The sequence below is a fragment of the Siniperca chuatsi genome, linkage group LG2 (genome assembly GCF_020085105.1).
Source record: "Siniperca chuatsi isolate FFG_IHB_CAS linkage group LG2, ASM2008510v1, whole genome shotgun sequence".
Taxonomy (NCBI): domain Eukaryota; kingdom Metazoa; phylum Chordata; class Actinopteri; order Centrarchiformes; family Sinipercidae; genus Siniperca; species Siniperca chuatsi.
This window is the reverse complement of record NC_058043.1, coordinates 1,353,018-1,425,106: the sequence shown is the minus strand read 5'-3', so window position 1 is coordinate 1,425,106 and position 72,089 is coordinate 1,353,018. Positions and strand designations below refer to the sequence as shown.

Below are 72,089 nucleotides of genomic sequence, written 5' to 3'. Positions count from 1 at the left end.
AGTTCCTCAAAAAAAAAAAAAAAGTGTTGAAACGTGGCAAACACAACTATCCTCCCGTAATATTACAGTCATCATTATTCCTAACACGAGGTCCAGTTACCGTCTCGACTAATATCACGATCGATTATTTCTTCACGAGCTCTTTGTGACACCAGAAGACATAAATAAACACATCAGGTTCAATAAAGTGCTGCCTGACCTGCTGTCAGTCATCCTCCATCATCAGCGCGACGTGGACCCATGTGATGACGCCGGACGACAGTCGTCAGAACTGCGAGTCACCTGTCAGTCCACTTGACTTCATGTTCACAGCTCACATTCACAGTGTGAACATGAACCTCATCTAACCTCTGACCTTTCAGGTGTAATTTACCATAAGGCAGCTACTGTATATTATTCTCCTGCACAAAAATCATGTAAACATCTCACACTAAGGGCTCTTTCACACCTGTAGTTCAGTTCATTTGGTCCAGATCCAGGAGAAAAAGGAATCCATTGAATGTTTTGGTTCTGGTCCGGTTCATGTTCACACTGTGAATGTGAGCTGTGAACATGAACCGGACCAGAACCAAAACATTCAATGGATTCCTTTTTCTCCTGGATCTGGACCAAATGAACTGAACTACAGGTGTGAAAGAGCCCTTAGTGTGAGATGTTTACATGATTTTTGTGCAGGAGAATAATATACAGTAGCTGCCTTATGGTAAATTACACCTGAAAGGTCAGAGGTTAGATCCACACACCACAACAACACCTTGACAGTCACTCAACACCCATGCTCTGGCTGAACTGCAGCAAAATGTCCGATATCTAAATGTAAAACATCTTAGCACAGCTCCATCCATACTCCATCACATTAAAGCTGTGAAGTCTAACCAGTGTTTAGTGCCGCTCTCGTTCCCTCCCACCAGTTATCCTCTCTCCAAACCCGGATGTCGCTTTAGCTGAGGAGGAATACTTGTGAGGCTGTTCAGCAGGTTCACAACGGACGTCCACCCACTGCAAATGGAGCATGGAAAATATGTACCAGCTGGATGAGGAGATTCATAGCTCCCTCCAGACATAAATGAGCTTTGGAAAACATTCATCTTCTCTGTATGTTTATCCTGCTGCCTGTCTGTATGTCCCTCTCTAATTATCTGTCTCTGTCTGTCTTTCCTTGTCTCTGCTTTACTGCCTCCTCCCTCTGTTTTTTATTTGCCTTTTCTCTCTTGCCCTGACGCAGCACATCGCTAGCCTTAGCATGCTACTCTGACTGCTCAGCTGTGGTAAATTTCATCTTTACATGCTCAGCACGCCGGAGGAAAATCTCACATCCCAAAAGGTTCAGTCTTGCAATAATCTTTGCTCCCCCCCCCCCCCTTTTTTTTTTTTCACACACATGAAGTCACATGAATAAACCTGAACACACACATTCATCATGGAGACGAAGATCCCACTTTACATTACATGCGCCAACAGTTGTGGTGGTTTCGAATGCGCTGGTAATATCTGGAGTTGTTGAAAAGCTGAGTATGATGTCAGTACACTGCACAGTCCACATGTTGGTATATTGTTGCCCACCTAGGTGGTGACGCTTTATACCAAAGTCACCAAAGAGTAATCTCACTTCCCAGCATGCCGCTTTTGGAAGTCTCGTACTTTTGATGTCCAAGTACTTAGGCACAGCGGCCCTTTTAGCTAAATGCTAACAGCAGCATGCTAATATGCTCACAATGACAGTGCTAACTGTTTAGCAGGTATAATGTTCACCATGTTCGCCATCTTAGTTTAGCTTGTTAGCATGCTAACATTAGCTAATTAGTAAACACAGAGCGCAGCTGAGGCTGATGGGAGCGTCATCAGCTCTGCAGGTCAGAAACCAAAGTGTCGGACACGTTAACATGTCGACCTGATGGTGGCGCTAGATGGAAAGTCAGAGGATCAGCAGAGTTATTACAGTTCATCCTGAGGGGAGCATGAACGATGAAGCACGTCTCATCACAGTCCAGCAGCTGCTGATGCTTCAGTCTGGACCGAACGGCTGACACAACCCTGGCATGGCTGAACGTTTTTAGTGGTGGTAGTAGTTTTGATTAATTGACCCTCGCTGCATGTGGACAGATGCTTATAGCCACCGAGTGTACCATGTGGGCATGGTGTAAATAATCTGTGTGACCACTTCATAAAAACAGGCTCTCCATCTGCTCTGCATCGACTCTGCGTTTTTGTTATTTGAGGTTTGGTTGTGTGTTTGAAATATAATGTTCTGAAGCCCTCTTCATACTCAGTGTGATATAATAGAAACATATTTTTAGGAGTAATACAGTACTGTTAACAGTACAATGATGCCCCATCAGTCCTCTTACGGGGTTAATGTAATAAAATACATCCAACACAGATGTTCCTTTTGCCTGTGTGTGTTGGTGTGTGTGTAACCTGGTGTGAAGGGCAACCAGGATGCAGAGACAATAAGCGTGCTTACTGATTGTGGAGGACACAGTGATCAGATTAAATTATGTAGAACAGTAAAGCAACGAGTTGTTGGATCTCCCAAACGTAAATGTGTCCAAAATAATCTTATATAATAATATTTGGAAGGACTAGTTGGGATTACTGTAGCTACGTCTTGTCATTAACATTAATTAGTTTTGTTTTTTAGCTTGTTGTTGTATTTTTTTTGGGGGGGGGACGACTTTGGATTGTTCTTCCTCTGTTAAGGTAAGGCACATGACAAAAACAAACATACACACAACAAATAACAAAACATAGAAGAAAAGATAAAATAGAATAGCAAAACAGTGTTTTTTCAGATGAGGGCAATCACATGTTTCAAGGTAATACATTACATTTCACTTTGCACTTCACATTATTAATATGCAACTGAAGTTCAAATTTTCAAAGTAACCTTCCAAGTCTCTGTGGTAGGCCACAGGAAAGAGTGTGTGTGTGTGTGTGTGTGTGTGTGTGTGTGTGCAGTCATCCTCGGGGGAGAACGTGGGTGTGGAGCAGGCAGCAGAAGAGACAACCCCAATGCAGCACTAATGATTCATAAAGACCCGGCCGAGCCCGCTGGGAATCCACCACAGGTAGACTTCAAACAGCAGAGAGGCAGAGCGGCAGAGGAAGAGGCAGACAAAGAGAGGTGACAAATCACACAGAACGAAAGAAAGAAAGAAAGGAAGAAATGAACAAAGTAAATACTTAGCAACATGTTATTGATGTGTTTCTGATGCTTTGAAATTGAGACTACGGAAGTGGTTTGTACATAACGAGGTGTGATTCTTGACGACAGAAGACGGATGAGATTCTGCAATCAAACTCTGTTTGTCTCTGATTTCATAATCTCTACACTCTGTGCAGGTGTTTTACACACATGCATACACACCCCACACACACATAACACCACGCCCAATAGCACGCTCACGCATGTTTGCTATATTTTACAGGGCAACCGAACGGCTTTTATTACTTTTCTGAGCATAATCGTAACCTTTCCTGAACTTTAATCCTCTCCCTAGAAAGGAATGCCTCGATGGTGAGGACAAACAAAATGGCTACCTGTGGGAGGTTCATCATGTGAGAGTAATTGCAAGAATATACAAAGGCATGAACCCTCACATAAACACTTTAACTGACCAACACAAAGTGTGTCCAGACATGCACCTCTTTAGTAAATGTGATCTCATGTCGGAATAAGAACCTAATAAGAACATGGTGACATTTCCGCATCAAATTCAGCACAAGAAGTGAAGAACGCAAAGTTTGCAGCAGCGCAGAGTTCAAATGCTCCACCTTCTAAGGTCACTGTAATCAATTATCATTTCTTATGCACAAAGAAAATAAATCGGTTCAATTAACCACAAAATACTGAAAATGAGCCGATTTTAAGTCGTCGAGGCGATCCTTGTCATGTCGGATCAGTCTATGAAAACGATTTCCCCCCTCGTGGTATCAGAAGAGGTAAAACCAAAAACAAACAACACAAAAAAAAAACAATACTTGCACAACAACAGTTAGAATCAGACCAGTCGCACACCTTCTCCACACTTTAAACTTCAATTCATGTCAACTGCGTGGAGGAATAAATACAATAATAATAATATTTCAGCAAACGCTTTACGGACAGCTTCAAGGCTTTAACTGTAATTTAGGATTTAAAATCATCAGTGACGTGATGGATCAGGATGAGAAAACAGAAAACACTCTTGTTCCTACATATCATAACTTATTAAACTCAGCGCTGTGCACCAGCGAGCGTCGTGGCTCCGAGTCCGAAATGTCCCGTCGTGTCTGAATGAAGCCGCGAGGAACATCAAACTAAGAGTCTCCTCCGCCTGAATGACAAAAAGCCACCGCGTTAACAGATTAATGGAGCCAGTACATTTCGGGTATTCCATATTTTGGAAGGGCTTTATAGGCAACTGCATAACTACTGAACACTTAGTGTTTAAACTGAAATACCACTGAATCTAAAGCACTGAGATATTTGACTTTGAAAACCATCAATCTCAGTTTATGTGGTTTGAATTCCCCTCTTTGAAATTTGTAGGTGATTTAAAGTTTTGCAATGTCAATAACTTGATTTTTAGGGTTCATCAATATTCGAAAACAAAAATATATACATACATATATATATATTCAAATAGTCAAATTCTGATCTAAAAATCAAACTGGATCAAGACGCATCAAGATGAAAAATGAACACAAGGAACCAGACCTCTTTGATATGATCCAAGCTTGTATTCTAAAACACCAGAAGAAGACATATGCTTGGTAGCTCAGATGTTTTTAAATTTTACATCGTGAATTTCGGCGTCTGAATTTTAAATTTTATCGCATTCAGTAGTGGTTACAATTAATTTGCATATATGATTCTGATTATTAAAAGTCAGTAATTTGTGAAACTCCTCTTTTTGTGTGTGTGTTTCAGAAAGAGACGGGAACAGTAAGTAAAAAGTAAATGTCAACTTTTCTGAACTGTGTGAGTCAGGGGAAGCACGTGGCTGAGCGACCAACGCACAATAGAGATATTGAAATCCCTATATATCAAAACTAATTAAACATCATGTCTACAGTTTCTCCCCTCTTTGCCCTGCTCTCCCTCTCTCCGTCTCCTGCCCTGCAAACGAGCGCTATAATAAACAGAATAATAGCGAGCCCCGGGGACTAAACAAACAAACAAGAAATAGCAAATCAACAAAGTACCTAATTATGAAGATTGCATTGCTGCTGGTGATCATTAGTCGAGGGATATTAATGCAGACTACTGTTTCTGGCTTGAAACACAGGAAGAATAAGCAGAGACTATTCCGGAGTCAGTGCTTTAATAATGCACTGTGCCGGGCCTCCGAGCAGACCTTCAGCAGCGATGGGCCGCATTTGTTTACATCTCACTCGCTTAATTTTAATTTGTGATACTCGAAGATACTTTGAAACACTAATATTGTCAAACTGCTAAAATTGGTGATTAGATATAAAATAAAGCTGAAATGGAAATGTGATAACAGCGTAACACTGGCTGTGACGTGGTGACACTAACTAATTATACGCACTCCACTTCAGTTTGGTCGGCTGGGCAGAGTGAGGCTTCTGGAAACGCCGCTGTGTAAACCTTTATTAATAAATCACTCAGAAATAATTCACCCGGTTGTTGGGGACATGGTTAAAGACAATAATAATAATAATGCAACGACAATATTTAAAGTGATTTTAAAGAATAATATCTGAACTTTTTATTAAAAAGACAAATACTGCTCCCTCCTGCTTTCTAGTCTTTGACGACATCTCACAGTAATCACCAACGTACTCATGATCACACTTGTTCACTTCATACTGCTCTATGTCTTTTGTTAGATATATATTTCACAACATGTGCTATTTAAAGCATCAATCACACCAGTTACAATTTATCGAATACCGTTTTATCCTTTTATGTTTTGTTGTCTCCATTAAAAGAAACATAGAGTCTCGTGTTGTCTGCAGATAAAATGTGCAGCAATATACAAATTCATAAAAAAAAAAAAAGTCAATGGAGCCAAATGGAAGCAGATTTACTTCTTGCACTTGTGGAGTTGAAAATGTTACAACTTAGAAATGTGACTGTCAGCACATCGAAAGATGATTCCCAGCAAGCAGCGGAGATATTAACATGTAGGACAAATGATTATGGAAGATTTTTTCTGCACTTGATTAATGTACAGAGGCGACCTGGCGGAACATGTCTGAAATAAGTGGAGGTTCTGGCAGATTCTGGCAACATCTAATGCTAATCACGCTGAGTACGAGCTGCCCCGCACCGCTGCGGTTGATTGGTTGAGCTGACTGCAGGACTGGCAGCAGCTTCCTCATTGTCCGGAGCGCCACAGTCCCAACAATCTTCAGTATTCAGAAACTGAATTTTCTTTATTAAAACCCAATATGTAGAAGAGTATTGAGGTCTGGACTGAAACATTTAATGAAGGTGACAAAGAAATGACCATAAATCATTGTTATTACAACAAATAAGGGCATATCTCAAGTTTTGTATGTTGTTTGGGCATAAACAAATATATATTCCCTTTGTTTAGTGAAAGTAATTCACAGGCAAAAGAAATGTTCAGTATGTTATGCTACAGAGTGGCGTTACTGACGTCATTTAGAGCCCAGAGAGGTTTAACTCACTGTTAGATGTTTTATGAACTGTCCAAAACTCCAATAATAGAAATCCAAATAGACTTATTTTGGCTTCAGGAGGGGTACTGCTGTATAAAAAGTCCCAGATACAGATCAGAACGACCAGGTTTTGGTTTCACTCTGACAGACGTCCATAAATCTGCTCAGTTCAAATAGACATTCGTTCACTTTTCAGTAAATCCAGCGAAAGCAGATTTCTCCTCCGTTTACCAAGTCCGTCTGAAAGCAGTGTGTGTGTTTTATAAGGCCTTTGTCCTTGAACCAAACTTTCATTGACAACTTGCTTTTTTTTTTTTACCAGTGTACACAGAGCAGATAATCCTAAACACACACACACTCACACACACACACACACACTCACACACACACACACACACACACACACACACAGATGGATAAGTCATTGGCTGTTGTCCTAAAGCTCACAAAGGAATGCCAGAGGGTAAAGCAAGGGGCTAGAGATGACTCACTTTGTGCACTATAGCTCTTTCTCTTCCTCTCTTTTTACAGAGCAACACTATACACACAACAGTCGTCACACACACACACACACACACACACACACACACACACACACACACACACACACACACACACACACAGGCAGAGATAAACAGGCAACCTCTCCTGGCTGTTTCAAACCAGCTTGTCCCTTTAATCTGTGACCTGACTTCCCAAACTGTCGGTATGCGAAATGCTAGAGGAATGCCAAACAAACAGACATGCCTCAACATCACAGAGACGTTTTTAAAAAAACAAAACATGAAAACATGTGGGGAAAGGAGGAGAAGTCAGGAGAGGGAAAAGTCGAGCGAGAGGATCAGAGAAAAGGAGATAGGTCGGGGATGAACGGAGGGAAAGGGCAAAGTCAGACAGGACAGGGAACTGGTTTGAAGAGTACGACAGAAGAGGAGAAAGAGTGTTGAAGGGAAAAGGAAAGACGAGTGAGGTGAAAAGGCAGAGGGAGATGAGGGGCAGGTGGAGACAGGGAGGATAAAGAGAAATGAAAGGATTGAAGAGGTAGGAAAAGAAAAGAGAGTAGACAGATGGGTGGGAGGAGACGGCGAGGAATGAAAGGGAAGAGCGGCGTGACGATAAGACGAAAGCCGAGGGGATGGAGAGCAGGGGAGGTGAGGACCGGGAATGAGAAGTGGAGAGAAGAAGAGCAAGGGGATGAACAAGAGGAATGGACAGATGGTGGGATAAGAGAAAGGGAGGAGGAGGAGGACAGATAAGAGGAAGGGGGGAGGAGACGAGGGGAAAGAGGATGAAGAAAATATAGGTGAAAGGAGCCGGTAGAGAAAAGGTGAAAAAAAAAAAAAACGAGATGGAAAATAAGAGGACTCAAGTAAAATTAGGAGTCAGAGAAGAAGAGAGGTGTGAAATAGAAGAGGAGGGAGCACAGAAGAGGTGAAGAGGAAGGAGAGACCGTGCTTTACCATAAACACATTTGTCATATCTGTCATCAGAACAAAAACACATGACGCACAACAACAGGATCTGTGCTGCCGGGAGAGCAAACCTCGCAAACGCAAACAGAAACGAACAAACAAAAAGACGAGTTCGGGAAGGACTCTGATATTCCTGCTGATATTCGCACTGTACATATTTTACGATAAGAAAATGTTTTGAATGGATTTTTGTGCCCTTGGAGCTGCTCACTCCACCTTGTATGTAAAACACACACATGCTTAAATATTTCAGTTTACAGGATCACAGAAAGGAAAGTTGTGTTGAAAATAGTTTCTGAAGAGGCAACATGGACGCTTTCTTTCCACAAGGGCAGAAAGATGACACTTCAAGGTTCAACACAGAGATATGTGGTTAAGATTAGAGCGTTAAAGTGGTGTGTGTGTGTGTGGGTGTGTGTGTGTGCTGAGTGTTTATGAGTGTCTATATGTTACTAAAGATTTAAAGGATGGAGATGTTTCAGTAAATAAATGTCCCCTGCTGTGTTAGCTATTTAGAATAGAGAAGCTTAAGACCCTTTGCTGCCAGCTGAGGATTTGTCTGTGTGTGTGTGTGTGTGTGTGTGTGTGTGTGTGTGTGTGTTACAGCAGTCAATTTTCTTCAAAAGGAGAGTGCTTTTCGTTTTGTATGTGAGTGTGTGTGTGTGTGTGTGTGTTGAGTGCAACCTTTTGGTTAACAGAATAGATGGTGTACCGTTTGCGTTGGGGGTGTTCTGATCTATTTCTTTTTTTGGCCCCGATCCCGATCCAAGTCCTGTCTGATCCGATGACGGTTCGTTAACTTAATTTCCTCTGTTCTCTCCCTGCTTTGGGGGCGAGTTCCTCAACCAAAATTTCGCCACTGATGCTAATTTTAAGTTCCAGGCTCTTTGAGCAAACACCACAATTAACTGTTTTTTACTGTATGGAGCAGAGAGAGCGGGACCGGCAGCGACCCGTCCCGGGGGACTCGCTCGGATCGGGAGAGCTGGTCGGTGGTGTGGGAGCTGGTCTAGAGTCAGTCTCTGGTATTCTCTCGTTCTCCATTCTTCCTCCTAAGTGGGGATCTTCTGTCTGTAACCCTTTCACCAAATGTCAATTTAACATCCCTGACGTCTACATGTGAATGTAGAAGAAAATCTATATTAGTGCCACTTTTTCCACTGTTGTCTGTCCCACAACTGAACTGAACTCACCACACTCGCTTAAAAACACTGAAGAAATGAACTAGTTCACGTTCATTTCTTCCGTTTTTGTAGGCGAGTGTGGCGAGTTCAAAATGCTGTGAGTTTGACTTGGATGCTTTGCGGCTGTTGCCTCGTCTTACCCGTTAATGATTTCTTGTGATCATCATTCACTTGCAGATATTTCCCAGACTGGTCGATGCTTCAGCTCAGTGTGTCGTTTTTAAAATCCGTGACCCATCAGATTCTGTGACCCGAAACAACGGCATGCCGGGCGCCGTGAAACACAGCGCACGTTCACGTTCATTAGCTGCAAACGGAAACGTTCAGTTCACTGTTAACCAAAAACATGAGCACGTTCAATGAACGGCGCTCTTTGAGTGCGTTCATGCACAACACTGCCCGTAGGTCACAGAGGAGTCGACATGCACTGATTGATCCAACCTTCTGCTGGAAAGGTTTTGGGTGCAGTTACATTTCAGCACTGCAATGCCACGGGTGATCGTCTAGCAGAGGAAACTCAATTCCCTTTCAAGGCACTTAATATCGTAGCCCATCTTGTCATTGGCCAGTCTATTCACAAAAATCCAAATTCTTTCACATTGGTTTCATAGATGTAGTTTGATTTGTTTATGCAGTGGTATATTTTATATTTATGATTCTTGACCTGTAGAGGACGGACAGGATCAGGAACGAGGACATCAGAGGGACAGCTCACGTTAGATGTTTCGGAGATAAAGTCAGAGAGGCCAGATCGAGGTGGTTTGGACGTGTCCAGAGGAGAGACTGTGAATATATTGGTAGAAGGATGCTGAGGCTGGAGCTGCCAGGCAGGAGGTCTAGAGGAAGACCAGAGAGGAGGTTTATGGATGTAGTGAGAGAGGACATGAAGCTAATTGGTGTGAGTGAAGAGGACGCAGAGGACAGGGTTAGATGGAGGCACGTGATTCGCTGTGGCGACCCCTGAAAGGGAACAGCCGAAAGGAAAAGAAGAAGATTCTTGACCTGTAGTACTTGCTTTATCTTTCTTTATATTTCTACTATGTTTATTGTTTTGTGCCAAAATACCAAAGCAAATTCCTTGAATGTGTAAACCTACCTGGCAATAAAGCTGATTGTGATTCTGACACTGCTACCAGGGTGAAATTTATTTCTGTTTCCGGATTTGTTTACATTGTCGTTTGCTAAACCTGACACTGCCTCATAGTGGACATGTATGTTATACCCCCAAACCCTCCAAGTATAAAAGAAACGCACGCGTTAACACGTCCAAGCGACACCTGTGTCCAGTTCAACGTGTCACTATATTCTGTCGGATGTCTTCACGATATGAATGAAGCTTTATCTAGCCACTCCTGAGAACGACGTGACCCAATCAGCTGATCATTTTACAAGAGAAGACGTCGCACTCTGTTGAGTTGGAACTTGCAGTTTGGTAGAGATCAGGCACTCAAACTGACAACAGACAATTTGTTCTGCTATCAAGTTACTCACAGAATTAACATTAATTAGTGACAGCTGATGCGACCTGCCTGTGACAGTCAGTGCCGGCTAAACATGAGAAGCTGCTGCCTGAATGTTTTCTACTCTGAGCTTTGCTAATAAGAAAGACAGAGAAGAGAGAAAAGATTCAATAACAGATTTGTTAGCATTGGAACTTAGCTAATCTGTAGGATACAGACTGTAGAGCCCGACTGCCATAAAGGAGAGCAGCGCTGCAACACTAGCAGGCTGAGGTGGACAGAACACAGTAAAGTGTCAAAGTTAAAAGTGTCACGGTAAAAAAAAAAATAAAGGATCGGCATTTGATCTGGTTCATTTTAGACTACTATCAATTAAAATATGCCTGGATCGGTATGGGAACACCTCTAGTATGTGTACATACAGTACATGTGTGTTCCTATATGCATACTTATCTGTGACCATAGATACATGCGTGTGAACCTGTTCTTACCCGTGAGTGAGTGAGTGTGTGAGTATGAGTGTAAGAACAAACAGGACATTATCTCCTGGGAAATCTGAGACTTGGAGGGGGGAAAAGTCAATAAAGAGAAGAGCCCATTTATCCTCTGTGTGCATCGGTCAAGGACACACCAACAGTATCACACCAGGGAGCAAAGTCACAGCTCGATAACCACAAGCAGGCTGGTAAGTTATGTCCTCGTTCGAAGTGGCTTCTTTAAGTAGGATCATATCCCTGCATTTGTACATACTTATGAAGGCAGATTGGCCGAAAACGTTTTGTGTATTACCAGACTGATGATTAAGTAAACTTAATTGAATGACAAATTTCTGAGTGCGACCCTCTCTTTGACCCTCTCTTTGATGCATATATATATATATATATATATATGTATATATACATATATATATATATATATATATATATATATGCATCTAGGATAACGCACCAGTTGGTCAGAGCGCAGTGACAACCCTTCCACATGCTGTCAGAATTTCTACTACTGATACTTTTTGTTCTTATAATATTGATTGATTGATATGTGTAATCAGCTGATGTCAGAAAACAGCTGCATGCATGTAATTTAAATTATCACACAGTTTTTTGGATTTGTCATACAAAAGTATTTGTGGTTTATTTACCTTTACGATTGGTGTGTGAATGATTTACAGAGTTGAACAGTTATGGGTTGAATGGAAATGTAGTTTGAAAAGGGGAACTATAAGGTTGACAGTAGGTAAATGTGATGGCAACGGCTGCGCATGTAGATGCGGCGGCCAGTAGCTCCCTCAAACTTCGCTACATTTTGGTTTTAATTTATTATTTCCTCGCCTTTTCCTCATCAACATCGGAAAAGTAAGTGCAGGGATTGGATTAAGTGCAGTGGACCTTGAGACGATCACTGCTCACTGCATCTCCCGTCCTGAAAACCAGACCAGCCGCGCCAAACGTCACCACCACGTGACCGCAACAGGAAGAGAGGAAAGAGAGGCGGCATAAGAGCTAAGCTAACCCAGGTCGGACCTAAGGCTATTCCACTGCCCAGTCCACTCCTGGCTAATGTCCGGTCGCAGGAAAATAAAATGGATGAGAAAAGACTCAACAACGCAAAATTAGAAACTGCTGTGCCCTCATCTTTACTGAGACCTGGCTGCATTACAACATCCTGGATGAAGCTATCGCACTCGACGGGCGGAGCGGACTCTGTGTTTACATCAATGATGCTTGGTGCTCAAACACAGTTAAAGTGGATGGTCATTGTTCCCCAGATGTGGAATTTTTATTGTTAAGATGTCGATCATATTATCTGCCCAGAGAGTTCACCAGTGTTTTTGTTGCTGCTGTTTACAGTCCTCCAGATGCGAATTCAAAAAACGCACTTCAGGAACTGTATGAGGTCATCAGCAGTCACATGACAAAGCAAACGGATGGTGGTTTTATTGTAGCTGGTGATTTTAATCAAATGGACCTCAGAACTATTTTACTTAAATTCCACGAGCATGTCCACATCCTCACCAGGGGAACAAATACACTAGACCATGTTTACATGAACATGTCTGGCCAAAGCCCTCCATCGCCCCCATTTTGGTCATTCAGACCATATTTCCTTGCTTCTCCTGTCTACTTACACCCAGCTGATAAATGTGGTCAAAACATTAGTAAAAACAGTTAAAGTGTGGACAGATGAAGCTACGGCAGCTCTACAGGACTGTTTTGAGTGCACAGACTGGCTCATGTTCAGAGAGGCCGCCACCCAGGAGAACCACATCAACCTTGAGGAATATACATCATCAGTGACATCATACATCAGCAAATGTATTGATGATGTGGTGATCACAAAGACACTAAAATCATTCCCCAACGAGGAAGTGAGGGCTCTACTCAGAGCCAAAAAAGCTGCTTTTCTGTCAGGAGACAAGGAAGCTGCCAGCACCGCCAGAGCAAGACTGAAAGCTGGCATCAAGGAGGCAAAGCGGAGACATCAGGAGAGACCAACAACAACAACAACAACACCAAAGATATGTGGCAGGTGATCAAAAACATCACAGGCTACAAAATCAGGAGCGCCCCCATCATGTGTGAGGCCACGTTACCAGATGAGCTAAACACATTATATGCTCGTTTTGATCTCCCCAACAAAGAGTCAGCTGTAAAGTCTACTCCACCTCGAGAAGACCGGCCACTGTCAGTATCCACAGAGGATGTGAGAAGAATCCTGCTGAGAGTGAATATGAGTGAAGCTGCTGGGCCTGATAACGTCCCTGGTCGTGTACTATGAACATGTGCCAACCAGCTAGTTGATGTTATTACTGACATTTTAAACATATCACTGTCTCAGGAGATTGTTCCCACCTGCTTCAAGACAGCCACCATTGTCCCTGTACCTAAAAGTGCTTTGAGAAACTGGTTCTTCAGCACATAAAGAACAACATCCCAGCCAGTCTGGACCCTCACCAGTTTGCTTTCAGAACCAAGGAATCCACAGGCGATGCCATCTCCACTGCCCTCCACTCAGTCTTCACACACCTTGAGAACAACAACACCTACATAAGTATGTTGTTTGTTGATTTCAGCTCAGCATTCAACACAGTCTTCCCCATGAAACTGATTGGCAAACTCAGCACTCTGGGCTTGAGTACCACACTCTGCAACTGATATTCGACTTCCATACAAACAGACCCCAACCTACCGAGCATCAGTGATATCGGTGAGGTGTCTGCACAGAGCCCAAAGGATACTAAAGGACTCCCACCCCCCCCACCACCAGCCAAAGCCTGTTCACCCTGCTGCTGTCTGGCAAGAGATACAGACGTATCTGCTGTTGTACCACCAGACTACAGAGCAGCTTCTTTCCTCAGGCTGTGAGACTGCTGAATTCATCCTCAGCACTGTAAAACAGTTTTCATTTCTATTTCTTCTTCTATGACTTATTATTTATTCACTGATCTACTGTATATAATTTTTATTTGAGTAGCATAAAGGGAACTAAAAACAAATCTCATACAACCCTGTGTTGTAAAATGATCAGTAAATCTATGTTGTATACTGTATGGGAGTCATTCGATTTGGTGAAGGCATGTGGAGGTATAAGGTCTCTTAAAGAGCTTATCACACAACACATGAGCTTTATCAAGAGGCATTATGTAACTAATCCTGTTGCAAGACATTTTAATGACATGAAAGATCATATTTTGTCTTTAAATGTATTTCCAGGAGGCATGAATTACGAATTCTCAATGAGTATCTATATTGTTGGTGTTTTATAAATTGTTAAATCTCATATCTCATTGCTGGTTTATTTTATTTGAGCTTTTAAGTTCTGTAGACATGTACAATCAATATACATAGTACTTTGTACAGTATTTTTAAAGTATGCCACACTAAAGAGGCACATTTTGGGTAAAGACCACTACTACATAAGCTTGAGTACCACCCCATAGATTCACTTGTCCTGTTCTTTGTATCACAAAGATAAAAGATGGCCAGAAGAAACAGGGACCTTTAAAACAGATGCAGTAATAAACCCAACACTTGTCCTTTTTCTGATCACAAATATGGAGAGTAAACAACAAGTAATGGCCAAAACAGATGCACTGGTTCAGAAACGAGGACCAAATTCCTCATCAGAAGCTTGAAAGACAGTCAAATGGAAGAATTACTACATTTTGTTCTATAATTAGTAATAATAATGGTGATTTTAGAGGGCAACTTTGCATTTTACTGTTAACACACATTAACAGTAAAAAAAGTATATATAAATGAACAAGTTTTAAATGTTTTTTAAAGGGGAGGAAAAACTTAAACTTTTGTTTTGTAGTTTTGCATTCCTGAACCCTTTAAGGACGCCGTAAAAGAGAGATAAAAAATAAAACCCAACCACCTAATTGCTATTAAAACACCCACACCCCCCTGCATGATGTACAACTGATTCATATTCAGATATTCAGTTGCACCCAATTACACCTGCATCCTACAACCATCCGTTATTATGTGATTTCAGACTTAGTTGGGGTGTGTGTTTGGGTTTGGGGACGGACGACAGAAATCAACTCCATTAAATGATTACTGTAGCCGTATATGTGGAGCAATGTCATTAATGATATATTTGTCTGAAAAATATATTATAGCAAACTTTCAGCTGTCACTTACTGTTGAATTTCACAATAATTAGGCAGGCATTCACCTTCATTAAAGACTAGAAGTTTTTGCATATGTACATTATGCACATATACATGTGTCAAATTTTTAATTAGGGAGTTTTGCAGTTTTTAATTAAATATATTTTGCAGCTGTGTGGCAATTAATCTCTCTGTTTAAATTGTAATGGAATTTCAGCTTAACTGCATTGCACCCACTGAGAGAGGAAATATGGAAGGGTGGTAACTTAGGTATCCATGAACATGTAAAAGCATATGTCATACTGAACCCCATCCTTGTGTTCCTCTTTTGAGAACTAAAAGAGGAGAAATTTGCAGACTCCTCAGCACCCCTTTCCTTGTCGGTCAACAAACTGGAGGACACCTACACCTACTTTAACTGGTGGATCATTGGTGCTTTTGCTAGCTTTGGTGCCATTTGACACTTTGGTGCCGTATAAGCAGACATAAGCACAATGTTTTCTACTTAACATTTTCAAGTCAAGTCAAATTTATTCATAAAGCCCAATATCACAAATCATTTGCCTCAAGGGGCTTTACAATCTGTACAGCAAATGATTCTAATGAGGAAAAACTCCCCCAAAAAAACCTTTTAACAGGGAAAAAATGGAAGAAAGCTCGGGAAGAGCAGCAGAGGAGGGATCCCTCTCCCAGGACGGACAGGCATGCAATAGATGTGTGTACAGAAGAGATTCACAGCAGAAAATCATGGTGTATATACAATTATGATGACAATTATGATTATAATTATGATTTAGATTGTAAAACATAAGTCAAGAGGACGGACAACATTATTCACACAATGAGAAGAAACAAACAAACAAACACACTGAGGGAGAGACAGCCATGATAACATGTAAACTAGGGAGAGAAGGGGAGAGATGGGGAGAGGATGAATCTCCTGGGGGGACGAAGATCCAGATCAATGACTGGATGAGTCACCGACAGCCAGGAGAGAGAGGGAGAGGCGGAGGGGGGGTCATGCAGAGCTTGGTAGCATTTTAACATGTTCCACTTTGTTCTGTAAGCGTCAGATGCAACATTAGTACCTCAGTAGGTTCTCTTTTCTGGGTGGCCACACTGGAGCGCTCACATCAGCACTGGTGTCAAATACCTTTAACAGCAACCTCTCCGTTTACTGTTTGTTGTGTAATCTCCTGCAAATTCTCTATTGCGGATTGTCATGTTTGGGTTTCACTGAACTTACCAAAAACTTATTTGTTTTGCAATTTACAATTTTAATGATTTGGAAGCTCTCATTTTGAACGGTTCACTTTTTGCTCAGCATTTATTTTTCCATTTCTCAGGCCTGTGCATACAGTGTATTGTTCAGCGCAGATCTAATTTATTAATCTAATTACCGCCAATGAGCACACCTTTTCCAGCTGATATTAGAATTATGGAATTACACAAGGAGGATATCATCTTCAAGGTAAAACATAAAAGCTCATTGCATTAAACACTGTTATATAAAATAAAAACTGTTGAAATGTGTGAGCAAGAGTAAAGATATAATGTTGGTTAAACTCAAATCTAATGTCACAAACTTGATGAAACAGATCCCAGGTCAGGATATCTAGGAGTAGTAAGTTGAGGGCAACTGGTCTTAAAGGTGGGGTCTGCGATTCTGGAGAAATCCAATGCCATGACAAATATAATGATACAGAGCGAACAACGACACAGCAAGTAATGTAACTAACGTTAGTTAGGTTGTGGGTTAGCAAACTGTCGCTACAGTTGCAGCTGCGAAGCTAACAGCCAGAGAGGATGAGACGTTTCCCAGAGCAGCACAGCAGCTCCAGACAGCGACGCTCACAACTCTCCTGCTGCTACAGCTAACATCACAACAGCAGCAGATCTTAAACTAGAGAGTCAGCTGAATGTCCGTGGGCAAGTCGTTTAACGTCACCTGACACACATCATGGCTGGAACAGCGCTGTGCGGCTCGGTCCGAGCCTCTTTGTGTGTTTCCCGTTCACAGAGCTGGGGCTGAGTACAAACACCGGAGGGTTTTTCAGTGAACGGACAGCTAGCGGACCGAGAGGAGATATCCGCTGAAACAACGTGTATTGGATTAGAATTACATACCCCACCTTTAAAGCTTAGTCACACCAGCATTTTAAACAGCAAAATTTCTCAGCAAAATCAATTCATTTCAATGGAGTTGCAGCGACCAGTGGATTCACTGAAGTAAATCTGTGCAAATCTTTCACGTGAACTTTGACATTAAAATTCTCACCACAAACTAGTAGCAAACCGTCTTGACAGCGCTGACCTTTGAGGGAACGGAGCGCTGGAGGGTCTAAAATGGAGACAGTTATGAGACAGGAGTTGATGGTACAAATATGTGTTTTGAATAAACAGTCTGAACTTATTAGCGACTAAGCTTTTTTTCCCTCCTCAATAACTCTACTGAATGAAATGAAGTACAGTCCTGAGAACTAAATGTCACGTCGTAGGGGAGTAAATGATCCAGTACAGAGAAAAGAGAAAGAAGCTCTGAGAGCTATTGGGGCTGACAAGCACCAGCACTTTCCCCGCTTGTTAGCATGTTAGCCGTTTTCTTGCCAGCTGCTGTAGTTCACCAACTAGCCCTGCGAATAGTCCTTACATCACCTGCACATTGAGGGGATGCAGGGATGAATTTAGCTGTTGCACTTTCTGGTGTGAGCAGGCCTTTAGTCTCTGTGTTTGGTCATGGAGATGTTTTACCAGACAGATTCTCGGATGAGTATATTCCCTGTTATTTACTGATATCAACAGCTTTTGTTAGCTTGTGTCTCTCTGTTTGTTCCTCAAAACAAACCAGCTTCCACCAGCTAGAGATGAGTGGGGGAGAACTGCAGTATCTTTGCAACAACAGCCAAGTGGGCTTTTGGAAAATGTGTAAGTGCAACAAGTTACAGTGAAATGAAAAAGAGTAAAAGAGAACGAGAAAGACAAAGTAGAATTGCTGAGCGATCCAGTTCATTGAATATGATGCTGAGTGTAGTAGTTCTGAAAGTATTGGCTGTGATATACAGTAAACTAACTCAAATCTAGTGTCTCCTTCCTCCGACTGAAGTTCTATGAGGTAAACAACACAAATGCACACACTCGTATCCTTACAGCGGATGCAATAGAAAAAGACATTCCTTTACGTATTTTATATCCCTTTACTGTCCTCAGAGGGAAATTATTTTCTGCTGCACAGCATTACCTAAAGTATAATAGCATTGCAGATGAAGAGCGCTCTCAAATGTACATACAATACAATTATAGTCCACACCTCGCTGCGATAATAGTGGCTTGAAATTGACTTGTCTTTTCTTGTAATCTATTTTTCTGCATGTGCACAAGTGTGATATTCAGAGAGGGGATGGGAATGAGGAGGAGTGTGTGTTACAGCTTGTGTGTGACTGTGCTTGAGTGCATCTCTGTGTGTGTCCTTACATGGTAAGTGTACTCATCTAACAGATTGGTAATGCCTGCATCCTCTCCACCCTACTGTAATTTACCTGAACCAAATCAGACATCAGGTAGCGGCATTGTTCTGAGACAGAAGTGTAATTGTCTTGTTTAATGAGCCTTGACACTTTCTCTGTCTGTGTTCAAAAGACAGCCCTAAAATTAGCTCTACATTTAGCGAGCTCTAACAGGAAATAAAGTAACCCACTGAGGCCATTGAACCAAAACAGCAATTTTTACCACATACAATGTAACAATGCATGACCCTTGAAAGTGGAAAGTGGCTTTTTTAAATTATTATTTTTTTCTTTTTTGTCATGCTTTTGTTTTTTCAAAAGAGTTCTGTTGAAAATGTTAAAGGAATAGTTTGACATTTTGGGAAATAAGCTCATTCGCATTCTTGCCGAGAGTTAGATGTGAAGATCGATACCGCGCGAATGTCTCTCCGTTAAATGTGAAGCTGAAGCCAGGAGACAGTTAGCTTAGCTTATAGCACAAAGACAGAGACGGGGGGAAACAGCTATCCTAGCTCTCTGCATACTCAAGTACTGTACTTAAGTAAAGTACAAGTACCTCAAATTTCCATTTCATGTCACTTTGTACTTCTACTCTACTACAGTGAAGAGGCACATTTTGTACATTTTACTCCACCACATTTTATTTGACAGCTATAGTTATTACAAATTAATAAAATATGGTCAGTTTTTTTAAATACAATGCATTGTTACAGATTAAACTGTCAGTATATAAAATAGTTAGTGATAGTTAGAGACTCTAGTCTCCAGGAAGCAAAAGATAACAAATGAATTTATATGAATTGATAAAAATGTCTGATATTCTTGATATTTGGTTTCATCAATATTGTTTTTTTTCAAATATGTTTAATACCAAAATATCTGCAGTATATGACGCCTGTTCATACAAAATGTTTGCAATGATAGTACAAATTCACCATGACATACAGTACATCATAATTGTTGATAAATGTAACTGAGAGTTGAATCAAACTATAATCATCTACAGTTTGGACATAAAATATTTCAGTACATCACACCTGTACATTGGACTGTTTAGACGGCAGATTGAGCATTTTGTTTATTTATTTTCTGATTACAAGACACTATTATTCTGACTGGTAGAGAGAGAGCAGAGTGTTTGATTCTAACTGCTCCAGAAAAGTTGTAATGGCCGTTTCTTCACGTAACATCTTCAGTGAAACAGTTGGATGAGTGATGACCTTCACCTCACTGAGCACAATCAACAACAGAGGCACCTGTTTGGAACTGTTTGATATCATTATATCATATCATTATGGGTCTGTTTCTCAGTGGGCATGGATAGAAAGAAGAAACACAGAGAGGGGAAAATAATAGATAATGGTAGAGTATAAAAAGAAAGAGATGGAAGAGGAGAGGAGAGAGAGTGGATGTACAGTTTGAAAGGATTTCTCAGCATCTCAGTGGTTGTTTCAGAGTGGAGAGAAATTTTAAAACAATGAGAATATTTAAATGAGAGAGATACAAAATGAGACAGTGAGAAGTGTGTGTGTGTGTCTGGTGGGCTGTCTGTGTGGGGGGCGCTGCCTTGGCGTGCAATTAATACCAATATCCCCGCTTCCGTCAGACCGTTAAGCGGATCAACCCACACAATTTAGCGCTGAGATGAGGCGAGGAGCATTCATTTGTGTGAAATAAACGACCTGGCTGTGTGACCACAGCTGCCACGTTACTCATGTGTGAATGTACCACCAAAGAAGAGATTCCCTCTCTTTAAGCCTGGCCTGAAATAACAGTAATGAGCCCCCCCATCCTGGATTGTATTTGTTATTATCACTGAGATGCAGGGTATAACATGACTGTAGGTCAGTGCTCTCATTCTTGTTTATGATGCCGTTTCTTGACTAAAGGGCAAAATTTATGTGGTTTGCACAAAAAGCTGGAAAACAGCTAAAGCTTACTCGATAAGCGCAACATTTGATTCATCTATTTCAATGTGGCAGCAGTGCCTCGGAGCTGCGGTGTCATTATGTAATAAATGCAAATGAAAGCAATCAAAAGCTTATGAGCTTATATAAGGTTAGATTGAAGTGGGCAGACACTAAGTGTGTAATTTGGTGAAAGTGTGTTTTTAAATGATTGTGGGGAATGGTTTGTCAGATATATTTCTTTCATCATTTTAATTTTACATTTGCCATATTTTATAGCTGCAAAGGGATAATGTGTGTGACTTCTTATCAGCATAAATCACAACGTGGGGCTGCAATAGTAAAAAGTCTCCCATTTCGTTTAATTAAGTTGCCTTAGTTCACCTTATTTCTCCAAATGAATTTTGGTGTTGAGTTGCAGGTCTTCACCCGCAAGAAGTGATGAATTGAGAAAAAACCTGAAATACAACCTGTCCTCTAACTTTATGCTGCCGCAAAGATGGTGGCATTGCAAATGCGGACACAATATGCAAGGTGCAAGTCTGTTTTGCACGCGATTTTGTGGCTCCAAATGCTCAGGCTTGCACTGAGTTGGGTGGAGTGCTGTAGCTGATGTTCTGTTAATGCAAATTGTGCAATTTTGGTGAGACTGTGCACAGACATCTCCAAACTCACAAACTTTTATTTCAACATAGTTGTCAAGAACAAATTTAAATGCATGTCAAAATACAACTTTCAATATATTAGGGCCAAATCTTTAGTATAAATTAATGGTTGCCAACACAACTGCTTGTATATGTAAGGTCCTTCCCAGGATCAGTGACACGTGTATTCCATCAGCAGTCTCTCATTTGAGGGATGTGCTGTGTGCACGCATGGGTCAAACAGCATGCATGTCTTTAATTAGACATTGCTCCAGACAAAGTGAGATCTACAATAGAGATTCACCGCCTAATGTGCCTTTACAGGTTCCACATTTATATAAAGAAGTTAGGTCTCAGTTTTGAGAACTTCAGCATTATAAAGATGATTGCCTTTCTTACTGTGTTTGCTAAAGTAGCATGTAGACATAACCAGATATGACTGAATGCTAACTTTTTAATATTTAAGTAAACAAAACGAAAGGCAAAAGACAATATTAATGGAAATACACTGTATTGTACTACAGGTTGCTGTAGCTGCTGCCTAACTGCACAGATTTTATTGACTTCTAAAATGGTCTGAGGTAGGACAAAGTCAAGGGATTAAATGCCTCTGTCAACACAATTATTTTGAACATAGATGTAAATTGTATTGTGATATGTCCTCCACATTTTGACCGTATGTAATATAGTTTGAATAACTACTGTATGACTTAGGTAAACCAGTGTCATCTGTCCATTACACTGATTAACTTCAGCAACCTGTACCTGAAATTGAGATCGGTTTATTTCTAAAGTTGCTACTCTTACAATAGTGTATAGTTCACTTGAGCAACTTAAGTGAAAAAGGACCCATTTAATTCCATGACCTGAGTCTAAATCCCTCATGGGAGCTTTTTTTATGTAAGAACATTTTTCACAAAACCCAGATACATTTTTTTGCCAGTAGAAAATTGTTTGGGGTTGGGTGTGAAAAAAAATCTAACATTGGGTTTTAACGTGCTGCAGTCGGTGAGTGGTGGTGCCAGCTTTCTTCTTTGCCCTAGCAAGTATTTGGTTGATGATAGCTGGAAGCCCAATATTTTCTCAGCAGAGGGGACCATATGCTACATCCCAGGCTTGTGGAGGAAGAAATTAGCATTGTTGGCACCATTCTGCAAAGTGTTTGTTTTCCCCACTAGCTGTTTTGTAGCCAGCTGGGTCAGTATTTATCGTTCAAGCTAGAGGTGCTGCTGGTTTAATTAGGAAGGTGCTGCTGCTGGTCCTTTGCCATCATGAGTTTCATGATGCTACCTCAGCATCTACCTTCTCAATTTCTTGATCAATTCAGCATAGTCTGGGGTCTATAAATAACCACCTGCTGTACATTTCTACTGACTGTGATTGCATTTAGTTCATCTTTGAAGCTCAAGCACATTGTTGCATTAATTCAGAATTCCCCCACCCGGTCCGGCACATACAGTTGAATAATTCTTGCTTGACAAAGGTAAGCAAAGAAACAAACGTCTTTTTTTAATGTTTTGTACCCTGGCATTGCCAACACAACCTGTCAAAGAAGCCTATTTCTTTTATACGTGCCTCCTGGAAATATTTTACGACACTCTTGAAGTCATAAAGGGCCTTTGAAGCCTGCCCAATCCCATAAAAGCTTAACATCTGTAATGGGATAGTAGCACAGAAGAAAGCAGCACAATGAAATGTTTGGTTTATAATGTCAGTGGTCTATATTTATAAAAGCATTCAGGGTGGCAGGAGCGGGGTTTGCACGTGGAGGTGCACATTGACCAACACAGTCAATGACACATGAATTCATACACATGCATCCAGAAATATTTAGGTCACATATTCACCTACTACACACACACATTCACACACACACACATGAATACCAGAGTATACTTCCTCCTCTGTGGAAAGTCTATAAATAACAGCTATGACATGGTTTCACAGTCTTTACCCATTTACTATTGAGTGAAGCGATGAATAAGATGTAGTTGAAGTTATTGCATGTCGAAAAAGTAAACACATTTACAGTAACTGAATGCTCACAAGTTAAATCCAACAGTGTCAGCTGGCATCAAGGAGGCAAAGCTGAGACATCAGGAGAGACTGGAGAGAGACCTCAACACCAACAACACCAAAGATATGTGGCAGGTGATCAAAAACATCACAGGCTACAAAATCAGGAGCGCCCCCATCATGTGTGAGGCCACGTTACCAGATGAGCTAAACACATTTTATGATCGTTTTGATCTCCCCAACAAAGAGTCAGCTGTAAAGTCTACTCCACCTCGAGAAGACCGGCCACTGTCAGTATAAACAGCGGTTGTGAGAAGAATCCTGCTGAGAGTGAATATAACGATTACCGCCCTGTGGCTCTCACCCCCATTATGATGAAGGGCTTTGAGAAACTGGTTCTCCAGCACATAAAGAACAACATCCCAGCCAGTCTGGACCCTCACCAGTTTGCTTTCAGAACTAACAGATCCTTAGAGGATGCCATCTCCACTGCCCTCCACTCAGTCTTCACACACCTTGAGAACAACAACACCTACATCAGTATGTTGTTTGTTGATTTCAGCTCAGCATTCAACACAGTCTTCCCCATGAAACTGATTGGCAAACTCAGCACTCTGGGCTTGAGTACCACACTCTGGTGTCCAACTGATATTGGAGTTCCTCACAAACAGACCCCAGACAGTTCGGATTGGCGGTTACACCTCCTCCACTCTAGTGCTGAACACTGGAGCCCCCCAGGGCTGTGTGCTCAGCCCCCTCCTGTTCACGTTTGTACATCCACGACTGCAGCCCCCCGACATGGAGACAACTCTGTGGTGAAGTTTGCGGATGACACCTTCATCATCAGCCGGATTACAAACAAAGATGAGACTTCATATCGGGAGGAAATCAACAATCTTGCAGAGTGGTGCACGGAGAAAAACTTACTGCTCGACGTTGATTTTTGGAAAAAGGAGGCAAAGACACACACCCCTGTCTACATCAGTGGAGCTGAGGTGGACCAGGTGAACAGTTTTAGGTTCCTGGGAATCAACATCACAGAGAACCGGACATGGTCCTCTCACATCTCCACCTGCTCAAGAAAGCTCAGAAATGGCTGTATTTCTTAAGGAAACTTAAGAAGGCAAAATTCCCATGCCAAGTTCTTGTTAACTTTTACAGAGGAGCAACAGAAAGCATCCTGACTGGAAACATCGCAAACTGGCATGGGATGTGCATGGCCCAGGACCGGAGGGCAGCCGGTGATTAAAACTGCTCAGAAGACCATTGGTACCAACTTACCGAGCATCAGTGATATCAGTGCAGTGAGGTGTCTGCGCAGAGCCCAAAGGATACTAAAGGACAGTAAGGTTTGGAAAAAATTGTGATTTTGTTTAAATACTGAAAAGTTAAAAGTGATGTAACATGACATGTTTACTAAGTGCTTTTGTTGTCTAAACTGAACCACAGACAGGACACTCGTAGAAATAAGAGCACCCATTTTAGTGATCATGGGGTCCTCTAAAGGTCCTCCAAAGAATAAGGCATAAAGTGGAGACATGTATCCTGCAGGTGTCTTTAAAAAAACAACTCACATATAAAAATGTAAACTACCATTGCATGGTGGTGGAATACAACAACCAAATAAAATTCAATCACAGACATACATTTAGACAGTCTTGGTCTGATCAGATTGATCACAACGTTTCCATGATGGGAAGAGCAGTTTCAATGAAATGTTCTGCAAAAGTTCTTCTGTTATGACTGACTAGGCTAATTCTGTTATTCCTGCAAAATTAATACACTTCTTTTGTGAATAACTATATACACGTTTATGTCAGAGGTATAATACATGTCAAGTGAGCACTGGTCATCTGGTGGTTTTATTGCTGTTTTGGAAACTTTTTGATTTTTTTTCCCTTTTTGTTGCCATTTATTTTCATTTATAGAGTTATTTCACTTATTTACTGATCTTTATCTTTGGCCTGTTTTGTCTTTTATTGTTTTATTGATACTATGTGATTTTACATCATTGTTATTGTTTTTGTGCGGACCCCAGGAAGACTGGCGACTACTTTGTGGAAGCCAATGTGGGTCCAAATAAACAATAAAAAATAAAGATTTACATAAAAAATAAAAGGAAATATACAGTATTGTAAAACTTATATACACATCAGTAGTGGAACAGAGGAACATTTAAAGTTCATATTCACGTAATTTTTTTTTACTGCAAGTATTGTGTAATATCCACTGGGTATACCTTGCTAGTACTGAGTTGGACCCCCTTTTGCCTTCAGAACTGCCTTAATTCTTCGTGGCATAGATTAAACAAGGTGCTGGAAACACTCCTCAGAGCAGAGAGTTACTGCAGATTTGTCGGCTGCACATCCAAGATGTGAATTGCCCTTTCCACCACATCCCAAAGGTGCTCTATTGGATTGAGATCTGTGACTGTGGAGGCCATTTGAGTACAGTGAACTCACTGTCATGTTCAAGAAGCCAGAGATGATTTGAGCTGTGTGACATGGATGGACATGGTCTGCAACAATACTCGGGTAGGCTGTGGCGTTTAAACGATTCTCACTTGGTACTAAGCGGCCCAAAGTGTGCCAAGAAAATATCCTCCACACCATTACACCACCAGCAGCAGCCTGAACCATTGATACAAGGCAGGATTGATCCATGCTTTCATGTTGTTTACACCAAACACCCTACCGTCTGAATGTCGCAGTAGAAATCGATACTCATCAGACATCAGACAACGTTTTTCCAATCTTCTCTTGACTAATTTTGGTGAGCCCATGCCAATTGTAGCCTCAGTTTCCTGTTCTTAGCTGACAGGAGTGGCACCCAGTGTGGTCTTCTGCTTCTGTAGCCCATCTGCTTCAAGGTTTGACGTGTTGTGTGTTCAGAGATGCTCTTCTCAGCCTGGTGTCATCAAATGCCGTATGAATAACACGTCAATTTCTTAAGTCATTTCAAGTGTTATCACTATGCATTTTAAGCTTTTTGCACCTTGAACGTCATGTGAATGCCAAGTTTGTTTCCTGTGTAAACCAAAAAAATGGCGGACATTTGTTTTATTTGATAATTGATTGCGACCCCTACTTCTGCTCGGGAAGTATGAAAAAAAGAGGGATGTGTGGAGGGCAGAACGCCACTGCTCCTGCGACCTCCCTGACCAAGCCAAGGCAATTCTATATAAGGCACTATTGGACAGTATCTTTTTATTAGTTGGTTGTCCAACATTTGTTTGTCTGAACATCCTACCTTGACCTCCCTGTCTGAGTTCTGTTTTTGGGTCCTAAACTTGACTCAACATAACAGTCTGACCTGCAGCTGAACTCCTTGTGTTGTCCCAGTGCTCAGTCACCCGTGGAATTAATTCTTCAGCTGTACCAAATTAAAATGACAAACAAATCTTACATGATTACAAAACCTCATTGCTATTTATTCAATTCACTGACAATTACTATGAGGTAGGAGCAGTCACTGGTAATACAACAATGCACAACAACAAGAGAATTAACTCTCAATCTCAAAAAATTGGAACCAACCTTCTTGAAGCCTGCTGGTTAGGGGTCTCCCCACATTGTCTCTCTTGCGCCGGCGCTGACGAGGCCGAGCAGCAGGAGCTGGGGTTCATTCATTAAAGCTGTCCCAGAGTAGCAGTGCAGCTTCCAATATTTTTATTGGTATAGCCTGCCATTGACACACAGACACAGAGAGAGAAGAAAGAGATAGATGTAAATAGACAGAGATAAGTAGAATAACTGAATAATGAATTGGGAAAAGAAGAGAAGAGAACAGAATAGACCAGAACAGAGAAGGATGGCTCTTAAAAGAGCCTTTGGGTTTTCTTTTAAAGAGGCTCGACTCTGTAGTTTTGGTGAGGTGGTGAGGTGGCTGGGGGAAGATGCTGCAAAGTAAAGGAAATATATATCATTAAAGAAAATGTAATGACTTGGCTGCATTCAAACTCTAAACTACAAAATGCATACGATAAGCTTGTGTGTGTGTAGGTGACATTTTTCATTACATTTTCAATTTCCATTTTGATTTAAACATTCAATTCAATAAATAAAACAAAACAAAACTATATCAACTTTAAGTATGCAAATATCTCTTCAAACTGATTAGGCTATAGGACCGCTATAGCCTAGCATTAACGTTACAGCATAATTGTTAGAATAACGAATAAAAGTAGCCCAGGAGCTGGCTGTAACCTATAGCGTTCAATAACACAGATCACATTTACACTGTAGGCCTACATTTATAACTAGTATAAGCTTGAAACCTCGTTTTCCCCACCAATGCGAATCAAGAGTCTATTCACTAGGCTTGTCCAATCGATCACAGACATTATCATTACTGATCAAAACTGACAAACAAAAATGTATTTCTCAGAGTCGAAGGAGAAATAATTAAAACTGGTGCCCTTAACATTATAACCCTCATTGTTGAATTATCAAATACACTTTAGTGTTTTGTGTTGAGAAATGAGGAAAAGTGTTGAGGAAAATACTTCCAGATGGAAGCTACATGAGCGACAGCAATAAAAGCATCCATAGCAACGACCATTGCAACGGCAGAAACCTGAAAGAATCTTTGTTATAGGCCTAACTAACAACCTAAAGATAATATACATTCACTGAATGAATATTATTAAAATAAAATGTACATTTCTCGCTAGAAATGTTATCAAAATGCATTTTACTATAATACAGGTCAGAAAATAAATTAAGTACCAAGTGGGTATAAGTGTAAAATAAAATAAGTGTGAAGTACAAAGTGGGTTTACTGGTTGATAAATGGGAAGAACAGAGCACACCTTTGACAGTCTCTTCTCAAACTAATTCATAGTGTTGCACTTAGTTGTACACATGAAAAGTGGCAGAATTAACTGTGGGAAGAATGAAAAAAGATCCTAATGGCTACAGTGCATACTACATCATCCACGGCTCCTCACGTTTCTTGTCTCTCTCTTCACTGTGACTGTCAAATAAAGGCATAAATGCCAACAAATATATTTGAAAAAAAGAGAGCTTAGGAGAGAAGTTGAAATTCTGCATATTTAAATTTGATGTTAACAGATGAAGCAAAGCCAATTATTTAACTACAAACTGGGTCATGACTTACAGGGTATTTATGTTTTGGCTTCCTGTCAGTAGACCCAAGCCAGCAATCCTGGATACAGAGTAGCCTTGTAATAATTGGCCCAGTGGTACATGTGGACAGTGCAAGCTGGTTTTGATGTGGTTTGTGGAAAAAATATATACAAAAATGACATAAATAAATAAATAAAAATGTCAAAATAACACAAGGAAATTGAGCAGGCAACAGAAGCCCTTGACTAGGCCCATGGCTATCAGGAAATTAGCTCGTGCTGCCTGCAGCTGAACTGATCTGCACTCAACTGATCCCTTGAGGCGCTTCCACCCCCGGCTTTATACAGGAAGCTCAATAGATGTTGTTTGGGGGACTTTAAAAAGCTATCCTCTGAAAATCATGAAATCCCCCTCTGTACTCAAACCAGCATGGCACCATCTGGGTTCCCCTTAGTATAAGACACGATGTATTCTCCCATGTTCTGTTTGGCAGTCTGGTCCTTTAACCTGCAGGTAACATGGATGGGAGCGCATGCTACAAACATTTGCTAACTGCAGGCGAAATGTTACTAATGAATGAATTTTCACTGGATGTACAAGTACATGAATTTGCGTGTGTGATGTTTTGTTCCTTTACTGGGGAAGTGACTCAATGGGCAAACTGAAATGGCCAAGAAATGATTCACTTTCTAGCAAGATTAGCATGCTAACTCCATATGAACTCTTTCATTTAACTGGGTTAACACACTTAGTCTCAGAGAGTGACTCATTGAATGGTGCATTGATGGCTTGGACTAACGACACAACTAGATCAACTAATCTATAATGGCGGCTTGATGGAATAGACATATAATGGGATTGCTGAAACTGGTGTGTGTATGACCAGTGTGCAACCCACTCTTACAGCGCACGAGTTAACCGTGTGACAAGCCTTATCAGAGTGACTGAACATCTGGTTGTTCGCCTTTTGGGTGCTTTGAATAAGAACATAAAAGTGTATAAAGATTTAAAAAACCAGTTAACATTATGTAAGTTGCTTTCAACCATTTAATGGTCTTCTCACCAGTTTGTTAGAGCACATTTCGAGTTATGATACCTTACTGAAAAATGTGTCGTACTTAACATGACCTGAAACTCGATTGGCCTAATGTATTTCATTGCGGTTGAAGTATATAAGGCCAAGACAGATTCCCAGGGTGCTGTTGTCAGTGTGATAAATATAATGGTTTTTTCATTGTGTGTTTGTTGAAGTTATATCCATATGTTTTTTATTTTAATTTCATTTTTAGAAGCTTTCAATGAAAATGCAGTGACTCATCAAATAAATCCCGGGTGAGAGTGATAGTATTGGTAATAATGATTCAACAAAGCAACATGTAATCACAATAACAGCTGTGAACATTGACAAACCTCCCTCTGATCACTGGAGGTGGTGCAACTCTTGCCCCAGGGTGTACAGATTGAAGTGTATAGGAAATACTTTTAGGCAAATAAGTCAGTGACTGTTCGTAGAAAACCACAAAAAGAGGATCCATCACCCAAAATACTGTTTCACCACCACGTGGATGAGCAGGTCCTACAACGACTAAACTGCAGATTTAGACTTTTTTGCTGTTTTCATATGACTCTTATGTATTATTTCATTTATTTGTAATTGTTTCTCTGTCTTTAACAGAGACAAATTCATGCACATTGCTGAAAGTACACATTTACTGTAAATGAGTCTACTGTTTGGTAGAGGCTCATAATTAAAATCTGTGTGTACAGTAGAGAAAAAATGGTACTGTCCAAAGGAACTAAGAACTGCAAAAAATAAATTCCCGTTGTTGTCCATTAAAAGGTTAAAGTAACAGTCTGAAAAACATGTGAAGATCAACATCTCATTTCTGTGCTTCCCATACACAAAGTGGCAACCCAAGTGCATCAATCAATGCCTCCAGACAGAGATGAAGGGACAGAGAGAGAAGCAGTGAGGGATGGGGGATACCTGATTTTTCTGGCAACCCAGAGAAGCCCCATCAAAGACACTGAACCTCTGCTTGTTCACTCATTGGGTGCTCTGAATAATAAATTAACCTTTACAAACTGTTTTGATGATTGAGTGCAATAAAAACAACAACATTGTTTTAGCCTGACATTGTGTGACTTTTCCTAAAAGTTACACAAAATGTGCCAATATTGAAATATTTCCAAATTTTTGATTTTTGTAGAGCTGGTGCACAATGTTGTACTGTCATGTAAACTGCCCGTGTTTCCACCGTATTGTTACGTTAAGCAGAGTTCCCACTTAGGCAGGCTCTTGTAGACCTTTGAGGTATCTCCAAACTGTGAAAGTTTCAAACTCATCATCATAGATAGTGAACAAAGGGAACAGACGTCACATGCTGTAGAGACATCTGCACCTGCAAGAACATCCATACAAAGAATGTAAAGGTATCACAAGACTATAAAACACTGACGCAGGGCTAAAGCTGCAGCCGACATGCAGCTTTCGCTACATGGCCAATGTAGACAAGGTGTAAGTTTTAACAATGTAGTAAACAAGTTAAGTGTGACAACACCCCTGAAAATGCCGTTTTGAGGGAAAGGTAATGCAGCACAGATTATCATCATAAAGAGGAAACTATCTGGTAAGATAAGCACAAAATGGTAAGCACAAAATGTTATATTATATATATATATATGTATATATATATTATACGTCACTTGAAGCATGAGGGGGTTTACTGTATCTTTCCCTAACCTTAACTGAAGTGTTTTTGCAGCCTAAACCCAACGACATCAGTCATCAGGATTAATGACTAATGGGGTATTTATGAATGGCAAAATATTTGTGGTTCAAATTTGGTATAGAGACTAATTATAAGGGGATTCTATGACCGGGTAAAAAATGGCCTGATCCACATTGTGAAGGGATAGAATATATGAAATAGGCAATCTACTGTAAGAGTTAAAATTGCAGGTACATTTAGAGAAATGGTTAAACAAACAAATGGTTAATTTTATGTTATCTGTTGTCTGAAATATGAGGAAAAATCTGATGAGTTTTCTGACAATGCTAACGATGTGTTGTTTATTTCGGGCAGGCATGCTTTTCTCAGGCCATAAATAATTCTTCTAGGATCTTTCTTTTCCGACCAGGAAACAAACACATAAAGCAAAAACCCGGTGCATCAATCAATGGCCTTAATTTGATGCTTCTGTTGTGACATTTGAAGAGTGGCCAGTTTGGGGAGCTTTTCTTTGTAGCCTAATTTAAAAGGTTACATGGCCATCAAATCTGCCTCATATTCATGTCAGCTATACGTGCACATTCAGACTAAAATAAAAACGATGGCAATTACTTAATAACTAACTGGGTCGTTGTTACAGCATATTTAACTTTCCTCATATTATGTTTTGGCTTCCTGCCATCTTTGTCTTTCTGCAAAACACTTCTGAAGTATATTGTGAAGAAGCGAGGAGAAAGGCACTGAGGGATGGGGGATAGGTGACTATCTGGCAACCTAGAATAACCCTAGCAAACACACTGAATTTCTACCTGTTAACCACTGGGTGCTTTGACTAAGAACATAAATTGCAGGTGTATTTAGAGACACAGTCAATTTTATGTTAGTTGCTCTTAAAGGTGGGGTATGGGATTCTAGTCCAATACACAGGAGAGTTGTGAGTATCGCTGTCTGGAGCACCGTCTCTCTCGTCCTCTCTGGCTGTTAGCTTCGCAGCAGCAACTGTAGGGTCATTTTGCTAACCCACACCCTAGCTAAGCTAACCCACAACCTAGCTAACGTTAGTAACATTACTTGCTGTGCCGTTGTTAGCTGTATATCATGGTATTTGTCATGGTATTGGATTTCTCCAGAATCACATACCCCACCTTTGAAGCAACAGTAAAATTTTGGGAAAACTCAAATGAGAAGATAAACATCTGCCTAGTTTTCTCTGGTTGTGCAGAAATAAGGAAGTCTGCCAACAGCTTTAATAATGTGTTATTTATTTAAGGGCAGGCATGCATTTCTCAAAATATAAATGGCTCAGTAACATTAGCAAGTAAAATTGTAATTCAGGTGCATCAATCATTGCTTCTGCTGTGATGTGAAGCATGGCCAGTTGGGGGAACAACTTTCTGGAGCCAATATGTTGTTTTTACATAATCAATAACAATTACATAATTAGCCCCTTGGGTCATGAATTACAGGGTATTTATCTTTCCTCATTTACGTTTTGGCTTCCTGTTATCTTAGTCTCGGCCAAAACCACTTTATTAAAAATTCATGCTGCTTTTATGTTGTCAAGTGACAGCGGCTCCGGTAATGTGATGGGAAAGAGTAGATGCTGTAAAACTGAGCTTGGAGCAGAAAGACCAAGGCGTGATGAGACACTTGACAGTTTAAATGGATGTTTCATTTTACTATAGACACTCTCAAAGATTTAAATACACTGCTGCTTTTTGTGAAAACTTTAACAAGACTAAGAGTCTACAGCCATGCTAGCAGCTCTGTGAGGCTGCACACAGTGGTGCTTTGAGCTAAATGCCAATGTCAGCATGCTAACATGTGCAAAATGACAATGATAACATATTGATGTTAAGTAGATATAACGTTTACCATTGTCACCATCTGAGTTTAGCATGTTAGCATGTTAACATTTGCTAATTTGCAGTAAACACAGCTGAGGCTGATGGGAACGTCAGTAGTTCTGCAGGTATTTGGTCATAAACCAAAGTACTGGACATGTTAACATGTCGACCTGATGATGGCGCTAGATGGAAAGTCAGAGGATCTCCAGAGTTGTTACAGTTCATCCTGAGGGGAACATGAACGTCTGAAGCAAATTTTATGGCAATCCATCCAGTTGTTGAGATATTTCATTCAAACCCATAAATGTGAACGCCATGGTGATGCTACAGGAAAAGTCAAGGGGTCACCAAAGTAATTAGGATTCATCATCTGGGAGGCACAGATATCTGTACCAAATTTTGTACTAATTTATCCAGTAGATGTTGAGATGTTTCACTGGATAAGCGGGAATTGTTACCTGCTTGTGGCGCTAGTAGGATTCATCTTCTGGGGAACATGAATGTCTGTACAAAATTTCATGGCAATCCATCTAATAGTTGTTGAGAAATTTCAGTCTGGACTGGCAGACAGACATTGCCATCCATACAGCCGTGCCACTAGCATGGCTAAAATTAAGCACAGTCCTTAAAATGTTGGAATACGTTTTCTGACACGGCAGCCAAAAGCTTCTTAATAAAATAGACTATATTATGTTTGGCCTCATTAAAAGGGAGTGACTTCAATCCCTGAGTTTTTATCTGTAACTGTTGTAGTTTGAGGTTTTGTCATTTCCTGTTTTATTTTGTAGTGTGCTCCTCTCCTTGTGTGTCTTGTGGTTTTACTTCCTGTCTTTGTTTGCTTTCCCTCCAGTTTTGATTGTTGGCCCTTCCTTGATTGTTTGCACCTGTGTCTCGTTGTCTCACCTCCCTTAGGGTATTTAGTCCAGGTATTTTCCTTTGTTCAGTGTCGGATCATTGTTATTCCTGTCTTGTGTATGTGTTCATGACATTTGTGTGTGTGTCGCCGTTTGGTGCATTTTTCGTTGTACCTGGTTCTTGTGCCCAGTTCCTCGGCATTCTTACCGTGAGTTCTGTTTTGGATTCTTTGTCTCCCTTGGACCGTGTCTGGATTCTGGACTTTGAACTTTGCCTGCTCCCTACTGGATTTGGGTAGTCTCATTGGACTCACTTCCTTGGTTCCCCCCACTGCAGCCGGTAACCCATTTCCCTGTACCTGGACCTGTCTCTGCCTGTTTGCCTGTTACCTGTTTGTTGCCTGTCGCCTACCGGTCTGTCCGCCTGTACCTGTCTGTAAGCCACTTCACCCCAATAAACACTGTAGCCATCCGACTACTTCATTCTCATAACGCTTCCTGGTCGTCTGCATTTGGGTCCACATACTGCACCACATACGACAGTAACACTGCTGTAACAACAAATCAGAAAACAACAACAAAAATCAAAACGCAACAACATTTCACAAATGGAAAAAATACAGTAGGGACAACAGTTCTCGTTTGATTGGACAGAACCCAAGTAAATTCAGAGTTCTTAGAAAATCAAGGTTTGTTAATGTGGTTTTTTTTTTTCATTTTTTATGTTGTGTTTTGCCCTCAGGGCCGCCCTATAAGAACCTTACGTACAGTACAAAAAGCTTACTCTATGTAGATATGAGTTTTTTGACTGACAGCATGGGCGCGTTTCATTTAATGGCTCCAACGTCCGTCCTTCAACTCACAGTGGACATTGCACTCATGCTATATCACCTGAAACGCCCGAATGAACTCAATCTAGAAACTGTGAGACTTCTGTGTTAACTTTTATCCATTTATTTATTTTAGAGGCAGTGATGCATATTTAATTTCAAAGTCAAACAGCTGAAAGTCAGCGTTAAATGGCTTTACTTTTTAAGGGCACCTATATATGGCTCACTATTAGTTACAGTTTAAAGATGAAAATAAGTCAGACCATGTGAAGACATATTGGGGATGAGGTCACTTCAGTTCAAATTAAATTAATTCAACATTTAAGTGTTATTTTCTACTGACAGATCATAAACTAGTCCAAGTGGTCCAAACGTCTGTCAAAACATACATGTATCTATTGCTTATAATAGTTTTGATAGGATTTAAATCAGCACAGTGACATCAGCAGGGAAAGTTTTCATGATCTTTAGGTAATTCCCCCAAAGTAAAGCTATTTACTACAACAATAAAACTGACATGTGAGTCAGTTATGTAAGATTCACTTTGGCAAATGAACAAACAACCGGAAATGAGAAAAGGTTGTCAAACAACTTTTGGATTTTTCCGACCAGCCGCACCTTTTCTCTGTAGGTCGGACGAAGTGATTGACAGCATTACATCATTTGTTTTTCTTCATGCCTTACATTCTCGTGTTTCAGTAGTAGATTGTGGAAGAAGTATGTAATGTAAGATCTGATAATTGCAATGACACCATGTGCCAGAAGCTTTAAGAGACAATGACAGCAGATTATGACTCGTAAGGCAGCTGGAAGAAACACCGACCAGGCTGGTTTAGGTCAATTCTGGAAAACCCCAGGTTACACTGAATGAGGATGTTAATGAACGTTGAATGCCTGTGTTTGTAGGGATGGCAATGGCCATCAATGGTCTGTCAATCCGCCACTTTGGTGAGAAATATCGCAACAACTATTAAATGGATTATTATGAACTTTTGCACAGACATTCATGGTCCCCAGAGGATGAAACCTAATGACTTTGGTGATCCCTTGACTTCCATTAGCACCATCATACTTTGTGTTGCTGTGTGCTAATTAGTGAAATATTAGCAAGCTCAACTAATATGGTAAATATTATACCTGTTAAACATCAGCATTTTAGCATTGTGAGCATTAAACATGCTGATATTAGCATTTAGCTCAAACCACTACTGTGCCCAAGTACAGCCTCACAGAGCTGCTATTACAGCTCTTAGACTTCGACGTAAACTCTTGCCTTTTTAATAATATTTCTAAAATATCTTTGTATGACAAACAGTTTTTATTCTACTTCATTGAAATTCGGTATGGTTAAGTCGCAGGTAAGGTTAGGCCATGATTAGTGGATAAACCCACTTGGGGGTCCCGGGGCAAAAATGAGATGCAGAAAAATGTATTTACGAAGGGTTGTAAACTTTGACACAGTGCCCGTCCACAAAACAGCTCCACAGGAGTAGTAATAATGCAGAACTCACCTTCAGGCTCTTATCAGTTCGGTTGATATTGTGTTTAAGTGGTGCATATTCCCAGACGAATTTGAAATTGATCAAATTACCTAAAACAACTGACACAATGAACACAATGCCCTCCGGGAAGATGGCGACTTTGCCAAGTTGGAAATCCGCCTTGGGTAAGGAATTGTTGATCTGAGACAAAAATACATTGTTTAATCTCCTTGATACTTCATGTCTTTTCCCTAATTTTATGAGATTTGCTTATAAACATGATTTTGAACTGATGACATGTTTCAGAGGTCTGCTACAAAAATGATGCATTACTTCTGTTTAGGCTCTCAGAGACTCCAGCTGTAAAACATGGTAAAATACAATTTTTTATATCTGTGATTAATGTTGACAGGACTTTTTACGCAGCACTACTCCTCCCAAAGCACAAATACGTTTATTCGTATTTAATTTATTGGACTTTTACAACAGTTTGTTGAGGTCTAACAGGGAGTTCGACCTCTCTGGAGTCTAACTGACCTGAACATAAGTAACATCCCTCTGTAGGAGAACGTACTGTACATGTCTTTGTCCTTGAATGACCACTTTTATACCTTTCTACATAACGAGTTTTGATAGTCAGGAGAAAAGAAATAAAAAACATGTAAAGGGAAAAAAGGTTGATTTTGCAAGTTATTATTGTTACACATACAGCTGTGGGACCCAAAGCAATGAGGAATAAAAGCCGATGTCAACCAAACACAAGGGATAAAAAACAAGTCACACGGTATTTTCAAGCATAAACACACACACACACACACGTCTGAAAACATACTGTCATAATTACTGTTTTACACGCAGACACAAGTTCCCAGTCACTTCATCTCTTTCTCAAATGCGGACGCGACAATTCACATGTGCACACACATGCTACCAGCCCACCCTGCAGCCACACCACACACACACACACACACACACACACACACACACACACACACACACACATTTGTTTCACTGTCCCTGTGGGGACAGTCACTGACATAATATAGATAATTAGATTAGATTAGATTAAACTTTATTGTCATTACACATGTACAAAGTACAAGGCAACGAAATGCAGTTTAGGTCTAAGCAGAAGTGCAATAAGCAAGTGCAGGATATAAAGTGTGAGCATAAATGCAGGATAGAGCAGTATTATGAAAATATTTTACAAGTGGTGCTATGGACATTATATACAGATGGCATTACTATAAACAGAAGTATACTGATGGATATGTACAGTAATGAACAGCAGTGCAATGAATATTAAGTAGTACAAATTATGGAAATAGTTACCAGTGCAGTAGATGAGTTATTGCAGTATTCAGAACATAGTACTGGAGTGCAAATGATGCAGCGTATGAATAACCCTAACCTTAACCTAATTGTAACCTGAACCCTAAAACCTCTTAACCCTCTAAATGCAGTCTCTACCCATGGGGACGTCAATTTTTGTCCCCACAGTGACACAAGTCCCCACGGGTTAGTGTGCATTCAGGTTAAAGTCCCCACCGGGATATGAGAACATGAAACACACACACACACACACAGGGCTGAAACAGGAAGCTTGTGCTTCCCCCTGCTGACTGTTTTGGGTTAATATTACTGTGGAAGGAACATGATGAGCATGTGTGAATGCACAGTGGTGTGTGTGTTTGTGGGCAGTAATGCAGAAATATACAGAATATACACAAAATATACAAAAATGACTTGTGTGTCGAACTTTAGACAAACAATTCAGTAAGTATGTGCATGTGTTTTTACAGCGTCTGCGTGTGTTTGCGTGTGCATAAGAGCCTTGACATCCCCAGACGAGCTGCAGCAGCTGTCACACATAAACACACACACACACACACACATTCAGCAGTGTCTTGTGATTTCAATATGTATTTCATGTCATAGACCTTAGAGAGGTCGGTGGGAGAGACACAGAAATAGAGAGAGGAACAGTGATATAAGAGAGGAGGGAACAAGAAGACACATACAAGCACACAAAGGGTTCTCAACGCTGCAGCTACATCAAATGATGGGAACTAAACACGCCCAGGGTTATTACCAGACATGGAAAGCATGATGAAAGGGTTATTCCACCTGACAGGATTCTTTAGTGTTGCATAAGACGTCAGTCAAATAATACACGTGGAATTTCTTTTCAGGTTCCTTCCTGCGATTGTCACAACACCTGTAATAAATTGGAAAGTCGTTTTCTTTTTATTATTTTTTTTTGAGGAGGTTTGAGAAGGTTTGCTCTCAACATGACAGTCAGATCAAGTTTTGTGTCACTTAACAGCAAAACCAAAAAAAAATAATATCAGTTTACACATTATTCTGTTCATTAACATTAAACATTTGTGTAATTTTCTGTCGAAATAATCGGTGGTGTAAAAGCAATACCACAATGTTAAAATACTCTGCTCCAAGTAGCAAATACTAAGTATGTGTTATGCATAATGTCCCCTTTTGTATTGTTAAATTATGAAGCCCCCTGAAAGATATATATATATATATATATATATATATATATATATATATATATATATATATATATATATATATATATATTTATTCTATGCTCGAAGAAAATATATTGTGCACAAGAAAATCTAAAATTTTCAGGAGTTAGTTTTGTTGCAGGAAAGTGCCATCTTTGTCTTTCTTATTGGTGATGTCACATAAATCCCAGTTGAGCTTTGCATAACTTGAACAGGTTGAGCAGGTGTATTCAGCACAGGGCTTTAAATCTATAAAGATGCTTCATATATATATAAATTGATCATATGTTTTGTATGTAAAGTCAAAGCAACTAATAACTATAGCTGTTAAATAAACGTAGTGGAGCATAAGTACCATACATTGGGAATACTCAAGTTAAGTGCAAGTACCTCAAAATCGTACTGACGTTCTTGAGTAAATGTACTTAAAATAATACTTAAATGTAAAGTTGGTCAGCAGCCATGTTTGGACATCTCACCTGCACGACACAGTAAATCATAAAAAGTAGTTTGCATTGTAGGTTTATGTCATGTTACTACATTTATTTCAAAATGGGCAGTGTATGTTTCTCTTGTACCTCTCATACGCAAGTTAAACTCTCTCCTGCATTACTATTGTTTTTGCTTATCAATACAGGCCCACATGGCACACAGAGGTGTGCATGAACGTCTGTTCTTTAAACAGTCCGGAGGAAGAAGCCGTAGCCATTATACAAACGGACTAACAGATGGTTCCACGTGCAGGTACTACAAGCACATCTAGGTGCGAACGAAACAAATGTCCATTCTGTTTAATCAGTCAATAAAGAAAACACAAGAATACATTTTTTTAAGCTTAATTACAAAAAGGTGTCTGCTACAAAGAAAATGACGTTTGGTTACTGAGATTCATTTAAACCACAAGCTACTGTTTCTTGGAGAAAAAGTGGGCCTAGTTGTCACATTGCAGTGCAAAACACTGAGCTCTTTTACATATTGTTATTGTTTTTTTACCAACTGTCACCATTTTTTAGAAGAACCTCACTGATTTAAACTGATTAAACTTGGAATATGTCCCCACACATCCATGAATTGTTGTGTTTCCAAAAGAAACTACTCATTGCATTTAAAAAATAGTTAAATAGCTGCAGATGGTGTTATCTAAATCCTATCTGTCTTTTTATTTTTTTATATCTGGCCAGGTGTTTTCCCAAAATAACTTTAAAGATTGATTAATAACACAGACGAGATGAATCCAGAAACACTAATCATAATCAGAAGGTAAATAGAATCTAAAACAAAGACGAGCCAAAGCAGAGGAGCAGGCAGCAGCTTCAAAAAGAGCAGACGCTGTCCTGTATCCAACCAGTCAATATCAGCAATCAGACTTCATTATGGACACAGCGTGGTGCCAAGAGCAAAGCAAGAAGTGTTCTGTAAGTAGCTTTTGTGCTGTTTTCTATTCTGTGCTGTAGTTCAGTGTTTTCTGCTTTGTGTTCTGTTTCTCTGAGTGCCTTCATTTTAGTTTCATGATCAGATTTTGAATGTTGCTGCCTGTTTTCAGTATTGTTCTCAGTGTCTGTGTGAAATCAGTTGGGAGAAATCTGTGTAAAGTGCCATTTCAGTAGTGTCGATATGATTTAAGAGCCTTTCAGTTATGGTAATAGGCTATTGGTATGCAAACCTCTGCGCTTTTCTTTCCTCCGTTGCCGTTGCTATGCAATCTCTTGGTACGTACGTGCAAACTTTAACGTTAGTGTCTGTTGCAACATTTGTATTTGTCAACCTCTGCAATGTGGTTGCTCAGGTGAGCACATAATGAGAATTATGTTGTGTTTATTTTTAGAGGAACAAGCAGCATCAGCCACTGCCACAACCGAAGCTATGTTTGCACCACCGGTCACGCATTGCATGGGCCTTCGCTCGGCACAGCACGCAGCACAGCGAGGCTTTTCTGAGTGTTTCCACGAACGCTGTTTCTACATGCAGCACTTAAGAGCTAGTGCACGCGTCCGCTGTTGAGAGTTTCTACTTTCCTTGTTGCCGTAGACACTTTAAAGAAACAGTAAGTGACATATTTAGCTGTCTGTGAGCCGCAAAGTATATTAAAAAATACACAAATCACAAAGCGTAAATGCTTTAAAACCACAGAATAGAAATGTTTTAAAGGTGGAATTGTTTAGTACGAAAACAAAGTTTAATGTGCAGTAAACAAGTCAACAGCTTTCAGCTTGCCCCCCTTTATAATTCATGTTCCTGGGTGGAAGTCAGTTTAAGAAAGTAGACTTTGATTTTTGTCAAAAACTTTTGAGTTTAAAATGATCCCATTTATTGACCATTTTTAGTTTTGTGGTAGAGGACCTCCACATATTGATCCCCGAACCTGAGAGACGTCTGTCCAAAGGAGGTTTTATGAAAGGGCTTCTTACAATTCCCCGTAGATGCATCCTGAGCTACTGAGCACATGCACCTCCATATTCCTTTGCACAGTGTGTGTAAATGTTTTTTGTGTGGTCGTATTGTGTTTTAGACCGTGGCTGGTTGCACTTCTTCACAGAGCTCTATTCACTATAAGGTCAAAAGTATGTGGCCCCCCCTTTCCCTCCAGTTTGGACTAGGACCCTCATGGTATTTTAGACAATTCCAACTTTGTGTCCACAGTTTGGGGAGGGACCTCTCCTGTTGCAACATGACAACGCCCCCGTGAACAAAGCCAGCTCAATAATGGTCTTCCCAGTTTGGTGTGGAAGAACTGGACTGGCCCGGACAGAGCCCGCACCTCAACCCCATCCATCACCTTTTGGGATGAACTGGAACAACGACTGCGAGCCAGCAACCATATTGCCAGAGAAGAACATCGTTACTGGACGATTCTACGATTTTTAACGTCCAATGCCAACATTGTTTTTAATTTTCACTTGCTACAATATCTGCACATGGCAACTACCGTATTGTTAGAGTCAGGGAAAGGGCTAATGCAGTGTGGTTAGGTGTGGTTAGGGTTAGGCACCTAAAACACATGATTAGCGTTAGGGAAAGAACGTGGTTATAGTTAGTAAAAATGTGAAACAAACTCTGTTCTTCTGCGTGAAAGTCAGATGTGCTACAGGCCCGGCCACCACCCTGACCGCCACCACCCTTGCTTTCCACCTCGCTACATGAAGGGCACACTACTTCAGACATAAATGGTGAGGTGCAGAATCATCCAACATGGACGTAATTCCCAGGGTTACTGGACCGGAGCCAGGCCTTGTCACCCGACAAAATGGGTTTTAATCTACAGCAGCAGATTTTATTTCGGAATGGGATGTTCACACATGGGTGTCATCTTCAGGTGTCCACATACTTTTGTCAATGTAGCTTAGGAGTGATGAGGGTTAGTGAATAATAACAATAAACTTAATCAGAATAAAAACCTCAAAGATTGAAGTACACATGTGTATTTATTGATGTAACTTCCATTCAGGGGCTTCATTCCCCCCCCCCCACTACCTTGCATCTAACTCCCTCCCCATCCCACACCTCCCTCCTTCCCTCCTCTCTTGCTGGCACATCAATAGGAAATCGATGGCTGTCTGGGAGAGAAGGGGCGAGAGGTGGCAGCAGCAAAGCTATTGCTCCACCTGCTGAATGCAGCGTGCCTGGAATACAAAAACTGGGTAAAGACAGAAAGAGAGGGAGGGGGGGAGAAGGAAAGATAAGAGTGGAAGAGTTTGGGGGGAGAGAGAGGCGGTGGCTGCAAAGCTTTCTCTCCACATGGAAAAGGACAGAAGGGAGAGAGAGAGAGCTTATTGACTGAAGAGGATATACTGTACAAGGAGTAGAGATTATCTCTCCCCCAGAAGACTTCACGTCTCTTTCCCACTGTTTGTCTTTCAGTGCCTCTCACTCGCTCCGTCTCCACAGCTGATGGGGGTATCAGAATTGGATTGCAGTGATCCCTGCACGATACCATCTTTCTCTTTCTCTCTCACAAATAAAGAGGGACGCTGGAAGAGATGGAGGGTGGAGAGCAGGTGGTCTCTGGTAGAGAGGTGGAAGACATGAAGAGACAAAGCGTAGCTAAGGAGAAGGCCAAGTAGGAAGAGAAGGATAAAGAAAGAAAGACGTAAGGCAGAAACAAAACGATGGAAGCGGGTTGATAGAAAAGGAGAAGTAATAAAAAGGGAAGGAGATAAGGAAGAAGAGAGGGATGGGGGGTCAAGAGGAAAGGAAGGTAAAGACAAGGAGCGATAAGTATAAAAGAAAGATGATGAAGAGGTAAAAGAGAAGGAGGAAGGACAGAGGAAGGAAGCAAAGGAAGGGGTTGAAAGTGAAGGAAGAGCAGGGAGGAAGAAAGGTATGGGGGAAGAAGGAATGGAGAGGAAAAGAGAGAAAGGAGGTAAGGGAGTAAAGAAAGGGGGAGATAAGGGGAATGAGAGTGGTGATAGAGATCAAAATACGAGCAAGAGAGAAGATGGATGGATGCAGGGAGGGGAAAAAAATTCAGCAGGAGAGAGAGACAGTGAAAAAGAGAAAAGCAGCATACTGCAGCATTATCACCCGATTTTCCACCCGCATGCAGTCAGACCTCAAGTTTTAATTTGTTTTTCCGCAGAATTCTCCGAAGAGACGACCAGAGTTGGGAGGATTACAACCAGGCAAGCATATCAATTGGCTTCCATGACATTAATGACGAGGGAGAGAGAAAGTTTAGAGAGCTCTAATGTAGCGTCACTATTTTACAGTAATGACAGACTCAAAAACAAGCCCAGTGGATGTAATGGATTTGGTTTGATGGGGACTAATGGAAACTTGCTCAAACTTGAGGAAATGAACACAGTGAAGGTTATCTCTCCAAACGTTTTCTTTTTTTCCCCAGATCACCAGATGTGAGTCTTGTTGATGTGCTACACATCAGTAGACATCAAGGGGATAAAGTTTCACGGGAAACTTGAAAGCACAGATCAAATTATGAAACGCTTCTTTTGATCTAGTTTACCGATGCACAGGATGCACTGCGGCTATCCATGTGTGTTACACTAAGGTGAACGTCCGTGTAGAAACCCGAGTTGCATAATGTAGAAAAGTGCTTCTGGCTCAGAGCAGGTCTGTCATCCATGTCTGTGTTTAACAAGTAGATCACTTCTATCAATAATTTAACAGAACTACTCCTTCTTTACCCAATCAGCACTGATCACTGACTACACCTGCAGTACGCTGACACTGCACTTACACTTTAGCCCGCAACATCTCACTCAATAATTTACAACTTCACCTCCAATCTTAACAAGACGAGGCCAAAGGGAAGCTTAACCCCGCTGGCTTAAAATGGCCGCGTCAGCAGTTCAGATGTATTAACAATCACATGGAACGGCGGAGCTACAGGGAATCCAAATTTCATTTCTAGGAGTGAGACATTTCTGTTTTCCCTTCCCCCCCCCCCCACCCTCGTGTTTCCTGCAGTAACATTTTCTTTCTTTTTACTGTATGAACAGGATGCAACTCATTTGATGGTTATTACTTGATGCTTCAAGAGTGAATAGCAGAATCAGCCGCTTCGGCGTCTGTCTTTCACTACCAGTTCTGCGTAGAGTTGCTGTTTCACGCTTCATGGTCCATGCTCGGTCTGGACCTTTGACGCATGTCACTCCCCAACTGTCTCGCCCCTCATTTCCTGACATCTCTGTACTGGTGATTCTCTGATGAAGACATAAAATGTCCAAAACTAACTTAAACTTGATGTAGTGCATAATGGGCTGAAAATAAATAAATGATGAATGAATAAAAAGTCACATTTGCAAAAACTGTGAATCTCACACTTGTATATAAACCTCAAAGCTTCATTAAGCCACATTTGATACAAACTTTGATAATCTCTAATGTGAAAGGGCTGCTGATTCCACTGAGAATCAACACTTAAAAGCGTACTCCAGATTTAGCATTGCACTCCCATAACATTGTCTGACAGTTTCAAAATCTATGTAGAAGAACCAGAGATAGCGTCTTTTATTCCATACATTCCGCCTACATTACCCACAATGCAACACGACCCCCGACAGTTTGGAAGGAGTTGGGGGTGTGTTAGCCGCTAGTAGTGGCCAATGTAGCCTGGAGCTTCTAGCCTGCAGCAGAGATGAGGAGCGGGCTCTGGGAAGCTCACTTCTTTCTAAAAAGCCCCAAGCGACACTGACTCAAGTGACATCACTTGAGGACATTTATGAGACTTTACACAGATCCTTCTGGAGACACTAAAGGCTTTATACTACTTTTCACACATGCAGTAGCACTCCCCAACACCTGGAGACACTTTGATGGGGAAAACCAGTGGATTCTCCCTTTAAGTCTGCAGATCTATGCCATTATACTACATGGGACGGTCGCACTGTCCCCTCCAGTTCCTCTAACCAACCAGTAGGAGTCGCTGCTGCAAACAAAGCACGGGAAACCTTGCTGGCTTTTCCACCTTGCAACATGGCCAGTTGTTGTTGTACAGAAACCAAAGCAGGAGGTACCATTACCGGGAGTCCGACCTCAGATCCAAACGTGTGTTTGTTTGTCCATAAGGTCAATTGCTGTAGTTCTTCTGTGGCGCAGGACTCCAAAGGGTCGCCCATGTCGCCCTGTTTGCTGATGTATTATCGTTAAGAAAATGATAAGTTGATATAGTACATCAGCGCCCATTGCTATGAATTTGTTTTGGAGTATCTTTTAGAGTAGATCACACTCAACTTTATTGCCATTGCACACAATAAGTACCAGTACAACGGAATACAGTTTAGCATCCAACCAGATAGACCAAACAGTAGCAAAGTGTGTATAGAGATTAATATAAATACACAAATGTACAGAATGAACAGTCGGGTAGTGATAGTAAGAAGGGTTGTAACTGTGATATATACAAAAATAAACAAGACAATATACAGAATGTAAAGCAGCTATGATATGTCCATAGTGTAACTTTGATATATACAGTATATATAAAGTTAACAGTAAGAAGTTATGTGAAATGTACAGTGTAAACAAGACATTATATAGAGTTGATTACGGTCAGATTTGAATTCAGTCAGTTTTTATATATATATATATATATATATATATATATATATATATATATATATATATATATATATATATATATATATATATATATATATATATATATATATATATATATAAAATGGGAGTCTGGGGAGTAACGGGAATATTTGGTCAAAAATCCCTAACACAGCTTTAAATGTAGTGCAGCATCATCTAGGTCAGCTATTGATTATATCCAGGAAAATGTGCAAAATACATCGACGCCAGTAAGGAAAATCGCATTTTACATTTCTGCAGGAGGTTTGCTGCAGTTTACATATTGGGGCTTCGGTTCAGATAGTAAGAATGATGGACAGCCGAGGTTATGCAGGCACACCGCCATACAACAGCTCCTGTGCAACTCCCTGTTAGTCGACTAAAAATCGCTGTCGTTAAGCAGCAAACTACACCAGTGAGGATCATTCTCACTCGATGCGGCTCAAACCACCATTCATTTGAATCTGGATGTGACACCCTCACATCCAGTGCAGATAAATCTTTGTCTCCACTGGGAGAGAGTGTGTGTGTGTGTGTGTGTGTGTGTGTGTGTGTGTGTGTGTGTGTGTGTGTGTGAGAGAGAGAGAGTGAGACGAGGCACTCAAAGGAGACAGACGGCCCTTCATTAGTCATCTAATTATTGTGGAGATGTGTGAAAGAGGGAAGGAGAGGGAAGAGAGAAACAGCTTTCAGTGCATCGAGTGCCTTTTCAAAACATGCCACTCCACTGTGTAAATAATCCCACGATCACATCCACTACGTACCTCTGTGATAAACTGTTAGATTTGTACATGACGGACACTGTCATGCAGTATCTCTTAATAAATACATGATTATTCATTGTAACAAATGGTCCTACTCAGTGGTCTCAGTTTTTAGGATGTACAAGATATTGTTATCGTCTATTTTAACTTAAATAACCGTGACTCTTTAATGAACCCTACTCCGTACATGCTTTTCAAATACATGTTTTGAATATTTGAATGGTGGATCCTTGCTAGTTTTTAGCATCATGTTTGAAAAGTCCCATAAAAGTTGCTCTGGTAATGTACGTTCTGAAGACCAAATAACATTTAAATAACAGCTGTTTAAAAATCAAATTAAAAATAGCTGTTTTTAGAATTTGTGGATTCAAGATTAGCAGCATGCCCCTTGACGTTTTGTGAAACAGGACCCAAAGAAGGACATGTGGGTGTCTCATGCAGACGAAGCTTCCTTCCTCGGTGCAGAGATGATTTCTTCCTTCAACGGCCTCGTCTGAACGGGGCTGGAGAGAGAAGTGTGCAAGACAAGCCACGAGGGAGGAGGTGGACAGTCAAACCGGAGATCAAATCCTCCCTTCAGGTCCCTGTCTGAACAAGGAGGCAGCGAAACGATGCTAGGAAACTGGATGTGTTCACGGCACTGCGGGCCTGCCCGTCAGCTCGCTCCTGTTGTGACGAGCTCCACTGGAATGAGTGGCGATGACGGGAAAGCAGGAGTTGAAAAAACCATTCACATCTCTCTCCCAAAGCACAGCCAGTAGAGGGAGAGACTGAGAATCACTGAGGATGAATGATGGTGAAAGACGTTTCTTTCTGACCCTATATGGTTTGCTGGAAATGTCTTTTTTTTTTTCATGGGCAAACATGATGAAGTCATCAGAGGGTGCAAAGATAAAAAGCATGCATTTATTAAGAGAGCTGGACATGGCATAGTGAGTCGAGGCACCAATATAGTAGAAGAGCTTCGGAAACTAAGTATTCCTGCCACTATTTGTGTGCACAACCAAATGCAACAGAATGCCTTCCAGGAGAGATTGTATGATAATGTGCGCTGTTGTCCCCGTGTTTTAATGATCACTGCCTCGCCCCCGTCTCTAGCAACGTAACCGACGTGGTGAGACGGTGCGTTGTATAAAGTAGCTCTTTCCTAGCATAACCCAGCACTTAGCTTTGCTGCAGATTTGTCCCAGTGGCCAGTCACTGTATTGCCACCAAAAAATCCCCTGCAGCCCAAAGAACATTGTCCCCATAGACTGTCATTACAAAGGAGACATCTGCAAAACTGTGGACAGGACATATCTAACTGCAAACAAGGTCAATTACTCTTTCCTTAAAGATTTTACATTTGTTAAACTCTCTCAGAGCCTAGAAAAGCTATTTTTGTTTTCCTAAGGTCATCTCAATATAAAGTCTACGGGGCAGCAGGGAAACAGAACGCACAGCTTCACTAGACGGAGAACCAACAGGAACCCATCTGTCCCCCAGCCAGGTGTCGGTTTTGCAATACCACTGATGGTACCATGACTTGGAGTAGACTTTGGTGAGGGTTTTCACAGCCAGCAGCAACTCCCATTCCCTCTTGACGTTGGCGTTACATATACACACTACATGGGGCAATGCTTGGTGACAAGGTGAAGTGAAGTCGTCCACCAGCATCTTGAAAGCTGGAGGAGGAAGTACTGTCCGTGCCCCAAAAGAGGCTGGACAGTTTGTTGACGAGGAGGATCGCGGTCCCATGGTCCCTGGAGAAAACTAGTGTTGTCACTTGCAAATACAGACTTATATAAATGGATATTTTAGTCACAGACATCAAACAATGATAGTCCTATCCTGTTAGTTATCACAGTAGCATAATTTACTACATCCTCAATGCCGGTAAACTAGATGGTAAAACATCCAACTCCAGAACGTCAATTCTGCAAAACACTGGATTACATTCACTGCCAACGTTTTTAAACGTCCGATTCCAACTTTTTCTCGTGCAGTATGGTCAAGGTTAGGGAACGATCATGGCTGTGGTTAATAAAAAGGCTAACATTAATTGCAAACTTAATTTACAGCATAAAAGTCAGGAACACTATACGTCCATCCACCACTCAGACATCTACACCTTCACTTTCCGCCTTGTACATAAAGGGTACACTACTTCCTGCCTCGGCACTCAGCGTTGGCACTGGATGTAGATTGGGAGGTGCGGAACCGCCCAAAATGGACATAATTCAGAGAGATACTGGGCTAAAAATATTTGTCCATAGCTACCGGGCCACTCAGAGTTAGCAGTCCATGCCGAAGCTACTCCCTCCAGGTCTCGCAGCAGTAAAAAAGTTTCCATTCTGCCATTCTTTGCCACCCGGCCTCATTTTAAAGGGGTTAAAAAAGTTAATAACGCCAAATGTTCCATCACCACGGCAGCAAAATCAGTTTATATACTGCAGTGAAAATGAGAACAGTAATCGGCACCTTCCAGTGCTATAACCTCTAGCCGCCTGCAAGACTTTATCGAGGAAAACGCGGCCTGAAAATGTGTGTGTGTGTGTGTGTGTGTGTGTGTGTGTGTGTGTGTGTGTGTGTGTGTGTGTAGTAAAAGAAAGAGAGAGAGCATGTGTGCTCTACAAGGTGAAAAATGCAAACAGACAGCCTGACTGAATTGCTTCCCAGGACTACAGTATATGCAGTCTTAGAGCACAAGCAAACACACACACACACACACACACACACACACACACACACACACACACACACACCGCAGATGACTTTCAGAAATTTAACAAAGTGAGTAGTGAGCAATTTTGTGTTTCTGCACAGTTTATGCTCTAACAAGTCATGTATAAATCCAGTTCATGTGATGGAATTCAAAGTTAAACGTTTGCAGTCCAGCGTGGAAATTAAGATGATTGAAGCTGCAGCGTTACAGTGTAAGGAGCCACGGTGAACGCTTTAATATTTGTTTATGGGACAACTGTCGTATAACCTGAACAATGACGTCAGTTGCTCCACGCAGATATTAGACATTTCTGTGGTTTAATCATTTGGTAAAACATACTTAAGAGTCTAGTCTTAACTCAGCTTTGACCAAATATGAAGGTGTTTTGATTTGGCTTCATGGGGCAGCATAGGTGTTCAGCTGGGGGCTGAGGTCCGGTGGCTCAGTGCTGTTGACCACATATCGCTTGCTAATGATGTTTGGAGTTAAATAAATACTTTGAATGAACAGTAGGAGACCTATTATCATCATCATGTGTTCCCAAATACCCACAAACACTCAATGATGCCACAGGCTTTTATGGACCCTGCGATTTGTTTACCACTGCCTTATACTGTTATTAATTCGGAATAAAGTTAAATTACTGAAACCATGCCAAGAAAAGCAGGAAGGTAAAAGGTCCAGAAAGACACATTTTGGAAAGAGCTTTTTAATGACTGTAACCACTGCAATCATAGCGAGTTAAGAGAGATGGCCGCAAAGCCTTAATGGTGGTGTTTATCATTTTATATATATCTTTCCCTTGTGACGTGCTTTCTACTTTCCTTCTGCTTGCCTTGTTAGTCTTCCTTTCATTTTACTCCCCCATTTCTCTTTCTTAGTTTCTCTTTCTTTATGTCTCTCACTCTCAGAAGAGGACAGTCACACTGTCAGGCTTGACTGCCTACCTAGCTGGGAACATCTCTTCACACCAATATGTCACTCAAAAAAATAAAAAGGAGAGAGAGAGAGACCCAAAAGTCGGAGTGAGGAGACCGAAAAAGGCAGTGAGTGAAGGACTGGAAGTGAAAGGTGACCCAGGGGAAGGAAACGGAGAGAGTGAAGACAAAAACGACAGATACACAGACAGACAGATGGACGTCACATGACAGCAACAGTATGTCAAGTACGAGCTCATGTGCATATCTGAAGGCTGTCACCCCCCAAAAAAAAAAAAAAAAAAACTCTTGCTACCTCAGTCAATATTTCCAAATAGATAGCTTCAAAATACAATCCTGCTCGGTCTCATCATTATCTAAGCCCCTCCCCATCCTTCTCTGATTGGTCTAGCCTCCAGCTGCCAGACTTAGCTAATGCTTGAATATTTTATATTTTATATTGACTGATATCTCATAGCAAAAACAGCACGTTCGAGGCTTCTGTGAGGCTACCGTGTCCTCATAATGATAGAAAATTGATAATATAAAAAAAGGAGAGGCTTTTCATACAGTGTAAAGCAGACGTGGACAACAGACAGATTAGTCTGTAAATTGTTTGTGTCTTGTGCTCTTCTGTGTGTATTTTATTGTAGAGTTTTTCGTGTTTTAAAGGCCCATCTAGGAGTGAGCATTGCAAATGAGCTTAGGCTGTAAATGTGTAAATATATGTGGCATTGGTTCATGCTGTATTCTCGTCCCTATATAAATAAACACTATGTAAATAAATACTGTAAGAATCCCTCATATGAATTTAACTGGCTTCTCTACTAACGTTCCTGCTTTAACCACTTTAGATATTAATATTTGATTTTGACGCGTCTGCTGGTTCAACAGTACTTAATTAAAATAGCTTATTTACATTTTAAGCATTATTCCATTTTCTGCAAGTATTTAGTTTGTTCTTGTTGATAAAATAACCAAAGTGGCAGCAGAGTGACTCTCATTAGCGTCCAAGACCCAATTTCCACTAAAACACCAACAACTTGCTTTGTGCTGCCTCATTTGAATGAACCTGCACCTGGAAACCAGAACACAGACAAACAAAGAGACTTTGAAGGTCGGGAAAATACCAAACTGTCGGAACATTAGAAACAAATATTTTAATAATAATAATAATAATAATAATAATATAAAACTAATTCCAAAAATAATATTAATAAACCATAAGATTTCCTGCATGAACTCCACACTTACATACTCACATTTTTTGGCCCCGTTTTTTAAAGTATGTAAAAATACTCTGCTATGATTAATATCGTGTTTAACATGGTTTTCCCATAAAAAGTAAATAAAAAAACTGAAAAGGGGCTGGAAACACATCTACTTTCTCCCTCGTGTAGAAATTCTGGATCTCTGAATGCCCCGCCCACCACACCTGCATGTCAGGTTGACCGGTGAGAGCAGTGATGTGGGTGAGAGACATACATCCATGGTGAGAGAGCGGTGCGCGTCAAGATGGCGAGAGTTAGAGGAAACATCGGAGAGACTCAGCCGTACATGTCTGAGCCTCAGTCAGACCAGAGGAGGACTCTGTTGTGCGCCAAAATCGGCGACTAGCAGACGTATCAGAATGGCAAGTGTAGTTAGCATGTTTATTTGTTTATGTTGTTTGTTAGCATGTTAGCTTGTAACTGGCAGCGGCTAACACAGCGTTAGTGGTGGTGAAACATACAATAACATCTGCTACGATGTTAGCGTGTTCGGTGTTATTATGTAACGTTAGTCGACAGTGGAAAGAGGCTCCAGGGTCCGGTTTACATCCAGAAACTGCACTCTACCACGTTTGCTGTCAAAACTTTCGCTACGCTAACTTAGTGCAAACTCTCGTCTCTGTACTGACAGGTCCGCTCTGCGCCGGAGGTCTCGGGTTTCTCTGCCGGCGGCGTTGCGATTGGCTTTCGGATTTGTGACGTCCCAAATCTAGCTTCCCCGGAGTCTCAGGTTTTAGGGAAGTGTACAGACATCTCCCCCCTCAGTAGAGGAATGTGAAAATGCCTCTCTAGTGACAAACCGGGGACAGATACAAGTCAGTAAAGTCGAGGCCTGACATTTTAGAGGACTTACACACAAGCAAAACACATTTTTGATTGGAGGGGTACTTTAAGGGTTTGACCTCGGCTTAGGGATCAGATATTTGAATTAGGATGACAGTAGGGTTAAGATTAGTGCAGAAGATCAGGATAGGTGACAAAATATGGTTTTGTAGTGGCTCAAGGTACGGAAGCAGACTATGAAGAACATGAAGGGTCTGTGTCATCTCACATTAACACTGAAGTCCTCTTCAGGATCACAGAGTTTCTGACAGCGACAGCTGAAATCTGAAAGTTTCTAACAGGGCAGCTAGACTGTGCCTGAGGCGTCAGAGAGGAAATAACCAAATTAATTCCTCTGGAATTAGCGTGCTTGCAAATGAATTCCTCTGGAATTAATTTGAATTTTGCCAGGCAGTCAAACATTAATGCATGTCCCTTAAACAACTGGAGTTAGTCTCTCTCTCTCTCTCTCTCTCTCTCGATAGCCTGTTGAGGGCGGATAATTAATAACACATTCAAATGAGCCAAAGATAGAAATTTAGCATCACACAAAACAAATCTACACACACACAAAATATATATATATATATATATATAAATAAATAAAGGACAGACAGGGACCCAGATCCCACCAGACACTGATGTAATCAGTGACCTTTGGATGTGTCCACATTTACATTTACACACAAGGTAGGGGTGAATTCATCTGCCGTTTTAGACAAGACGGAAGAGGCAAACAGAGGGAGAATAACAACAGAGGGGATGGAGAGAGGCGTGAGGGGGAGCGGCGTTGGGAGAGACAAACTGAGCGAGGAGAGCTGAAAGAAAGACAGCAAGCATGCTGAGAAATAAAAACGTGAAATAATGTCAGGATGGAAATGTATTTTTTTTTTAAATTTGTTGATGCTTTACCACCTCGTGATCGCGGAGGTTACAGTCAATAAGCAAGTTATTCTTTTATGGGCTTTTTTTTTTTTTTCAACTGTTTACCTCCAACTCTTGTCTTGGCACGCTTGAAAGAATTTGACTTCGTAATGAATGTCAAATCAATAAAGTGGAGGGTAGAGAGTCATTTACTGTGTGGAGTTGAAAATTAAAGTCAGGTTGAGAATATGTGTTCGTGTGCATGATTTGTATATGTGCAGTGCACTGAAGAACCTGTTTCACTTCAGCTCTGTAGGAGTATTTCTCAGTCAGCATCACATAACCTTGTTCAGCAGTATATTGTCTAGACCGGGATGATAGTAAAAAACTTATTTTATGATATGTATATATCATAAAATACAGAACATAAAATACAGACAGAACAAATCATCGCTGACCTTTTTATCGACCTGGGGACTTCCGGGTCACAGGTCAGACTGGCCAATGCTGCGTTCGTAGGCTCTCAGGATCGTGGGACAAAAGAGAACGCAGTCTCCTAACAAAAGTTCAGTTAACAATCACCCAAATGAACGAATTCATCTGTGGAGTCCCAACACCGCAAAAAAAAAAAAATCCCCTGAGCTGTAGTTTTGTCAGTCTTTAAACTTTGTCGAAATCACAAAGGTGCGTTTCAGACAGGCAGGTGAAATAAATCCTTCATGAGAGATTGCTCTGAGTTACAGACGCCAGTGGTAGTGCAGCAGCTTGGATGTGACATCAGGACATCGGGCTTCAGTACAAAGAAAACCAGCTCCGACTTCAGTCCACTCTTTCAGTGTGGAAGTCCGACTTTTAAACAGACAGACGGTCCGCTGTGCATCCCTCCTGCCAAGCATTTAACTTAATCAAGGAAGGAACAAATTAAAACAAACTGCAGTACATGGCTGTATTAATACATCCATTTAATACATTTACACCACACAGTCATTTTCACACACTTACAGAAACAGTATTTCTCAATCTCTTATTTAACACTGACATCTCAGCTTTTAATAACTCAACTCCTTTTTCCACCATCATTTGTCTTTCCTTTTAAAGGAGTGGCGGGCCTGAGACTGTTCCTGACTTGTCAGCTGTGATTTACCGCACCATTATAGGACCCGAGAATAAAACACAGGGCTGATAACAAATGCATGGAAAATAAAAATCTGCAGGTGTTTGCACTGGTGGGTTTGTGTGCTTCTCCAGGCGAAAAATCAGACAGAGTTCCCCAGATCATTTCTCTTCTTCTTTGACGATACCACCAATCTCTTTCTCTCTCTACATCTCGCTCGATGCCATCTCTTTTTTCCACCTCAATCTTTCACTGTTTCTCTCTTCCTTACACTCTGTTCTCTCTCCAAAAGCAATGTGCATTCTTCATTGTATGATTAAGAGGAAGCAGCAGTCAAAAATAGACCTAGACATCACTAAAAACCACATAGATAATACATTTGCCAGAGGGGAAAACAATAAAACATTGTTAAGGCATCTTATTCAGTATGTGTCATTGTATAAATGCAATCTGTCTGTTAAATTGGGAGGTAGAATGAGGGCATGGGGGATGAACTCAGCATATTCATCTTTTTAATGTGTGAAATAAGATAAGAAGTGTTGTGTTTCCTCAGTATATTCAGGTTCCGACCTCTAAACATATCCAACTTTCAAGTTTTTCAGGTTCATTGTCCTTCCAAAATACTGAGCTGTAGGCTACATAAAGATGAAAACCGAAAAGAGTTTTACTTTACTTACTATGATAATTGTGTTAAAGGTGGAGTATGCGATTCTGGAGAAATCCAATACCATGATACAGAGCGAAAAAAGACACAGCAAGTAACTAACGTTAGCTTGGTTGTGTGTTAGCTTAGCTAGGTTGTGGGTTAGCTTAGCTAGGTTGTGGGTTAGCTTAGCTTGGTTGTGGGTTAGCAAACTGTCGCTACAGCAGCTGCTGCTAAGCTAACAGCCAGAGAGGATGAGACGTTTCCCAGAGCGAGCACAGCAGCTCCAGACAGCGACGCTCACAACTCTCCTGCTGCTATAGCTAACATCACAACAGCAGCAGATCCTGGCAAACTAGAGAGTCAGCTGAATGTCCGTGGGCAAGTCGTTTAACATCACCTGACACACATCATGGCTGGAACAGCGTTGTGCGGCTCGGCCCGAGCCTCTTTGTGTGTTTCCCGTTCACAGAGCCGGGGCTGAGTACAAACACCGGAGGGTTTTTCAGCGCTCACACTGAACGCACAGCTAGCGGCCCGAGAGGAGATATTCGCTGAATCTGACAAAAAGACGTGTACTGGATTAGAATCGCTGACTCCACCTTTAATGCAATTAGTGTATTACTTTACAGTAAATTAACTTAAAACTATCAACTCTAATGTACGTTGTATCGTGACAGTAGCAGAAGACTATGACCTGGAGACTATAAAAGTGTTTAAATCAATATGCAAATCAATTATTAACACTAACAGGCACCGAAAGTCGTCTACCTGCAGCTGTGAGTCTCACAAAACTCACATGGCAACCAGGAATACTATCCACAGGCTAACATGCTAACAAGCTAACAAGCTCTGAGTCTACTGTCTGACTTTTGGTACACGAACAAATCTGGGGAGCCCCGAAGCTCCCAGTCGGTCTTCTTCGGCATGTACGGGAAGTATGCAGGGCACGGAGTCTGCACGAGAGCTGGTATCAGCAGCAGCACAGTCCAGTGTGCACTGTATTTAAGTATTTTAAACTTCGGTGAGTTTGTACCACTTGCGATGTTTCCATTTTGATAGCTGTTGATTGATACTGTAAAAGCCGAGTAGACAGTAGAAGTGTCGGACTTAATGTTTGTTCACACAGGAGGCTACAGGCTCTGCAGAACGGATCGAGTGCAACAGCAACCTGAAGCCTTTTTTTAATGCTTAAAGTCTATTTTCTTCCGTTTTAGGCACGTAACTACAGTGATTGTGTGTTGTGCTGCCAGCAGGCAGGTGACCTACGCTCCACACTGCGCCTGAAGGCATCCTGTGCAGACACTGACGGAGCACTGAAGCTGCTGCTGACGTGCTGCTTTCACTCCGCAGCCCGTGTACGCTTTCTGTTAGAGAGGGAGCAGATGGCTGCTTTCTGGAGGCAGTTCGTACCAGTGCAGACCCAGCACATATCGAATTAGAAAATAGATTCAGTACAAAATATTTATTTGTTCAGTTCTTTGCCAACACTGCTCATAAAGTCGATTGGAATCCCATCATTTAAACTTGTGAGGGATAGAATTTACCTTTTTCTAAGAACAATTAAAACAAATTGACTCTTTTAATTAATTAGTCTCTTTTTAATGGAGCTCATGAATAAGGAACTCCTCTTTTTACCAATGTATCACTGACTAGAAGTAATCTTACTGCATGCCAAGGAATCCTCAGTTTGGTATCATTAAGCATCTTTCTTAGAGTGCTTTTCATTTCGTGACAATCAATAAAGCCTTAAATCATAAGAGTCTCTGCTCTGCATTGCTGCAGAGAGGTGCTTGCAAATCATCAAGGTGTTAAGAAATGTTGAGGTGGCGGGTAGTGGTGATGTCAAGCCTGTTTAATTGTGGGATCCCTGTTTTCACACTACACCACCTAAAAAAATCTAATCTAATCAAAAATCACAAGGTAAATTGCATATAGAAGAAAGAAAATTTTTTTACGTTTGCACATTTTGGGACAAAAATACATCAGATTTTTATGACTGAACTGAAGATTAAAAGACTGAAGTGAACTGGGTCAGTGATGAAGAAGGGGGGGACATCTTCAAAGGACTATCACCCCGAAAACATTCCTGTGATCTTGGCGAGTTCACAGTACAGGTCTTCCAAAGCCGAAAACAGGCTGTGGGCAAGAGTCCCTTTCTTTCTTTTTCTTTCTAAAGTTTTCTCTTTTTTTCCAGGAAACTCACTCACTCATCCAGTCACTGGTTCACTTCCAGTTAGTGAAACCAGTTTAATGGCACCATTCTGACACCAGTTTACAGGAAGATAGAAGCATTTTCTAGTTTTGTGACTGTGCGTAAGTACGTTTGAGTAAGACGAGTGGCTCATCGGCAAAAAAAACAAAACAAAAACTCTACAGTGAGATAAAAGTCTTGAAAAATATCAGTCTTGTAGAAAAGAAGAACCCTGGCGTGTCCCTATGATGAGACCACTGCATCCACAGGCAATGCTCTAAAGCCACAGATCGATAGCAGAGGAGATGGGTCTGACAAGGTTGACTCACTAAGGTTGAGACAATCACAGCATTTTTCAGTCTGCAGGCCAGAGCTCACTGATCTTTCCAAAGAAACAGGAACTCGTCCGCTCCGTCAGAGTTCTTTGTTCCTTTAATCATTGTTTCTGCTTTTTCCTCGCTTTCTGTTGCTGTCATCAAAATCGCTTTTTTGATTCACTTGCTGCACTACTGTGGTCACTCTTGTTATGCAGGAATCATTTTGACCACCACCACCACCACCACGGTCAAGTCTCTCTATCAGTCTCAGAATCAGTGAAATCTGTCAACTGCAGAAATAACGTTCAACCAGTTACCTGCAGCTCTGTCAGCCCTCTTATCATCGAGAGAGAAAGAATCATGTCATAGACTCTACGCTGCCTTACTGGCATTACCAGTGTAATACCCAGGGTATAATCACCCAAAAACCTCAACTTGAAATTACAATTATATTCTCACTTTATAGAAACCTGTAACTGAGATACTAGTTGTTGTTTTTTTACTCTTTGTTGCACATTTATCTCCAACTATTTGGAAAAACGTCACGCACATGTTGTGACGGACTCTACTGCGCAAACATTTGTGACTTAAACACCAGCTGTAGGCTGCACACGAGAGCGTCACTGACTTTAATTTGACTCCTGAAGATATGATAATAGATTTTAGCCATGCGAGGGCCGTGGCTCCAGGGCTGGCAGTGTTGGTCAGCCAGCTGGTCCGTCCAGACTGAAATATCTCAATAACTATTGGATGGATTGCCATGAAATTTGGTTCACATATTCGCGCCCTCCTTTAGGACGAACGTTTCATCTCGCACCATCATCAGGACAACATTTTGTCCAACACTTTGGTTTATGACCAAATTCCTGCAAAACTAATGACATTCCCATCAGCCCAAGGCTTTACTTTGTGCTCATTGATTATTAGCAAATGTTAGCATGGTAACACGCTAAACTAAGACGGTGAACATAGCATCATTACCTGCTGAAGACGAGCTTGTTAACATTAATATGTTGGGCATGTTATCGTGCTGACTTTAGCATTTAGCTCATTGCACCGCTCTACCTTAGAACAGCCTGCTGCTTGTAAAATCCTAGTGAAACTCTTTGACCTGCAGTTTGCAGTGAACTTCTGTGTTAATGGAGGACAGATGCAAGACAGATACATGACCACACATATGATTGCTATGTAGACCCGGACAGTCATATAATGGCATATTCCCCTAAAACCCGGCGACGTGTCCTCAATTACAGCAGGACTGAGCTCCAAGTTCTGCAAGTCCTTTGGACTTCAGATGGTCCAAAAATATTCACTGACATGGCTATCAAGTCAAGTCAAGTCAGTTTTATGTATACAGCCCAGTATCACAAATTTGCCTCAAGGGGTTTTACAATCTGTACAGCATACGACGCCCTCTGTCCTCAGAGCCTTGATTCAGATAAGGAAAAACTCCCCAAAAAACCCTTTTTATATCCATTAAACATGCAGGTCTATTAACATGGGAGCTCTGTGCTCAACCTCCACACCATCTTCTATCTCAGAATCAGAAATACTTTATTGATCCCCGAGGGGAAACTCTCGGGGATCTCTCGGGAACTCTTTCGTTACAGCTGCTCACTATCACGTCAGTGCACACAGTGTAAAGAACCGCTCACTTCTCTGGTACAACAGTGTCGCGTATCTGTGAAGAGGTCAGGGTGCAACATTAACACCCAGAGTCTGTATAAAATATGTTTTTGTACTTTCTTCCTGCTCATGCAGTTTGTATATCGCAGGATTCCAAAACAATTTTTCACTGTGGGACATTAAGACATTCCTTAACTAATCTAATCCTCTTGCATCATTTAAATCTTTACTCTGCTGCTTCATACTGGTGTGTGTGTGTGTGTGTGTGTGTGTGTGTGTGTGTGTATGCGCAGTGGCATAAGAGGTTCAAAAGGTTAAACAACTGCTGTCACGCCTCCAACTACTCACTCCCCCTTAACCCACCTGACCCACGTCACAAAATGGTTGGAAGGCAGTTCAGTTTTACGACGTGAGCACACTTTTTATCTGCGAGTATAAAACTGAAAGCTGCCGTTGTATTAGGAGGTCAAAGATGGCGTCTGTGCGTGCCCTGGAGTTAACCCTTGTGTTATGTTGCGGCGGGCTTTACTTCATTGTTTGGAAACCCACTGCTGTATGTGTTGTAGTAATAATGATAATAATAATAATAATAATAATCCTTTAAAATATTGTTTTTCCTTTTCATCTGAACTTATTAAAACCCAAAATGTCAAAGTATTGAAGTGCTTAATCTTTCCTTTGCCACAAACCGGACTTTTGATGACAAAATATGGAAATTAGCATAAAACATTGTTATTACACCAAATAAAGAAACACTTCATGTTTTATGTTTTATATGGGCCATGCATGAACAAATATACAGTATATTTCTTTTGTAAACTTTAGATGGATTTTTTTTCTTATTCCAGCTCACAGATCCTGAGACTACTTATATTTAAAGCTTTCTCTGCACTAATTGGATCCATGGATGGCTTAAGGCTTTAATTTGAAATTATTGGCACCTTCAAAAGAGTCTTCTTCTAATTTTAGCACGACATGTTGCTCCTTTCTTGAAAAAATACAGAAATTACAGAAATTACTAAATGCATAAGTTATTACACCAAATAAGAGAATATTTCACATTGTATATGAGCTATGCATGAACAGATACAGTATAGATTCCTTTTGTTTGCCAAAAAGTAATTCATAGCCAAATAGATGTATAGTATCTTCTCCTACGTAGTGACGTTAGACCCTGGAGGGGTCCAACTCCCTCTCAGACCTCTTATTAACAAAATGTTATGAACTCCAATACCAGAAATCCAAACAGACTTTTGGGATTTGGGAGGAGTAATGCTGCGTAAAAGGTCCTGTCAACAACTACCACATATCACAGATACAGAGCAGATAAAAATCCACCCTATTAAGTGTGTTTATGGGAGATCTACAGGAGCCAGAACGCAACATTACATGCTCATCTTAACCCTAAACACTGTTGCAAAAGCATTAATTACAACCTGCACCATAAATTCTCTCATTCATGCTATTTGTCTTCTAATGAACTCTCTCTGCATTTAGTTTTCCAGAATATTTATTTGAAAGCAGTGTTGGTGTATATTCATTTATCAAACTGTACTCATTGAAGTTGTTAGTGAACTAAATGCCAGTTTATACAGTAATTAAAGTCAAACTCATCAACTCGTGTATTTCCCCAGAGCCACATGAGGGAATCTGGATTTCAGACAACTATTGTTGAATCGCTTTTTTTAATTTGTCCTTTTTCATTTTGGTGTTTTGTGAAGTAAATCAGTGAGTCTCTTGGAGAGATTCTTTGATTTTACTTTGTTTATTATACTTATTTTATCTCACCGGTACAAATGTGAAGATTGTTCTTCTTCATGTGTATTTGCATTGGATTTCATCACTGTGTTTTTGTTCTTTCACTTAGATACTGTCTTCACTTGAAAATCTTGTATCACTTAAACTACTATAAACTTTAAAACAGATTTTCTTTTCTCTCCAAAACCAGCTCTCAGATCCTGAGACTACTTCAATTTTGAGTTAATTGGATCCATGGATGGCTTAAGGCTTTAATTTGAAATTATTTGAAATTGTTTTCACATTTTGGCACCTTAAGATGTGTCTTCTTTTAATGTCACTGTGACAAATATCCTCTCCCTCCCTCCTCCTTTTGCTTTCATTCTCTCAAGGTTATCCTCTGTTGCTCAAAGGGTAAAGCAGCGGGGCTTTGTCAATTGCATGTTTCTTACATAAGCGCTGCACCTCAGTAGTGCTCTTATGTAAGAATCATCATCGACCGGGCCAAATGAATTTTCTCTCCCTCCTCCGTCTCAAAGGTGCTTTACCCAGCAGGGGAGGCAGGCTCAAAAACGAGAGAGGGAGACAGATAGATAGGGTGAGAGTCTCCCAGAGCAGGAGAATATCCCGGTCCTGGTTTGTCTGGATTAAAAAGACAAGTTCTTATCGTGGAGAAACCAGACAGATGGCGCTGACAACTGGCAGACAGACACAAGGAATGACAAAAAAAGAAATAAGAAAAGCAGAAAAGGAAGGATGAAACAAAGAAAGAAGGAAGGAAGGAGACAGCAAAGAGTTAGACAGACAGCCAGACTGACAGAGCGAACGCCAGGGGTATGGGTCTCAGAGATAAAAACCCACTGGACATTGCTACTTGGATGGGTAGGAGGTTTTCAGACTCCCTCTCTCTCTCTCTCTCCCTCTAAGCCCCTGCAGCTACTCGCTTGCTTGCATAGACCATCTGAGAGAAAGGGGATTGTTTTCGCAGAGGGACCCACGGTGCCAGCTTCCTACACTGACTGATCTGGAAGCTTTGGAAAGCCCTACTCCCCCTGCTTCAAACACAATAAACAGAATGGATGAATGTATGCCAGTGTACTGTATCTCGGGGGGGGGTTAGAGAGAGAGAGAGGACGAGTGTTGGGTTATAGAGCTGGAGTGATAGCAACACTGTTGTATTCAGTTCAGGAGGTGGACCCAAGTGCAGACATGATACAGGGAGATGGTGGAATGAAAAAAAGATGACTTTATTTACCTACTATGAAGGAAGACAAAACAACTGAGGGTGGCTGAGATTCAGGTAAATGTCCAACAAAGAGTAATCCATGAAAAGTCCAACAAAGGTAATCCACAGGGCGCACACAGAGGCACAGGCAAAAAAAACGCAGGACTAAGTACAAACGCAGGGTACACGGTACAATGACGAACTGACGCTGAACAAACGAAAAACTCTCCTGACTAAATACGCTTAGGTAGGAGAGACAACGAGACACAGGTGCAACTAATCGGGGCGGGGCAAACAATCAAAACTGGAGGGAAAAGCAAACAAAGGCAGGAAGTAAAACAACAAGACACACAAGGAGAGGAGAACACTTCAAAATAAAACAGGAAATAACAGGACAAAAACCCAAAACCATGACAAACACAGGAATAGAGGGGCCGAGGATGAGAGACTGAGGCATTGAGTGACAGGCGCCACAGTAAGACACTTCACTGCTCTGTAAGGATATAAATGTGCAGTGTAACAATAATTTCGAAAACATTTCCTCAAATGAAAATTTATAATAAAACGGCAATTAACAAAGATATGCTCGCCCATTTATGCCATTTATTTGTGTTGAACCATATCACACAAACTGTTCTACATTTTAAATGTTCTGATATGAATAGGTTTTCTTATATTTGGTGTTTTGCTTTGATAATATTTACTTTTGTATGTTGTGCAACAAAAACCAAGTTAATTGAATTGAATTAAACCGAGGTGAATTGAAGAAGTCTGTTTTTATTTGTCTTGTTTTCACCAGGATACTCCACTAAGTATCAGTGCTGCTTTGCAGGGAGACCTGGGGGGTCTTGCATCAACGTAGCTAATGAAATCTGCACTTAACTGAAAAAGTTCTGTTTAAATTAACGTCGACTCTGACTTAAGGCTCAAGCCGTTCCACTAACGCAATTCAGCCGTGTTTAATCAACGTCAACTCAAGTCAGGCTTGAACAATCTAGCAATGAGTGCGCGCACAGAGTCCATAAGCAGCCCAGAACAGTCGATTGTTGAAAAGAGGATATTATGTCACAAAAAGAGGAAAAGCTGCTGATGGAATTATATGACGAATATAAAGGAGTCATCACCAAAAAGGGAAACTTCCACAATAAGATGATGCGGAAGATGGCTTGACAAAAACATGCAGACAGACCAAATGCACATTCATTAATAAATGAACATTCAGATCACTAGATAAAGTAAGACTGTGGCTATATTATCAGCAGGCTAGATAATATCAGATGTATGTTTAAAATGATGGTATAGGCTAACTTATGAGAACTGACATAACTACAATGCATTTACTGTTAGCCTAATTCTGTGAGGTGTGTGAAGCCTCTTTGACCTGTATTCATTCTTCTCTGTTACATCACATCTACAACAGCCAAAGAATGAAAAAAGAACAAGTGAAACTTCGTACAAAAGGTTTCAGTCGTAGTCGTCCTGGACACTGTTTTCAGAATCAAGACGTAACGTCTTGATTCTGAAAACAGTGTCCAGACGACTCTGACTGAAACCTTTCTACGATAGAACACTCCTGGACGAATGAGGGACTACACCGTCTTATTTTGAAGAATTTTGGGCAGAAAACCATGGATCTGGTTCGGGAACTCAAAAACACAGCCAGGAAATTAGCAGACCACAAGAACCATCTCCGTTTTAATCTAAGATGCAGGCAGAGCAAGATTATTCCCAAGAGCCTACAGATTAAACCACCAGTAAAAGGACACAGAGCAGAGAAGATTTGGAGAAGAAACCTGACCCAGATGCTTAGTGAAAGGATCAGGGAAAACAACTCGAATAGACAAAAAGAATAGACAATTTGAAGAACAGAACAGAATTTTTGCAGAAGTTAACTAACACCTTGGTCACGCCAATCATATGCTAATCAGGTACCTAACAGTGATGAGGGAGGTGCAGCCAGAAAACAATAGGCCTGATTACTGATTACTGGGCCATCATTGAAACAATTAGGTCAGTTTCAGGTGAAACTAGCTATTAACAGATACTCAGGTAGATTCCTTCCTGAGGGCAGAGTAGCTTAAATTTCTAGTTCCCGTCCCAATTTTTCACATTTGAGAATGACTTCCGGATGGGAGCCAAAACGTCTTGATTCTGAAAACAGTGTCCAGATGACTACGACTGAAGCCTTTTCTACGATATGTGTTAAAATATGTACCATTTTAGCTTATTTTGTTAAAACCCTGTGCAATTCTTTCTACTTTTGCTTTACCAACTGCAGTTTTTCTTCTATTTGCTGGACCACATTTGTAAGACCAAATGTGAAATGTGTTGGATTCTACAAATTCTACAAATGATGTATAACCATACACCTTGCTGCAGGACATGACCGGAACAACAAGTACATCAGCAAAGAGTGAAGTCAGTCGCTCTTCATATTGCTGTTACCAACTACATAATCTGATACTCTTTGAAACATTTGCTCTTTCACAGGATGTCTGTTCGATTTACAAACGAAATCTGCTCATTGGCACTGAAAGCCAGAGACTTGACATCGAGTATAAAAAAACTAAAAATTAAGAAGTTGCAGATAAAGAAACTGGAGAAGGATGTAGGTATACATTTCAACACAGCGGAAGGTCGTGGTTTGGGTTGTATTTAATTTTTTTTTGTTTTGTCTTCACAGATGAACAAAATGAGTGAATGAATAAAAATCTTAACACACCTTTGGCACACTTTTCTTTCTTAAACTATACATGCTAAGCTTTCGAATAAAAGGGCTCACTCCAAAAGAAAGGTGACCATGTTTAAAATGGGGATTAACTGAAATAGGTATTTGTGTAAAAGTCCCTCACAGTTCTTCCATCCATGTGTTTCCCGAAGGGCTGGGTCAAAGTCTTCCCATTGCTCCACCAGCAACATGTGGCAATGCTGTGCAAGACTGCACAGGCCATGGTGACGTCATTTTGCCTCGATGTTGGATATCAGGCAACTTCCATCGCAGATCATCTGACAGCATAAAGGGTGACTGTCAGTGATGTGGCACACTTTGCTTGGCAGAGCATTCATTTAAAATGTCTCAACATGACTAAGAAGGGTTTTTGCAGTGGTGTCTTTCAAAATGTAAAATCCAGTTCAGAATTATTACAACAGAGTTATTTGTCTCACATTACAGAATAATATTTTAAACTTTTGGTCAGACGTTGTGTAAGATTTAAAATCTGGTTTTGCATAGGCCCTCTGCAGCTACATGTTAGTGCTATGACATTTGGTTAGGAAAGGAAATACCTGATGTATTTTATTCATCAATCTGTGCTGATAAGGTGAAGTGAGATACTGTCTCTGTACAGTTCCTTCTTTGTGTAAGGCTGACACTGAAATGGAAATTAAATTAAATTTCTGTGAACAACTGCCAGGGTAACAGGATTTTGTGTTGACAACAAAACTAATTTGCTCTATCTATCACAGGTACACATTTCATCCAGATCCAATTATTTCTATTCTGCCTGACAGTGTATGGACAGCTTCCCCCAGTACATACCTGTACATTTAGGCTATGGAGAGATTTCCGATTGACATGGTCTGCCTCCACAGGTCCAGATGGGGCCGGGATACGCTCACGGGTGCAGTCTATGGCGCCTATAACGTTGGGGAAGCCTGAAAGAGAGGATTATGTTAATACAGAGACATGCCAGCCTGTAGGCTACTTAACATTCATTTTAACTATCACATACCTGCAAGTGAATACCATCTCTGCGTTTCAAGATGACCAGGGAACGTGATGAAGATATTCAGGTACCGCTTTAGAGCAAGGTATACCCTTCTAATTTCCCGGCATACAGTTGCCTTCACAAGACCTTCTGCATCACCGACACTGTACAAGAATGCCCCACATGCAAAGACAGACTGAACAGGGGTCAGCGGCTAAGGTGAGTGTGCTTCCTTATGTGTGGCTCCAGCAGACTAGAGAGGTAAACTATGCTGGGCCTACTGAACCTGTTCCTCTCCCACAGATACTCATCAGGGAAGCCCAGTGGATTAGTCCTGTCTCTGAAGACCCTTGGGGCTGGTGGTGTAAACGCTCTGTGCCGGATGTGAGCACAGGGTCGCCGATGGATGGACATGCCATAGCTGGCTGTAACTGGTCTTTGGATGCCCTGCTTACATATCTCAGGCCTATGTCAATTAACCTATGGGCTTTTGGCCTTTATTGTATTTCCCACCCGCATTCCATGAAGACCTCATCTACTCTGCCTCTGATTGGCTCTGACCCTGATACTTTTACCCTAATGCCTAAACCCAACGAAGGCATCGAGCACTAGCCAATCAGAGGCAGAGTAGGACGGGTTTTTGCAAAGTGGGAAATGAAATAATGCGGCTTTTAGACAAAGTGGAAAGACATGATTTACATAACTTGTTCATTTTTTATTAATACGGTCTTTGGAACTAAAGTAAACACGTAAATCCATCCTTGGTCACATCGTGAGAAAAAGGTCTGAACTTGTGTTTCCGAACACATGACGTCACACCTGTCGGGACGGTCTTTTGGGATTCTGTTTCCGCCCGTCTGACATTCTTTGACACACAGCTAAATTAAGCTTGATAGTTCCTGCTAGCTAGCAGGCTAGTTCAGAAGTATACGCTACCTTGGTTACTGAGCAGCCACGGTCATGGAACGGATCTCTCACTTAAACTAGCGAGACTTATCAAAATAAATGCCCCCCTGGGTAGATTACATTTAAAACAAACAAGTATAAAAATACTGCAGGCTGTTCTTGAACGCAGCAGGGATGTCCAGGCTGCTGACCTTGTGTAACCGGGCGTGAAGCCCAGCTAAACAGTTCTGCCAGGTATGGGGGAGGGGGTGGCAATGTGATGCACAGATTTAAAGACCACTGTCAGCACAGTTACTTTGACTCTGTCCTTTATGCTGTCAGTACCCATCATTTGCACAAGTTTGTCAGTCTTTATCTGGCCTGGTCTGGAATCTGGTCTGACCCTGTTCTGTTACAGCGACACATTGTTTTAAGGACCTCATGCAGCTTCCGCTGTAGGCAAGGATTCAGTGTCACACAGGTGTGTAAACAAGAAGCACCAGCTCATAGATATTAACCCCATCGCTAATTGTGAAGGAAGTAAACAAGATCAAAAGGCATCTGAGGGTTCAGCACAGCCACAAATAAGAAATTCTGATCATTTTCACAAAAGAAAAGGAAGAGAACGGGAGTCTGAATATGAGAATGAGTGGGTGGATCATAAGAAGAGTGTACAGCAACTTTTCACTCTGCGCATGGGTTATTGCAAAAACTGATCTCTCTCTGTCTGAATCGATTATCTAATATTTGGTGTTTTTGCTTTAAAAATATGTACCTTTTGTATTTTGTGCCAAAACGTAATTCAATTGAATTAAAATGAAGCGACTCGAGGAAGCAAGAGGAAGAGGAATTTTAGGATTAGGCTACAAATCAGAAATGATAAGAATCAGAAAGTATGATCTAAATGAGTGGCGGATCAATATGTAAAGTGTATAACAACTTTTCATTCAGCTCATGGATTATTGCAAAAAAAAAAGTATCTTTCTATCCGTCTCATTCTTTAAACTGCTTTGATGGATGTGAACTGATTATCTTCAGGGTTATTCAACAGTCCGCTCCACTCACAGATCCAGTTTAGGCTACTGCAGTGCTTGTGGATCATCAGGTCATTTGTCTTGTTCAAAATTGATATGAAACATTCTGGAAACCTTGTTTCAGTTTTACAGGGACATCATCACAAGGCCACAGAGAAATAACACCTGATTTCTGCTGCTGACTGATAAAGCCATAGGTGTGCTGTCTCACCCTGATACCAGGGCTGCACACCTGAATCTCATTTTGACGGGAGATTGTGCCTGGTGGGGATGAGCATATATCATCGTTTGGAGATGGGATGTTTTCAGAGGGGTGTGGTGATGAGGTGATGAGCTTAGTGGAGGAGAGGCCTTTAAATCTGAACACATCACCATCTCACTGACAGTGTGATGGAGGGCTAATAGCGACATGGAGTAAGCCTGCCATCTGCTGCATACTTTTTGTAATAACGTATGAATGTCTGTAGAGGCCTGCAGCAGCTGGCAGTTTAAAAAGCAGGGCTGGTATAATAGGGACAAATGACAAATTTAAAAAAATTTTTTCAACTGACAACATAATTGTTTAAATTATGAGCCTCTACCAAATAGTTGAGATGTCCATTTAAGTAAAAGTCATAGATTTTTATGATGGATAAATACAATTAAAACTAATGGCCGTGTAAAAACAATAGACAGTCATATAATACGCATTGTAATTTGTGTAGAACTGCATAAAACCTGCAGCAACACCAAAAGAGAGACAGATGAGCAGGTTTCTTCTTCTTGTGTTTTTCTGCAAACATGCATTTAAACACAAGACGACTATCACTTCCTGTTCACTTCGACCTGGACTCAGGCTTTGGGCGGAAGTGGTCAATGTCCACGACTGTTGTTGTGCTAACATTTTACAGGTTACATCCATGAAGACTGGGTCAGACTGTATGCAAACTTATAAAATATACTTTAAATGCAGTCGCACAGACAGCGGCGAGTGCTGCTGGCCCTTTAAGACTCCCACCGTCGCCTTGGTTACACTCAGGAAGCGACAGTTTCTTTAGCATGTAAACATCTGCGACTTAAAGCATTTCAGTCTTACTTTTCTTTTCGCCGTCGACTTTCACAAACTGTGTCTCCTCTCTGACAAGAAAGGTAAGAACTGAACCAATGCAGCGTCGCTTCATGGATTCATTCGACCCCTATTTCACCAGTAATGCCGACTCATCATCTGTTAGCTGTTTGTGCTATCGCCAGTTCCTGCACTGCTAGCTTCCCTGCTAACGTTATGGTAACTGTATTATTTTGTCTTACACAGTTGATTTGCAGCATCACAGCATGAATATTTAGCATTATAAGCCGTCAGTGCTGCTGGTCAGTTAAACTTCATGTGCCCTGCTGTCTGTTCAGCGCTCCCATGTCGCTGTCCATGGTGCTAGCAGAGAGAAGACAAGCCAGCTAGCTAGCTAGAGAGCATAATAATGCTAACTTAGGTTTAACAGTTTTTAGGCCGTTTTGTATTCCATTTGTTCCTTTTTGTCTGCTAAGAGAAAATAGTAGACTACAGTGAGCATATAAGGTTAGAAACACATTTCTAATGTCATGTCTCTTTTGGAAAATAGTTGAAAAGTGAGTGTGAAAAAGTGTTTGTCCCCTTCCTGATTTCTTATTTATTTATTTTTTTTGCACAATTGTAACACTTAAATGTTTCAGATCATCAAACAAATTTAAATATTAGTCAAAGATAACACAAGTAAACACAAAATGCAGCTTTTAACTGAAGGTTGTTATTATTAAGGGAAAACAAAATCCAAACCTACATGGCCCTGTGTGAAAAAGTGATTGCCCCCTAAACCTAATAACTGGTTGCTCCACCCTTAGCAGCAACAACTGCAATCAAGCGTTTGCGATAACTTGCAGTGAGTCTTTTACTGCGCTGTGGAGGAAGTTTGGCCCACTCATCTTTGCTGAATTGTTGTAATTCTGCCACATTGGAGGGTTTTCGAGCACAAACTGCCTTTTTAAGGTCACGCCACAGCATCTCAATAGGATTCAGGTCAGGACTTTGACTAGGCCACTCCAAAGTCTTCATTTTGTTCTTCTTCTTCGTCTGTCACATCTCAATCCATATAAGTATATATATATATATATATATATATATATATATATATATATATATATATAGTTTCCACATCACACTTGATGTGTAAGTTGCATACTGGACCACGATTGGCTCCAAATTAGTTGTGATGTCACTGATCCTGCCATGGTCTAAAAGGCAAGCTAGTATTCAAAATGCTAGATGCACGAAACACAAACACACACCTACACGGGTATGCACACATGGTAGCATGCGGAAAAAATATGCAAGTGCATGTGCGAGTAGTTCAGGGTGCATCTGTGGGGAATTTGTAAAATGTCCTTTTGTAAAATTTGGACAGATGTCTGATTTGGATAGATAAATCGACACTAAGACCTTGATAGGTAGCAGGAGTTTCAAAATTTCTATTCTCCTATTCAATAACAGGTTTCTGGAGTACAGCCAATTGCAGCAAGTGCTTATTCTGACCACATAAAACGTGTTTTTGCTCAATTGAAATAAGGCGTGTAACTCTCATTTGTGTCCAGAAGATGAGTGGGAGCACTGATGACATCAAGCCTGTGAACTGCACCATCAAACCTCCGGTCTACCTGCAGATCGGACACGTCAAAACAGACGCGGCTCACTCTGGTGTTTGTGTTGTAGATGTCACCCTCCCCTTTGGAAACCCCGTCAATGTAAGCTACCTGTACCAGTGGTATCCACGCCAACCACCATATATCCAGTCTTAATCAAAATATGCTTTTCATGCTTTATTATCTTCTATTGTTCAGCCTGTAGCCTGCAGGATGAACAGCTTAATTAGCAAACAGACCAGAGTTAACCTCAACCTGACACGTGCTCTTCATTACATTGCAAAATGGTTCATTTTTCCACCATTCAAAGCACACATTATTATGATATTAGGCTGTACTTCAAACATGTATTACTTTAAACTGCTGTATGTGGACTCACACTGATTTGGACGTCCTCAAAACAGTGAGCGGCGGAGATGAGCAGCTAACCATGTGATAGCAGTAATAAAATGATCAAGGCTGGTTCTCATTACAAAAATGTCCAGACAAAAACACAAACAGGCACATGTAACTTGACTTGAGTCGCTTCATCACCTGTCTAATTACACAGTTTTTCTTCCGGTTAATTACAAACTAACCCTTGGTTTTCATCACTCTACTGATCACATTACACTCAGGTTTGAAAATAATCCAGTCTATTTTCATGGGGCCACTGTAGGAGTGTCGTTTTTGTATTTTTTTAAAATATAGTTTGTAGTAAGGTACAGGCTGAGGATAATACCATGTACATGTACCATGTATTTAAATCTTCTGATCTGTATCTTATGAACCAGTACCATGCTTGTATTATAACAAAAGTCAGATAGTATTGTGAGTGTACGGGTTTCCTTTATCTACCAGGATAATACTGGACAAGTAGCTGTTAATGGATTATTGAGTTACGTCTTCTACTGTAAGAGGTGCTCACGTTCTCTTAAAGCCTGTAAAAAACAAAATGTTAAAGTTCTTATTGGTTTGTGTGCTGACCATACATTGACCCGAGAACCTATAACTAGTGTATTACTGGAAGTAAATATACTATTGTAGGAGAATGCACAGAGCATCACTAAAGAAATATGTGTAATCTCTTCAGAGTTTGATTTTCTTGGCCCCCAGCATGCAGCTAAAATAAATTCTCAAAGTACCATTTTCCCTCAATCTTAATTTTATTCAACATCCATGTATCTGGTGTCTTCCAACGGCACCGTCTAACAAAGCAGAAAATAAACACACACACACACACGTATATACACAAAACACTTGTTTAAATATAAAGCTGTATTTCTGTCTTGAGAGAGACTTCAAACATTTTGGGCATTGACCTACTTTTTAGCATTTAGTCCTAATTAAAAAATAATTTTTAATGCAGAGCTACTCCTCATTAGCTCAAAGCTTCAAGCTTCAAAGGCGTCTGCCTGGAGCAAGTTTCTGCATGAAGGAGTTATCTCTGCCACGCGTTTCGATGGTACTGTCTTTAGGTTTAAATGTTAATACTGTGATTTGGCAGACTCCGTGTTTCTCAAACAATGGGTTGAGACTCGCTATGGACTGGAGGCATTTTATTCTGGGAACCAATATGGTTTAATGAGTCTGATTTATTGTGCTAAAATATATTTTTAAGTTTAATTTCACCCACCAGATCACCAGAGAAGGTCTTTTCTTTATATTGACACCCCAGTAATATAATCTAATTTTAAATTGGGTCCAGTGCTAATAAGCTCAAGGAAATAGTTTGTAATAAATGTAGATTAATTTGAATTACGTTGTCTGCCCACAGACAAACGATAAATCAGATCCTAATACCAT

At 40.8% G+C, this 72,089-nt stretch overlaps 1 protein-coding gene and 1 long non-coding RNA gene across 7 annotated transcripts in view; one reads left to right on the top strand and one right to left on the bottom strand.

Moving 5' to 3' along the window:
- Positions 1 to 24,789: 24,789 nt before the first annotated feature.
- Positions 24,790 to 62,331, bottom strand: LOC122866355. Of its 3 annotated transcripts, XR_006375678.1 has the most exons (4): positions 62,060 to 62,331; positions 26,974 to 27,118; positions 26,750 to 26,809; positions 24,790 to 26,344 (listed from the first exon to the last, which is right to left on the bottom strand). It is a non-coding gene; the product is annotated as an uncharacterized LOC122866355 (long non-coding RNA). The 3 variants fall into 3 exon arrangements; XR_006375677.1 differs by lacking the exon at positions 26,750 to 26,809; XR_006375679.1 differs by lacking the exon at positions 24,790 to 26,344 and having other exon boundaries at positions 26,749 to 26,809.
- Positions 62,332 to 68,483: 6,152 nt separating this feature from the next.
- The window catches only part of nicn1 (nicolin 1), an 11,383-nt gene continuing 7,777 nt past the window's right edge, over positions 68,484 to 72,089 (top strand). Inside the window, exons 1-2 of one of the 4 annotated variants that reach the window (XM_044174346.1) lie at positions 68,484 to 68,783; positions 70,260 to 70,406. In XM_044174346.1, coding sequence (XP_044030281.1) covers positions 70,260 to 70,406 — 147 coding nt within the window. In that variant the 5' untranslated portion in view covers positions 68,484 to 68,783. The other 3 variants (XM_044174338.1, XM_044174320.1, XM_044174330.1) reach the window with 3 other exon arrangements.